Genomic DNA, 72,089 nt, shown 5'->3' with positions numbered 1-72,089 from the left:
CAGTATACATATGCATGTACATGTACATGTACATTGTAAATAGGGTAACCTTGAAATCAAAGTCTAGTGATTTTTTCCTCTTTGTAAATTTATTAAACATAAAAATAAAAACAGTTCAGAGATAAATCTGCCCTTCTTCCAGTTTCTTTATAATGAAAGTAATTATGTTTGATTATGAAAAGAAAGCTAGTTATCACCCTTTTTCATTTTGATGATTTTCTCATCTGAAGTCGAGGGGATTTATATATGATTCATTAAATTGGACTGGCATTTTATGAGCATGATGAGTTCAATGTTCATTTTAACATGGACACTTTTTTTTTTTAATTATGTATTTACACCATGCATATAGTACATTATGTATGTCATGTCTTAAAAGTTTTCAAGGCAGTTATATTTTCTTGAAGATAAAAATATTGAAATACATTTTAATACTCATAACTAGCAGAACATCTGCACTATATGAAACTGGGAGCTGTGATTTAAAACAAAAGAATCAACATGTGTTTGAAAAGAGGATTGTGGCTTTTGGTTATTAATTAAATAAATATAATAATTCGTTTATCATTTATTTGTTTGTAGATTGTAACATATCCAGGGTCCAACATTCCAAGGTGTAGTTGTTACTGATATTTGTATAAGGATGCACAACCTACTGATAGTGACATATTAATACACATGTAGTATTGGATTTACAGTAATACATTTTGTACTTGTGAGTAATTTTTAAACTTTTTTTTATTTTAAAATGTTGTTTTCTTTTTAAATGTTTATAAAAATATCTTCCTCTAAAACCATATTGGACCAATTACTACCAAACTTGCCAGGGATGGTCATTAAGGTATCTTACATATGGACCATAATTTGGTATTCGGCCTTTGGTTTCTTTTGGTATCCTTTTTTATAAGTTCTAAAACTTTAACTTTTATTCTGTGGGTTGTGTTGGTGTTAGAATAGTATTAATGGAACAATTGAGTTTTTCAAGAAAAAAATAATACATTTTGATTCACCGTGACAAGAAACCAATCTTTATTTTCTTTATTTTGCACAATATATTTCAAAAACATGAATGAACACCATTACTAGTGTTACTTTCTTCATGTCAATATTTAAAATCTATTTTCAATGTTAAATTAAATTTTTTTTTAAACGCAACAGGAAACCATAAGAAACCGAAAGCATTTTTTAAGTTTTATTTTATTGCAAAATCTGCTTAAAATAATCTGAACAGTATACTTATCTTAAAATCCATCTTTAATGTAACAGTATTGTAAAACTCCTAAATATGTGCTTGTTTTGAAAACAATTAGTACAATTTATTCAGAAATTTCCATTTTTCTTCATTGATACAGGATACCATAATTGTTGTATCTTGATGTTTAAGCCAAAAAATGTTTTTATAATTGGTTTTGAAATTCCAGTAATATACAATTTATTCCAAATCATTGGCAATGTAAAATTCTTTAAATCCAGTAAAGAAAAAAACTTTTAACTTGGAAATAAAATCTTTAAAATAGGCACCATGTGATATTTGTGACCTGTACACCATCTACATGGTTTCCACATTTTAACCTACTTTAGTGGGCTAAAATCAATTAAGTACTTCCTTTCAAGTCATGCATGGTAAAAGTTTACTTCTCCTTTGACAAGTTTATTGCGTTTCTGATAAGTGTTTGCAGAACATGAATAAAAAAAATAAAATAAAAATTGTGACAAGATACCAACTTTGTACATTCCAAGTGTAACGGTATATTAACATGTATTTTTTATTAAATTATATTTATTCACCTAAAATATCCAGTAATATTTACTGCTGAAGTAAAACCAATCCAACGAGCATTGGTACAATGATAAGAGACGTAATTTCGATTGAATTTTCCAAAGACTCTTTACATCGTTATTGGGAAACAAAGTGTGTTCTAACGTCTGTCAAATCTGAAATCGATTTTGTCAAGTCATTGGGCATTTATTTTCACACAGGATCGTATGTAACATTATGCACATAGGAAAAATAATAGAGCCCTGGTGCAATCTCTTTGAAAATTGTATTTTCCTCTTTTAAACAAGACGAAACAAGTCTACAGATTATGTTTGCTAACATCCTATTGGAAACAAAAACAATGTTTAAACCTAGTATTTCGTAAATCCGTCCGTAATGGCGTGATCACATGTTAGTCATATGTTTCACGTATGACCAGAAATGAATAGACAAACAATTTTAATAAAAAAAAAGGAAATAACTGGACTTCTGTTTTGTGTGAAATGCAACGCATAACGATAACCTCATTTTCTAACTTAATTATTACGAAGAACAGAACTAGAATGTAAATCCTCTCTGATTTACCTGTTTGTACATCTCGCGAGAGTTCATATTTGCATATTGTTTTAAAGAACTCTATTACAACAAAGCAGATTACATCATCTAAAATTTGCGTTACGAAATCGGACTCAAAAGTAACGCCACTGTTCTTACATCTGCTACAGAAATACGTATAATTCTCGGCATTTTCTTCTGACTATTCTTATTGGACGGTGTTCTTTATTATTTGAAAGCAAAAGTTACGAATTTGCCGGTGACAATTATCTATAAATCAGTCAGCGTTATGCACTTCGGAAGCGAAAAGTAACGCGAGAAACGACACAAAAATACGGTCGTATAATCTTTGAAATTTGTTAATTTCATTTTTTTTTCTAGGGAAGAGTAGCATACACTTATATGTTGATAAATATAAAGGCTTCTTTAGATGTAGTTACGACTTTTCTAACAGTAATACACATTTTTATTACTTTTCGATAGTTATAGGATACGAGCCCAATAGCAAATTCTGGTCCATATACATTAAGGGAGCTACCATTTGATTTTTATGGGGTATTACAGACTAGGGGAATAGCTCTGGTAGCATGGATGGAGGCGATTATATACATGTACGGACACATAAAAACACATCAGCTTCCATTTCTAAATTTTAATCAGACAAAAAATGACGTCACACACATAAATACATGATACAGGCAAAAGGGGAACAACTCTCTCTTACACACAGAAACATACTCCGACGATACATACTAATATATAACAACCCGCCCACAAAACAAAAATTTACTAAATTTTTACAATCGTCAATATGTTTATGTGTTATAAATAAAATACAATATATAATAATTTCCAAAATTGAAAGTTTACATGAATAAAGTTAATCTCTCGACACTCTAGTAACCATTTTAAAACAAACATATCAACGCTGCAAAACCGAAGGTCTGGCATCTCGGACTCCTTCCTTGGATGACCTTATGCAGGCATTACTTCCACACAACAATTACAGTGATACACACATATTAATGGCATTTCCTACTAGACAAACATATATCATTATAAATAGCTGAAAATACACATTTGATAATATCATCAGAGACCTTAAACTCTTAAATTTAATAAGGTTTTATTTATGATAAATATCACACCGCTAAATGATAAACACATTCACATTAGCTTAAAATCGAAGTAAACAAATAACGTAGATCAAAATTAACATGAAAAGTATCTGGATTCATAAAATCAACATAGTTTAAAATAAAATGTTCTCGTACAGAATACATTCATCATTTGTTTGTTCATCAGGGTTTCTTTAAAATAGGTCTTCTTGAAACCATGGCAATACAGTTATCACCAAAATACTGTAAATATAACAGTTAATATAGGTTATGGCAGAATGAAACACAACAGCAATACAGTCAACATTACGCAATACACATCACACGTGTAGTTCAACGGGTTAATCTGGGTCAACATCAATAAACAGTAAAAATGGCTCTTCTGTTGAAATCGGAACTTTAGAATGCATGGCGATAAACACTTATCACCGATACAAATTAATTATTAAATGTCAAATGAAAATATCATATATATATAATCAGGATCCAAATGTTACGGATATTAAATAAAGTATGATGCAATGAGATAAATCTCACGTGCTTTCTGGTTGAAAACGGAATACATGTAGACATTCATAAATAATTCACAAAGACAGTACGTACACGAGACGAGACATGGTCTGTTTTTCTTTCCAAAAAATCAATTTAAATGTTGGTCTTATAATAAAAGTTCAGGTATAAATTTTTTCAAAACAATGAAAAGTGTTCAGCATCATGGCGGCATGGCAGATCCATCAGGAACAGTCGTTCAACTTCACAAATGAAAATATCCAAAATCCATTGAAAAACAAAATCCAAAATATGTATAAATCAATATTTACGACCGTTTAGGGTCCCCACCATATTACAGACAACTGGAATAACTCTGGTAGCATGGATGGAGGGGATTATATATGGACACATAAAAACACATCAGCTTTCATTTCTAAATTTTAATCAGACAAAAAATGACGTCACACACAAAACTTGATGCAGGCAAAAGGGGAACAACTCTCTCTTACACACAGAAACATACTCCGACCATACATACTGATATATAACAGGGGGGCTAGGATGAAATTTGAAAAAAATAGGCAGGACAGGAGTTTTGAGTAAAAAAAAGAAGGCAGGATGACAATTAATGTAAAAAAAGAAAAGCAGGACCGGATAGAGTGAAAAATAAAAAGGCAGGAGAGAGATAACAACTAAAAAAAAAATGCAGGACAAAATTTTTCATCCTAGCCCTTCAAATACTATTAATACATGCAATGTATTAGCTTGAAATGGTATAGGTATCTTTAAAGTCATTTTTTTGTAGAAAATTGTCAACTTTTTTAACTCAATAATTTTAGGATTTCACATGTGCATGGTGCTATATCCTTCAGCCATAAAATTTTTGGTTAAATAGTAAAAAGTTTGGTATACAAAGAATATTTCACGTGCGAAATCATGAATTATAAAAATTGCTAAAATGATATTTGAGCCTGTGTGAAGGTAAATTTAGCATACCTGCCAACTTTTGAAAATGCCAATGGGGGATTTACGTGCAAGATGGTTTTTACAATTTTACAAAACCTTCAAGGGGGCCTTCAAATATATATTAATGTTGTTTTCTGGCTCTTTGTGCTTTAACAAGCTCATAGTCATTGTAATATTAAAGATTTTCTTTAAAATTGTGGACAAAACTGCTCTTACAAAATTTCCATATGAGAGCCTCCATGGGGGAAACCCCAGCAAATAGTGACAGTTGGCAGGTATGGGTAAGAATAGATACATGTAAAAAGAATATTTTAATTGTTATAAACAGACTGCTACAATACATGTACTTTGTTTATATTGACATATTCACCATTTTCTTTCTCGATTTTACTTTATGTATCTAGTATTAACACATGTCCATATGTAATAACACTTCCATGGTAGTTACATATACATGTGGTTTCTAGACAGTTTACTAATAAGATTAAGCTCTGTTAATGTTAATTATATATAATATTAGTGTTTGCAATACAGATTAATGTGTAATTAGTGCATGTATATCTGATGATATTATTCCTGTTTCAGGAACATGTATGGTAGATATTGTATGTAGCTATATACAGCTTAAAACTTCCTTTAAGAAATAGGTGAGTGATAAGAACTAACATTGAGTAAAAGGATTTATACATGGACATTCATTAACTTAGTCTGCCTCAACCAAATATCAAACTTATACATAATGCTTATTACCATAAAACACAGACCAAGTTTTATTTGGGTGGTGTCCATTTCACCTTTCTAGAGTTACATGTAACGGTATGATCTTTACAAATGGAAAAATTGATGAATTTTTCATTTCAGTTCTCTAACTTTAATTTGCCTCAACCAAATGTTAAAAATCTCATACACAACTGTCATTACCAGAAAGCACGGATCTGGTTTGAATATTAATTGGAGCAGTAACTTTTATTATTCTTGATATATGACCCTTTATAAAAAGAGGGGCTATCATCTGTCCATGGGACATATAATTTTGGTTTAACATGGTGTTTGTTTTATAGATTGCCCTATATCTTGTCTAATTGTTAATGGATAAATTTGTGAAATTTTTGCATTTGCTTGTCCTTATATATATTTGTTTTTCATGCATGATATTCAGATAAAGAAAAATCATCTTCAGACAAAAAAGGGGACAACATTGAAGTGGTATTATATATATGTGTGATTTTATAGACACTTTGTTATCAATGGTTATGTTCCTCTTCAAGTTTATGTCTATCATAATTATACTGTAAATAGACTAACTGTTTTTTGCAGTGTTATTAATTTATGATAATCAAACATGCACCCTATAGAATTCTACTGACATTAGTGTATGGTTAAGAGTGCTTGGAACAAGGACAAATATTATTTTATACATGTATATTACCAATTAATGATTTATTTCATTATTGTTTCTTCTCCCTGGGAACATTATATATATACACTTGTAAGATGTTGAAACTTACAAACCATAACTGTGAGAACTTTTTAAAGGGGTAAATTCAGTAAAAAATCTCCAATTGGCTTTAATGCTAATCTATGTATGGAATTAAATTTATACCTGATTTACCTTTTGAAATTGGAAACTCATGAAAGTACAAATATAGCCCTATCTTTTGCAACAATAAAAAAATATGGTCATGCTGCATTTGTGGGCATTCACATGGCCTTGTTTACAAACAATGTAGATTCACACTGAATTCCTATACTGACCCCCATTGCTTTTTAACCCTATAGTAAAAAAATTTAGTACATTCAGCATTTATTTTTTATTTTTCAACTCTAGTTTTGATCCATCTGTCAAAAAATATTTATTACAAACATTATCTACCAATCAGAAGAGCATATATATGACTTCAATGTTATACAGAAAGCTGTAAGTACTATTTACCAGGGTTCTCTTCCTATAAGAATTTAAGTTCATAATATTGCAGCCCATTGATAAGATTGATCTTTGACAATTAGAAAAAGTTGAGTAGTTTTCCATTGTAAGACCTATTGAAAGGCAGACAACATTAAACTGATTTTAAAAGTATAAAAATGTAGTTCATTTACTACTTATTTGCTCTTAATAAATTTTATAATTTTGCACCACAAAAGTCATCAGGTAAAAGGCACATATAAGATAGGTAGTTTATATATTTATTCATAAGAGTTTATCAACTAAAAGATAACACTGTAATGTGATTTGTTTGATCTGCATATAAATAGAATGATGTCTGTCTGAGTATATGCAGATATTTAACACTTATAACCAATGTTGAATGTACATATAAGGAATGTCTTAGTACATGCAGATTTACTCCTATAAAGTTTTGATTTTATAGACACAGTTGACCATGGAAAGGAGGAGTAAACTATCTTTTAGTTCTGATGTGGAACAGAAGCAGGCTCTCAAAAGTGATGCTGAGAATGGTCTGACGAGGACAGTCAGTAAGGAGTTCACTCCCCCTGATGGTGGATGGGGATGGGTGGTGTGTTTTACATCCATGTTGTGTAACGGAACAGTGTTTAGTATTATGAATACGTTTGGTATATTGTATACTTTCCTCCTGGATGAGTATGCTGCTGGAGATTCAGAGATATCATTAAAAGCTTGTAAGTAGGAACAAAAAGGAAAACTTGTAACTGTGTCATATAAAAAAGAAGATGTGGTATGATTGCCAATGAGACAACTATCCACAAAGACCAAAATGACACAGACATTAACAACTATAGGTCACTGTACCACCTTCAACAATGAGCAAAGCCCATACCGTATAGTCAGCTATGAAAGGCCCTAATAAGACGATGTAAAACATTTCAAATGAGAAAACAAATGGCCTTATTTATGTAAAAAAATTAACGAAAAACAAAAATGTAACACATAAACAAACGACAACCACTGGCTCCTGACTTGGGACAGTTTGCTTAAATAATTGGAACAAATTTATTGCTGAGTCAACTGTGCAAGTGCTGTATATCCAGTCAAGGTCAATAAAACCTTCATTGTTCTAAATTTATGTCTGATGTATGTTGTGGTCTGATGCTGAAGAATACTATTATCTTGAATCATATTGGTCAAATTAGTGTAGCTATCAGGAATTAAGTATTGATTTCAGTTATCGTGTTTTATATGTTCATTTTTGCAATGTTTAAAGTTCTGTATGTCAGTCTGCACTGTTAACCATGCATTAGTCCAATGCCCTAGACAAATAAATAGATCGCTAAATAAAAAGTTTTTGCAAAACCCTGTTTTGGACAAATATAAGAAAAATGTAGGAATATTTGTCTTTGGACTAGTAGAAATTATAAAAGATTTTGGTTCAGACTGGTATGGAGACACATAGTTGAGACCATTTCTCATTTACAGTGAAAAAGTCATTTAAAAGTATAATTGATATTTAAAGTGAAGTGAGGTCACCAAAAATTTCCACTTAACACATATCCATAAAGATATGACCATATAAGGTTAAATTTTACCAACCAGTATTATCTGATAGTGTATAATCATTTGTCCATCTGTTAAGTCATTTAATGTCATATGTATTTACATATATAAATAAACCTGAAGAAGCTATATAATCTATATACATAGTGTCAAAATTAGATTTCAATTTTGATAGTAAACATATTTAACTATCATATGTTTATTTAAATGATTAGATATCTGGTCATTTGAAATAGATACTGGTATTTGGATTTGTAGGTTACTATAATATTCAACAAGTGTGATTGGTCAATTAGCTCACTTGAATTATACTATTTGGGTATAACTATTCTCTCACATGGACATAGGCCATTTGTGCTGATGCAGCATTAAATCAATATGAATGAATTATTATCATTTAATCATGTATTATTGAGGTTGAAACATAGAAGTGAATACTACTTTACATATTATTTATATACATGATTGTTTTCCTGAAAGAAAAAAAGAAAAGAAAAGCAAATGAATGAAAATAATATATAAAACAATAAAATACAAAAAATTAACGAATTAAAAAGTAGTTTACTCATGACAGTGTTTTCACCAGATATTTGAAACAACATTGACTTGTACAAATATTCTTTGATAATTATTAGCATATTATGTAAATGAAATTGTTAGTTAAAATTTAAAAAACCCAGATACAAGTAAGAACTAGTAGCATATTCGTTGCTTCTTCATACAAATCGTAAGACTTTTAAGTTGAGAGAGAAAACCAATTAGGATGTCCAGGAAATTTTACTAAGAAAAGCCATATATAATAGAATCATAAAAAACTGCATACATAGTAAATTTTCCTGTATACATGTTCATATTGTGAACATGCTGCATTAGTACCAGTATTATTTGCATTTTAAATATGTAACTCATGTGAGTCATGAAGATGTTTATAAATTGTAAAGAATGAGATATTAATGTAATTTGCTAATTGTTGTTCCTTTTGTTTGCAGCATTTGTTGGTTCTGTATCGACTGGTCTCACCTTCCTTATGAGTATTGTATCCAGTATTCTCAGTGACCGAGTCGGAATCAGGCCAACTGCATTTGTGGGAACTTTATTTGGCCTTGTTGGATTGATATCAAGTGCGTTTGTTACAGAATTAGAATTACTTTATTTAACATTTGGTGTATTCCTAGGGATAGGAGCAGGACTAATTTATTCACCATCACTAACAATCCTTGGTCATTATTTTGACAAGCACATGGGACTCGTTAATGGGATTGTAGCGTTTGGAAGCTCATTGTTCTCCATTATTTTATCAATTGCGCTGCCATATTTACTAAAAGGCATACAAGTAAAATATACCTTCATTGTGTTAGCTGGTATGTATTTGATTCTGGTATTCTGTACATTGACGTGGAAGCCATTGATACCAAAACAGTCTAACCTGGCTGCTCTGACACTTTCTAAAGAGAGTGTAGTTGAACATGTCAATGATTGTTGTGCCTTTGCGAAAACATTTCTGAACACAAAGATATTTAAGAACAAGGCTTATGTGATTTGGGCAGTATCGCTAGGATTATCTCTGTTTGGTTACTTTGTCCCATTCGTTCACTTGGTAAGTATAATGTAAATATAAAAAAGAAGATGTGGTAAAATTGCCAATGAAAGAACTCTCCACAATAGACCAAAATGACACAGAAATTAACAACTAGAGTTCATGGTATGGCCTTCAACAATGAGCAAAGCCCATACCACTATTCAGCTTTAAAAGGCCAAGATGACAATGTAAAACAATTCAAACGAGAAAACTACTCCCCTAATTTATGCACAAAATATGAAGAAAAAAAATATGTAACACATCAACAAACAACAACCCCTGAATGCCATCTCCTGACTTGGAACAGACACATACATACAGAATGTGGCAGATTATAAAATTGAGAATGGAAATGGGGAATGTGTCAAAGAGACAACAACCCAACCAAATAAAAAAACAACAGCAGAAGGTCACCAACAGGTCTTCAATGTAGCGAGAAATTCCCGCACCCGGAGGCGTCCTTCAGCTGGCCCCTAAACAAATATAAAGCTTATGAAAATAATGGTATTAATTATTTTTGGAGTGTTAAAAATTCTTTAGAGGTTTTAGATAAAATACATGCTTTCAATGGTCCTTACAATTCTGTTGACAGTTATGATTTTTCTACTCTGTACACTACACTTCCACACAATTTTATAAAGAAAAAGTTTTTGTATTTGATAAAATGGTCTTTCGAAAAATCTCATTGTAATTTTATTTGCTGTAACTCGTTTAAGTCCTTTTACTGTAACGAAAAAGGAAAGTATGCTAGATACACTTACTGGAAATGTGAGGATATGATTGAAGCTTTAAACTTTCTGCTTGATAACATTTATGTACGTTTCGGCGATAAAGTGTATCGTCAGGTAGTAGGTATTCCTATGGGCACCAACTGTGCCCCTTTAATAGCAGATTTATTTCTATATTGCTATGAATCTCAGTTTATGACTAAACTCAGTAAAGACCCATCATTGTTACATAAACAGCAGCAGTTGTCCTTTTCTAGATTTAGACATTTCAATTTCAAACGGGAAACTTCACACTAAAATTTACGACAAAAGAGACGATTTTTCATTTCCTATTGTTAACTTTCCTTTTTTAGACGGCGATGTGCCTTTGGCTCCATCATACAGTGTTTATATATCGCAACTCGTTCGGTTTGCCCGTGTTTGTTCTGATGTCATAGATTTTAACAAACGTAATCAATGCATCACTGGTAAATTGTTGTGTCAGGGATTTCGATACCATAAATTACTTAAAACTTTTACTAAATTCTTTCATAGATACAAAGATTTGATTAGTAAATTTGGCTATACCTGTAGAAAGCTTATTAAAAATGATATTTCACATCCTAAATTTTTTGGTAATATATTGTACTTAAAGCGAGGAAATCACTATGTGATCCTTGTAAACTTATCGAACCTTTAAACAAACTTATAAGTAAGGGTTATCGTACCAATATTGTAATTAGATCTCTGAACATCGTTCACATTGGCACTAATATTGATTTTGTCATTAGCAAATTAAAACATAACTAAATTTCATTATCTTTTGAGGCGAGATGTATAGAGACACAGACACGTTTACTATTATTTCTATAGAAGTCGCTCTTCACTATACTACTACCTGTCGATACATTTATTTTTGGCATTGCATTAGTCATGTCTTCTTTGACTATTAATGACGTTAAAATACTTAATCCCTGTGATGTGTTTTAGTTGATTTTAGTCTCTGATGCATGATTTTTTACTATTAATTGGTTTTGGCTTTTAACTAGCTGTCAGTAACTGCGAGTACTCTCAAATCGTATTTTCTTGTTAATTCGACCTGTTGATACTGTTTATAATGCTTTTTTGTTATTTTTTATTTTTATGGATCTTGTCTATACACCAGCTTTGATTAATTGTAATATCTTCAATTTTTCACTTATTCTTACAACATTTGTATAAACTTCAAGATTATAAAAAAACATTTTTTTTCTAAAGTGAACATTGATTGGTTAAATATTTCTCAGTGTGTTTGAATTTGTTTGTTAGCTTTTTGGTCATGAATGTTTGTCTCTAATATTTAATTAACTGTGCATTTGTATTCAGATATCGCAGATCAAATTTATTCGTTCATTGTGTAATCATACGTTTTTTGATTGAGTTAAGTCTGCCAATTGATATTTTATCGTATGTTTTTCTATGTTGTGATGTTATGCTATTGTTTCAGAAAAAGGGAGAAGGTTTGGATCCATTAAAACGTTTAATCCCGCTGCAAATGTTTGCACCTGTCCTAAGTCAGGAATCTGATGTACAGTAGTTGTCGTTTGTTTATGTAATATATACATGTTTCTCGTTTCTCGTTTTGTTTATATAGATTAGACCGTTGGTTTTCCCGTTTGAATGGTTTTACACTAGTAATTTTGGGGCTACTTTATAGCTTGTTGTTCGGTGTGAGCCAAAGCTCCGTGTTGAAGGCCGTACTTTAACCTATAATGGTTTGATTTTTAAATTGTTATTTGGATGGAGAGTTGTCTCATTGGCACTCACACCACATCTTCCTATATCTATATACTAGTTCAGTGATAATGAACGCCATACTAATATCCAAATTGTACACAAGAAACTAAAATTTAAATAATACAAGACTAACAAAGACCAGAGGCTCCTGACTTGGGACAGGCGCAAAAATGCGGCGGGGTTAAACATCTCACAAACATGTTTAACCCTGCCGCATTTTTGCGCCTGTCCCAAGTCAGGAGCCTCTGGCTTTTGTTAGTCTTGTATTATTTAAATTTTAGTTTCTTGTGTATATATACATGTTAGCGGGATCCCAACCCTCCCCCGAACCTGGGACAGTGGTGAAACATAACAACATCAGAACAAACTATAAAAATCATTTGTACCAGTATCATGACTATTATAATCAATTGTTTAATAGATAGATCTATTTACATGATTTAAGAAAATACGGTATGAGTGCCAACGAGACAACTCTCCATTCTATCACAATTTGTTAAAGTAAACCATTATAGGTCCAAGTAAGGCCTTCAGCATGGTGCTGTGGCTCACACTGAACAACAAGCTGTAAAGGACCCCAAAAATGACTACCGGTAGTGTAAAACTTTTCCAAACAAGAAAACCAACAGTCAAATCTATATATAAACCTAGATATGAGAAAAAACTTATACATAAACATTTATTTAAAATCTGAAATCATGCATTTTTTTTTGTTATACACTTAAAGAATGATAAACTCTTACATTTTGTCTTAAGAGCAGAAAGAAATTTCAAGGAGATGAATTTTATTTTAAAAGTAACACTAAAGGATTTTGAAGTACAGACCCAAGATGTACATGATGTACATGCACTTAGTTATGACATGTGCCATATATATTTCACAAGAAGGATTTAATATATTTTGGTAACACTGACATACATGTATTTATCATATTTTAAAGACCATACTGAATCATCATGTTGTACATGTGGACCACTTATCGTACATGACATTATTGCACTACCTGGCGTACCTTCCACACTAGTAACCTACATTTAGATGTTAATATTAGCTGTTTAACAAATGTATTACTCTCTTAAAAGTTCACTGACCATTATAATGAATAGAGACTTTAAATTTCCAGATTAGATAAAAAATATTCTACCTTTGTCTATATTGATGACCCAAAATTTTATCATGTTTATAAGAGATATATTATCTGGTGTAAATTGTAAATGGCTTACTTTTGAACCATTTTTAGAAAAGTTCAAATGTAAATAATAAAGAAAGACCTGTTATAGTAGGATTTCAGCACTATAAGCATTGTGAAATAATCACTTTTATGAGAAAGATGATTTAGAATTAAAAATTAATTACTGAAATTCTATCTAACCATAATACATACATGTACGTTTATGTATGCCAATGGCCTTGAACGATCACATAATCATGTAATGCCAGACGGTTACTTTTTATCTAAGTAATACCATCATACATTAACATATCAAGTTCTAAAATGGCATTCACTATCCAACATATTTTGATAATGAAATTTGAGAAGCTAATCAATTGGGTAAAAATGCTTTTTTCTTTTGTAATAGAAAAAAAATGATATCCTTGTCAAGTGAAAATCTGTCTAAACCAAAACCATGAAAAAAATACCTAACACTATAGGGAGATAACTCTGTAAAGTCAGCTAAATGTTTTAATTACATTGTGTTTTAAAAGGAATATTAAGCTTCTCAATAATCAAAATTGGTGTTTGTCAAATTGCTATATAACAAGTGTAATTTTTCTTACAAAACGGTTGGTTCAAAATTTTTAAACTTTTATTTTTTTGTTAAAGTATCAAAGTAAATACTTTGATAAAACTTTATGAAAATTAAACAAGCCAAATTGATTTTAGTGAAAGTGTTGGGTACCACCTTAACAACAAATTAAATCGAGCTTTTTTGTGAGCATGCTATATTGTATGATAGGTTTTCATATCCATTGCTCATCAACTATTTATATGCAAAATACTATCATCTTCTTTGCCATATATATTGTATCAAGCTGCATGTCAGGATTCTAAACCATGCCTACATCCAACACTTAATGTGTATAGGGGTGGTATTATCATTAGTGAACATTAACTCACAGTACATCTTGACATTGAGAACATGGAGAATGGATATGGGAATGCATGTGTTAAAGAGACAATAACCCAACCGAAGGGCAGAAAACAGCTCAAGACCACCAATGTCCTTCAACACAAGCAGGCAGGCCTAGCCTTCAGGTTGTTTATTTTTAGAAATATGGGCTTAACATAACAATGTGTTATTTTCATTGCAGGTTAAACATACCAAAGATGTATTTCCAGGTGAAAATGGAGCCTTCTTGATCACATGTACTCAGATAACATCAGCCATTGGTCGCCTTGTATTTGGCAAGGTAGCAGACTTGAAGTTTGTAAATCGTGTTACAATGCAGCAGGTAGCGTTCTTGGTGATGGGTGTGACTACAGCATGTATCCCTTTCTCCTCCAGCTTTGGTGGTCTAATAGCTATCAGTCTGGTCCTAGGCTTGAGTGATGGAGTATTTGTATGTTTGATTGGTCCGATAGCCTTTGATATTGTTGGACAGTATCAAGCATCACAAGCTATAGGATTTCTGCTGGGAATATTTGCTATACCTTTTACGATTGGACCTCCAGTAGCAGGTAATTAAGAGTAGAGTTTATGGTGTTAGACCAAAACAAGTTATATAAAATTAAGAATGGATTAATGGGGAATATATTCAAAGAGACAACAACCCAACTATAAAAGAGCAGACATCAATTGGTTTAATGTCGGTAAGTTCATGATTTCCTTTTTCAGGACCTCAATGTAAAATTTACATCAACCAACAGACCAATAATGATATTAGCTAATGACTATTAGGAAATGGAAAGCTTTTCCCAAAATAGTTTATTTAAATTCTATAACCAGATAACAATTAAAAATCTTACAGAAAGTCTAATAATCAGCTCTATTTGGCAAATTTTGTTATAATATTTGATATCAATGTTTGGCCTGTACATACTACCTAATGAAAATTTCTGGATCAGCACTCACTATAAGGTATATAAAATTATTTAAGACTTACATGTCTGTATGACAGAGTTCATTTTCATGGTTTGTTGGTCAAAATAGTTTCAGAATTTAATGTAAAATTGAGAATGGTAATTGGGAATGTGTCAAAGAGACTACAACCTAACCTAAGAGCAGGAAACCACGGAAGGCCACCAATGGGTCTTCAACACACTGAAGTAAATTCACGCACCTAGAGGCAAGCTTCAGCTGGCCTGTAAACAAACATCTAAACTAGTTCAGGGAAAACTCTGAAACATATAAAGAACTAAAATTACTAAACATACAAGACTAAATAAGGCCAGAGGCTCCTTACTTGGGACAGGGGATAAAATGCAGTGGGTAAACAAGTTTTGTGAAATCTCAATCTTCCCCTATACTTCTAGTAAATTTAGAATAAACAAGCACACAGGTTTCAAGGTCTGTTTCTTAGATACTTTAGATAAAAGGTCAACTATATTAAGGAGATACTATAATTATAAGTTGAAAATGTCTGCCTAAAATCACCTCCAATACCCGGTGCAATATCAACTTTACATTACAATATTTGGCAGGTGCTCTATATGACAGTATGGGTAGTTATAAAGTTGCGTTCCATGCAGCAGGTGCCCCTCCTATACTTGGTGCTATATTGATGTTCCTTATTCCTAAGGTCAAGCAGGTAAGTCAATTTACCTTTAATTATATATTTATATATTTGTGCTAACTATTGTACATTCAAAGCAGGGTTTTCATATGGCCAATTAAGAAGGATAAAAGAAAAAATTAAACAAGATTTTTGGAAAAATTTCCCAATTAGAGTTATGAAGTACTTTTAAACTGTAATCAATGCATCATGAATTATTTATACATATTTGTTAATGTTGATGGGTTAATGGCTGAATTCTGCACATAACTTCATGTTTGCAGAAAGTTTACTTGTGATTGTACATGTACAGCTGCACAAACTTCCAAACTTATTTTCAAAAATAACTAAAACTATATTTAAAGAAATACTTTTGAATAATTTTATGGCCAGTGACATTTGTTTGATTTAATATATATTAATAAGATAAGATTTTGTGTGAAGAAAATATAATTCAGAACAATAACCTTTTTTATCTACATTGAAATGAATAACTTTTATTGATGAAAGACATATTCAATGAAGACTTGATAAGATGAAAGTACATGATGTCAGAGAAAATGGAAAGGATATTGTAAAATGCTTCAGTCTACCTTACCCCTTTTGGAATCCAGATTTTGAAACAAGATTTTGAATTGGTCGGCCAAAGAATTACCTATCAAGCCCTATTAATCTATTATGGAAAATTTTCCCTATCAACCTTGACAGTTGCTTCTTAATAACATTTAGTCACAACATTTTCCTTAAATAACCTTGATATAAGAAATTGACTAAATTCCTGAAAACAAACATTAAATATATAGCTATTTTCCAGGTTGACGATTCGGTAGGTAAACATAACATCCAAGAGAATTATTTTGTGTATTTTCCTCATCACAATTGTAAACAGCTTGATTATCACACATAAATTGAATCCGATTTATTCTGTGTTTTCTTTCTATCTCAATCTTTCCTCCATTAAAAACAATTTCTGAAACTTGATGATGATACTAGAAGCTTGTAGGTGTGACAAGTCCGGTTTAGGTAAACTGCAGGGATAAAAATAGTTTTTTTGGGCTTATATATACATTGTAGTTATAGGTTGATTATCATTTGCAAAGTAACCATAACTGAAATTAAGCTCTATAAAGGTTTGAACCCTGAAATTAAGAAACAAAAAGTTTGAATATTAAGAAACATTGGTGTACTTTTTTGAAATTTAGGTTATACTGATCAATGGAGGAGAAGGATACAGTTCCTGTCAGAATACATTTAATTCATACTACATGTATTACAGTGTATTCTTGGACACTTCATTCACTATGTGAACTATAGGAAAAATTCTTCAAAAGTTTACATTTACAATTCTGGTCTTTATAAGTACATGCATACGAAAAATGCTAGCTTATGTACATGTCAAAAGATGGAATTGATTCAATTAATCCTGAGAATCTATTTGTTTCTCTACATTTTGTCATCCATACTTCTGCATACTCTCTTACAACACAGAACTAGTAAATGCTTTAAAAAAAAGATTGGTACATTAAGCTAGAACAAGTTACATGTATGCTGCAAGATATTTTATATCTCCATCACCCTAAATTTTGCTATAATCTGCTTACAACAGCTGCTGCAAAAATCATTGTTTTATAGGAGAAATTATGCATTTATTCCTAGTATAATAAGTTACAGTTTATAATGCTATCCAATTATAACAATTATAACACTTATTTTTATATTGCACAAGGTCGTGTTTTTCAGACTACTTCATGGTTAATTCATATGTTTAAATTGGGCTTTCATATATAAAACAGAAGATGTGGTATGATTGCCAATGAGACAACTCCCCACAACAGACCAAAAGATACAAATTAACAACTATAGATCACTTTACGGCCTTCATCATTGAGCAAAGCCCATACCACATAGTCAGCTATAAAAGGCCCCAAAATGACTTTTAAATATAAAAAAGAAGATGTGGTATGATTGCCAATGAGACAACTCTCCACAAGAGAGGAAATGACACAGAAATTAACAGAAATTAACAACTATAGGTCATCATTCTGTGAGCCAGCTTTCTGTGATTGTGTGTTTGTGCAAATCTGATGAGTCAATCATTTTCACACTGATTCTAGCAGCTTGTCATAAAGCTGTGCTGCTACAGAACAAAATGCAGAATGCTAAAGGGGGAGCCAAATTAGCTGTAAATTGAATCTGTATTCCAATGAAGCAATAGAAGATAAAAAGTTTTAAAAGATTCAATTTACAGAGGTTTTATTTTCCATTCCTTTATCAGTAATCTTGCATGAATTTGATTTTATCTCCTCTATTGAAATCCAAAGATGTGTTTACCTTAATATGACAAAAAATCTCTCTAAGAGTCCACATTGTAAAATAAAATGTGATAAAAATTCTGGAATGTTTTTTTGAAATGGAGTGTTTACAGAATGCATGCAGTGAGTGGTGATTTTGCCATGTGATTATGGACTTTCCGAATTGATTTTCCTCTATGTTCAGTATTTTTGTGATTTTACTTTTTCCTGTATCTTTGTCTCTCATCTACTTTATTTAATTTTGGAAGATAAAAAAATTATGAACAAACAAACCACACAGTTAAGAGCATACGATACAGTTACAGGGGTGGTAATGACGTTGCTAACGTAAAATGTTATTTTCGCGACGTCAAACTGTGACATATCGGGAAAAGATGCATTTTTCGACTGATTTTTATCATTCAAACTGATTTAATTTGAAAACGAGTTCATGGACCCCTATTTTTCAAAACAGCAATCTGTTTCATTTTGCAGGGAGATTATGTGAACCAAATTTTATAAAACTGTAAATAGAGATTTTTTTTTAAATTTGATAAACATGCAGCAAAAAATTACGTATTTTCCTCAATTCATGAACATTTGATAAATATGAGTTATTTCTGATTTTAAAAATGCATAATATTTTATGATACTTATAAAATACAGAAATTACCAATTATTTAACAAAAAAATTTGTGTTTATCTTTTATAACAAATAAGTTATGTCTTTCTTTCGAAAAAGAAATTACGGCCACAAATCTGAATTTTGAACAAATATACAAAATTTCGACCTCATTTTACTCAAAAAGTAGCACATGAAGGTATATTTTTTATTACATATTTGATTTAATCAGGTAAAAAATAGTCTATATGCCAATTTTCACGAACTTGTTAATACAGGATCAAAACTGTATCGTATGCCCTTAAGTGCAAAAATTTCTTATCTTGAAAGAAATACTGTAAATTCAGAAATTATTGCATGCATTTATTATTACGATTTTGTCATTTTAGACCAAAATGTGATTTAAATTTTGCGAAATTCAGAAAAATAAAATTGAGAATGGAAATGGGGAATGTATCAAAGAGACAACAACCCGACCATAGAAAAAACAAAAGGGGAAGGTCACAAACAGGTCTTCAATGTAACGAGAAATTCCCGCACCTGGAGGTGTCCTTCAGCTGGTCCCTAAACAAATATATACTAGTTCAGTGATAATGAACGCCATACTAATTTCCAAATTGTACACAAGAAACTAAAATTCAAATAATACAAGACTAACAAAGGCTAGAGGCTCCTGGGACAGGCGCAAAAATGTGGCGGGGTTAAACATATTTATGAGATCTCAACCCCCCCTATACCTCTAACCAATGTAGAAAAGTAAACGCATAACAATACGTACATTTAAAATTCAATTCAAGAGAAGTCCGAGTCTGATGTCAGAAGATAAAGTCTGTTTGATTCATTTAAAAAATTTCAAAATGCAAGTTTTAATTTATTCAATTATAACCTTGTTGCATTTTTCGCAATAATGAATATGCTGTAATAATTTCTGAATCGACAGTACTTGATAGATAGAAAGATACAAAAAAAATATTATTTATAAACTTCATGCTGTTGGTATTCTAATGGCAAAATGTACCCCATGAATTCAGAAAAGATTAAGTTAAAACATTTATATGAAAACAACTTATTGTATAGTTATGTAGGTATTATTTAAATGATCATTTGGCTGCTTTGATATGAACCATGTAAGATAGTTATAATTATTTTAATTTTCTAACAGATTGTAATATGCAGAGTACATATATTCACTGAAATGCTGTAAAAACTATGTTTTCTTATACTTAAATGAATATAGGATATATACACCAATGAGATGGCAACCACAAAAATGAAAAAAAAACACCATAAAATAAGTTTATTGATTAATCAGTGAAAATGGTTTTATATATTTTTCTCTGTTGAATAATGTTATTTGATTTCAATTGTTTTCAGCACTACCCAGCAGCTACAGAGGCAGAGACTTTTGCATCCATCTCTCTGTTAGATATTAACCATGTCAGTAGTCAACACTTCAGAGGTATAATAGATTAATTAGTAATAAATCTTGAAGAAATTAAAATGACACAGCAATATTAATTAACATGTTTCCAATATATAAACATCTAGAGGTTTCTAAAGTCTTCAGCAATGGACAGTGCTTAAACCATTCTGTTAGCTAAGAAGAAACAGAAATTAATTCAATAGGGAGAGTGCTGTTATTACAACAAATTTTGAATATGCAAATCTAAGAAGGAAAAATATTCTACAGACCAGTCAAAAAAAATAATGTATTCAAAAGCTGGTAAGTGGTATAAACAGATGCAAACAAATCATAATATATATATGCAATGGTCAAATGGTTAAAAATAAAATGTTAGTAGATAGACTCATCATAGATATCAGGATTATAATAGAAAAAAATTACATGAATAGATAGATGTGTGTTTCATCTACAAAAGACTCATCTGTGATGTTTGAAGTAAAAGAGTTGAAAAGACAAAAAAAAGTATGAATTAGAAAGCACTGAGAACCCAATATTTCTAAAGGTTTTGCAGCTTTGGTTATCTATCATTGAAGTAGAAATCCTTAGTTTTTGAGAAATTCAAAGTTTTGTAGAAAGCAAATGTGTTACCGGTATAATTATGATTTTCTTGAGTCATTATTCATTATTTGTTGCCATAAGTTATTTTCATTCATTTAAATGCTAAGAAACCAGTTCCTACGATTTGTAAATACAAAAATTGGTTCTTAAAATAGGGCTTATTCTGGTTCAGTTCATGTCTATTTGTAATAAACATGCAAAGATGATGTTTTGTTCAAAATGCCATCCTGTGTATGTGTTAAAAAATGGTTATATGTAATACACTAGAAATGTTTGTTATTCAGATCAGATAGATAAATATAAAAAGACCTCTGGTGGTGGACCTGCAGAAACTGAACTGGAGCTGGTACATGCCAGTCAGTTATGGGGTGATGAGAAATCTATAGGACAATCAGGAAACATTGATAGGTCTCTGTCAATAGATAACAACGAAAATCAAAACGCAGAGGAAGAAAGTTACACACTAGAAAATCAAGAAAAAACAGAAGACATTGAGCAGCTCTTAGAAAAAGACACAAAAGTTGTGGAGGAGTGCTCTGAAAGTAACATTGAAGCAGAAATAAAGAACAGAAATGAAAACACTGACGAATCTGAAGAAAAACAAAAATTATTATCAAACGTTTCTCAAACAGAAGGTGAAACAACAGATGACAATTTATCTAAGGATATCTTAAAAAGTGTAGGAATTTCAGAAGCATAGAAAAATATTGATTCATCATTTTTGTCACTGCCTATATGTTTTTGTTGTTGGACATTCTTTTGTCCAAATATATGTTTTTGTCATTACAATCATATTGTGCAATATTTGAGTATTTTGATCACATATTGATGTAAATCAGACCATTTATCTGACAATTTTTACATTACGACAATATTTGAAATGAATTTTCTGTCTCTGATCTCTGCTATTGTTACTTAATATTGTATTTGAATCATGCTTTGGCTAAAAACTATAAAAAAATATGTGTGTTTACTGTCGCCAGTGGGGTAGCCAGGGTTGAAATGATGTGGATGCCTTTGCCGAGCAGAGCGAGCCCATTTTTTTTTAAGACTATTTTATGCAGAATATTTTTTTTCAGACATTGTTCCTGTAAGCACATTTACTCCCCTAGAATCTGACACTGATTAGATTTTTGTTTAATTTTAAAATACCGGCCAATTTATATAACTATATTTCAAACAAAATTTCAATGTTTTCTCATAATTCTCGAAATTAAATGTAAATCATTATTTATTTATTTGATGTAAAAGTTTCCCACCAATCTTATATTTGACATCTCAAAAAAGGCCCCATCACAGCAGCACTTCTATGTAAATGAACTGAAGTGATCCCCTTTCCTAGCATTTCTCAAAAAGGGCCCCATCACAGCGGCACTTCGGAATACAGGAACTGACGTGATTCTATTAACGAGTCGCAGGGGACCTCATCGAAATTCCTGGTGTCCGTCAATCTAGTCTTGTTTGCACTCTCATGTGTACAATTCTTGCTAGATTTTTATATCATCAGCATTGACAATTTCGAAAATAAGTCATAAGCTTTGACCTTTTGAAATATAAATTATAACGGAAATTCCATTGCATTTTCTCTGAAGCTTTTATTTCTCAATTAAAGATAAAAGGAAGAGGAAAAACATTATTTTTTATAAGTTATTGCCCTTGTTTTTTGGTTACATAAAATATGTGCAATACAGTGTACCTAGGAACTTTGTTCTCTTATTGAAAATAAAATTAATATGTGGACCTAGATAGAAACTGGAATTTACTGATAAGCCTGGGAATGATCACACTCTATTATAGATTGGTTTTTTTCACATAGTCTTTCATGTCACAGGAAACGATATCAGGATATGGTGATTTAGTTGTCAGTTATGTTGCTAGTCAGTTGTAGAAGCCATCGCTTGGCTAGTCTCAATTTCAGATGAAAAATGTCCGAGGATCTGTGCATCGTCCTCTGCACTTGCCGTAGCCGATGACGTAATTTTTTTACGAAAAAAAATTGAGAACACTTTTCTGAGATTTATCCATCTTGTTTTATTACATGGACTAAATTATCCTTTAAAAATACCAAGCATACTTCATCAGAAATAATTGGATGTTATCCTCATATCCTAACCCTTGTATCATACGGATACCTCCGAGTTTAACTGCTTCGAAAATATCTTTATTTATAATCATTTTTCCAGTCAAAATGATGTGGATGCTTGAGCATCTGAGCATAGATGCAAGCTACACCACTGGTCGCCTGCTTAATAAAAATAGGTTCTGTAAGTCTGCAAAAAGATATAAAAAAAAGACCTACATTGATGGACAAACCCCAAAATAAGCTCAGCTCGGTACACATTGTATTGCATTTACCTATATTTCCTGTTATTGATAATTTTTCAAAGTTGTTTTGTCAGTCAGATAATTTTTTCTTAGTTTTCACAATATTTGTTGATGTTTTTCTGCATTTATTTAGTATTTAAACAAAAAGAACTTTGCAACAAAGTACAATACCAGTTAAACATTATTTTTCAAATTTTTAGTGAAAAAAAAATGCCAAAGTCAGCTTAAATGTTTTAGTTTTTACGGCCTTTCCATTTGGAACTTGATTTTTGAGGAAATTTTTCATTGAAGAAGAACAGGAAATTAAATGGAAGAGTTATTATAACATCGCAGAATATTTATGAGTGCTAGATATTATAATTCCTAGGTCTTAGTAATTGCAAATTTATTGTTTTAAAATGTTTTGATAAATATAACATATGTACAAACTAATAAACTTACAAAAGGAGAGCATAAACTTATAACTTAAAGATATATATATAACACTAAAATTTTTTTATACTAGCTACAACCATTCAAACATCCCTTATTTTATTCTATTTATACATGAACATTGAATGTTGCCCAGGTTATTCAAGGATACCGGTATTTTTTCACTTTTGCAGCAACTATTTTTAGAATCATTCCATATTTATTTGAATCTTTTTGTGTCTCTAGTTTTATTTTATTCCTTGTTTATGGCTTATTTTGTTTTTGTATGTTTTAGCTGTTATGTGTAAAGGATCATTATAAAAAAATATGTTTATAATATGATTGAAGAAAAATATATAGATATCAAACTTCAAATGTTGAAGTTTATAAGATATAGACAGCTAGATATTGGTTAATAAGTATCTTCCTACTCCAAGGGAATGGGATTTGCTGTTTTACCTCTGTTTTCTATTCTTTTTGAACAACAGACCATACAGAATTTAAGTATACTGTGGATTCATTATAATTCGTTGGATACCATTTTTCATGGATTTCATGGGTAGAGGGAAACCACAAATTAAAATGTTTAACAAATTGAGAATTTTCTGCATGAAAACAACAAAATCAAACATCCATGAAAATTGGTACCTACTAAAATTAATGAATCCACAGTATCTGAAATTGCAGAAACCAATACCTCATACCTGTCAACCTGTGACGATGAAAATGCAGGTCATGACCTGCATTGAAGAATCAAATCTCAGGTCATAACGCGTACGAACTTTTTCGAGCTGAATTATAGTATTTATGGTACATTTTCTTATAATTTATATCAAAGATACCAAAACATCAAATGCATGTTCACTTGGTTTAAGTCATTTTAAATCTTATTAATTATTATTTCATTGCACTTTTGAAGATTTTTTTTATTAGTGTAACACAGTATTATGTTTTATACTTTTTGTTTTCATCACATGTTTCAATTTATTTTTGATAAGTAATTTTAAGATGTTTGAAACTACCATGTAAAAATTGGTGGAAATTAGAATCTGATACAATATAGTAATATAGTTAAAGGAGGTATAAATGTAAAAAATAATTTTCAACTTTAAAAAAAAAATTGTATGAAAGGTATAAAAATAATGCAAAGTTATTTTTTAATATGTATTTGAATTTAATATTCTAATGCAACAACGTTTGTAACGTTCATTTTGATTGGATAACGTCACTTTCTTACATGGCATCAATTGACAATTGATGTTATGGGACGTACGCGCAAGCGCAGACGGCATTTGACAGATTTCAAATACATGTTTTAACGTTGTTTTCTGTAAGTTTCATTAGAATGGAGATAACAATATTGTTTTTTAAGCTCCGACGGCATCAATTTGGGATTTGATGGTCGCAAATACCCGTTTACTGTCTCCGCTAACGCGTGGCCAGTAAACTTAATTTGCGACCATCAAATCCCCAATTGATGCCGTCGGAGCTTAAAATACAATACAGTTATCTCCTAATTCTTATGATTTTATCTTTTTTATACTCATAAAACGTAAATATAAGGAATAATTTTGAATGGTGACAAATAAGGGGAAGTAACTCTACTAAGTTGAAATATGTTTGTAAATCTAGTGCAATTTATTTACGACCTAAAGCTAAGGTAATTGGTGTTAATTAACAGTGTGTTTGACACCAAAGCTGTCAAGTGAAGCCATGCACTTAATGGGTCACTTTATTTGACAGCTTACATAGCTAGATGAACTTCCTGTTCATGGAAGAATTTACGAATTTGCCGGTAATTCAAAGGAATATTACTTATGAAATCACAAGGCTAAGAAATACAGGTGAAATCGCGTCATTTTCGGAATTCCCGGGTTATTTCAATGACCCGGCGGGTGACCCGGGTGATCCCTCAGAATTGTGAAAATCTCGGGTCACACCCGCAGAATACGGGTCAGTTGACAGGTATGATACCTGTCTCCTCTCAAATCTACCAGTCTCATATATTCTTGTTTTTCTAAAATATATTTTTGGAAAATGAACCATGTCCTTGTAGGACAATTTAGACATATTTTTGTTTGTATTCAAACAGGATAATGTCCACTGCTATCAGTGATTAGCCTGTATTCATTAAAAAGGAGATAAATCCCTATTTTCAAATTCAGAGATTTAAAGATACATGCATATGTAAACGTGTATTTATCTGTAGAATGCAAGAATGACTACACACATTTAACTTCAAGACAAAATATGTGCCAAAAGCGTTTTCATGAAATGATTGAAAAGAACTCAATCCTCCAAAGTGACAATGATTTTTCGTCAATTGGGTGTAAGTGACATTTGTTTGGTCTCACCTTCCTACAAAGATTTTTAAAGTACCTCAGATAGTTATGTCTAATTCACATAACAATGGTTTTATACCACCTTTCTTGATGTAACAGTAGCAAGATAACCTTTAAGATTTCAGAAAAACAAGAACAATTGCATATTTGTGTTTAAATTACATGAAGTCCCTTTCAGCTCATTTATTACTAACTGTTTTAGAGTTTTAAGAAATGTTAAGCTCAGTAGACCTCTATGGGCATTTAATGTTGTTCATTCTATATAAGGAAGATACCTCGTCTCAAAATACTCAGTTTTTATTCAATGCATCCATTGGTGCTTGTTCATTGTGTAAATCAATTTTCATTAAACGAGAAAAAAAGAGGCATTTTTGAAATGTTTTAAGATATGCATACTTTATTTTACATTTCCCTGATTTGATAATTTGTACATGTTTACCTAGTCTTTTGATTTAAACTTTCCTTACAGAAATGAAATAAGAACGAGAAGACTGTTTATATATTGCCATATTTGTGTTCTTCACATGGAAACATCAATAAGATTTTGTTTGGCTGAGAGTTGAAAGATTAAATGTTAATTATATTGTTTTATGGGCTCTAATAGAATTCTAATAGAATTAGACATTCATATATTGTTGAAGATTTTTTTTCTTTAGTTTCACTAGAGATAATTAATTTTATGAAAAATGATTCCTGAAATATGCAGTGATTCTGTCTAATCTTTCCTAATACTGTAACCTCTGTTGATTTTAAGCTTGTTTGTGTATTAAAACTACCTTGTCTTTACATAATTTTGCTTCACAGAGCTATGCTGTACACAACTTCTGGACCATATAATGATGTTAGAATTGACGAACGTCTGATGTATGGTATTATGTTGATGATTATTTAAATTTAAAGAATCAATGATTTCTTAATTTATCATATGAAAGAAATTTTTAAAATGGAAACTTATGTGATAAATCTTTATTTGTTTTCTTTTTAATTATTTTGATTAAATAGTTTTACTATTTAATTGTGTTATATGTTGATTTGATTTTGTTATTGTTTGATTTTGTTTGGTTTTAATATTGTGCTATATCTTTATATAATTGTTAAGTTGAAATTTTATTTGTTTGCTGTTTTATAGTTTTGATAAGATTATGTTGACGCACTTTTCCAAAAACAGGAATGTATCATATGTATTTCTTCAAATATGAAAAGCAATTAATCTTTGTCTGACAATAGAAAACAATGGGATTGTTGATTGAAAGACAAAATAGTTTTCATTTTTGCAGCAACATTTTTGGTAGATTTGAAATTTTGATGGGGGCAACAATGAATTTAAAGTAAGCTAATATTGAAATGTGAAAGAATAAGAAAAACATCAAATGCGATTCTTTTCCCGTATGTAAACAAACAAATCTGCAGCTGAGTAATTCAAATTAGCTTTTTCTTTTTAATCATATTAACACAAGCATTATTAATTGTAGGAAAATTTGCTATAAGTTTCAATCAAATTGTAAAGAAAACCCCAGCAGATGACAAAATTACGTTTAAATAATCAAATATATATATCAGATAATTCTGGGTCTATAAATAACACATGGTTTGTTAAATTCCAACCATAATTTAAAAATTGGATACTTATGGCCATGCAACTGTATAGCAATTAAATTGATGTAGTAGCAGAATAATCCTCAAGTGTTTTAAAAACATATTGTAAGGCATAATACATGTTCTTATTGTAGTGGATGAAAATGTTATTTGGTCCTGGTGTGGTGTGTAGAGCAATTCCCATTAACTCGGAAATAAGAGGCATTTCTTTTTAATTTTCAATTATTTTTTTAAAGTTTTGTATACCTTGATTTACATTTCCAGTTTAAATACGGCAAGCTTTAATTTGACAGTATGAAACGGCAATATTTGATTTGACAGTATAAATTGGGCAAGCTTTAATTTGATAGTATAAATTGGGCAAGCTTTGATTTGATATTATGAAATGGACAAGCTTTAATTTGACAGTATGAAATTGACAAGCTTTAATTTGACCGTATGAAATCAACAAGCTTTAATTTGACAGTATAAATATGACAAGCTTTAATTCGATAGTATGAAATCGACAAGCTTTAATTTGACAGTATGAAATCGACAAGCTTTAATTTGACAGTATGAAATCGACAAGCTTTAATTTGACAGTACAATGTAATTGTCTACTTCCAAGAAAATGCTTTAACAGACATATATATTTAGTTTGTGCCAATAAAATCTGTCTCGAAATCTTAATAGAGAAATTTTCAAGCATAGAGATCATTCATCATCCGATTCCTTATTCTTTTATTTCCAAATTTTGGAAGGCTCACATTTAAGTTGTGTCAATCAATCAAGAATGTTTTACCCTCTTTAGTGCTGTAATTTTTTTCCCGTATTTTTTTAGTATAATTGAATGCAATGTTGAATGGTAGTTGGCAAGCATTTTGGAAAAACTTAAAAGTAGTTATATAAAATTTCAATTATTTGGTGTGCAGTGTTAGTGTGATGTTAAAGTTTGACAATCGTCATATCTGACCTACAGATTTCAGTGATATTTTTTCTATCATTGTTTGAAAGGACTTATAGTTATTTGTATACCCAAGAAATCCTCTATTTTAGAGAACAATTTGTTCATTATAGATTCTGAATATTAAATGCAGTTAATGTTGTAGAAGAAATCCTCTAATTTTGCTTTAAGGTCTTACACATTTTGTTTCTATTAGTGTGTTCTTTTATTATTTTTTTGATAGGGAATTTTTGTCAATAAATGTAACTCCAAACTTCATAATTATTGATGTCATATATTTTTGACATTTATTGCATTTTGTAAATGAAGACAGTCCTATTTTTAATTTAAATCTTCAATTTTAACAGTAACATGGATGTGTTGATAGTTGTTTATAATTATGTGTACATAGCTAGGTATCTCACACTTCTTAGTTCTTTAAATATCAAAAGATAGAAAAACTGACGGAAACTTTTACTGAAATAATACGCAGTTTGTTTATTGACCAACAAAGTTGTATCTTGTATTAGGATATTATACTATTGTGTTATAACTTTATCGAATAATTGTTATATCTTTCAAATTTTGTTTCAACATTCCTAAGTACAATGTGAGGAATTGTAGTTAAATATATTGTCAACACTATTTTTAAATGGCTTAACACATATTTGCATGTAAATACTTCGCTTAGCTTTTTTCTAGTTTTTTTTATACAAATTTTAAAAAACTGCACTACTCTGAATTCTTCAAATTTACAATTCCAAATACTTTTAGCTTATACAAGTTGCATCAAATATTTAAAAAATTAATCTGCATTACAAAAAAAGTAGTTTTCTATTCTGTAATTTTTGGCAGATGATATTGTTTTTGTCAATTTAAAATTTGTATAAAGGAGAAAAAATATAACACCTTTCAGTTTTCTTCTTCTTATGAGGTACATGTATAAAAATACAAAAGGATGAGGATTCTATGAAAGTTTGTTTTTTTCATCTTTAGTTTTATAGATTTTAAGATAGTAAAAGAAATCCATATTTAACATGTTAGAAAATTGTTTTGTTTGATCTTAAGTTTTATAAATGTTAAAGATAATGTTATATTTTAAAATCAGATTTACGCTTTTGCTGGTGTCTAAGTTAACAGACATTAAATATATAAATGATGGTTTTGTTTTTTTACGCCTGATTATTACACATCCATTTATGGTGACGTTTATACCAGAAACACATGTTATACACACCGAAGTCATGACTAAGATTTTATAACATTACTGCAACCATATATGAACAACAAAAATTGAAATAACATAGACTTAAGTAAGGCATATTTCATGTTTGAAATTGAAATCAGTAAATTCCAGTTATAACACAGTATTGGAGTTGTCTGAAGATGAAAAATGCAAAGACAGGGAAGATTTTGTGATTTTTTCCCAATTATCTCCCTTGTCACAATTATACAATAATAAAATTGAGAAAGGAAATGGTGAATGTGTCAAAGCGACAACAACCCAACCATAGAGCAGATAACAGCCAAAGGCCACCCATGATCTTCAACTTAGTGAGAATTCCCTCACCCGTAGGTATCCTTCAGCTGGCCCCTAAAAATATGTATACTAGTACAGTGATAATGGACGTCATACTAAACTCCAAATTATACACAAAAAGGTCTTGTGGTATCTTTATTTGTATCCTCCTTGTCACAACATAACAAGGATTTATTTAATACTTTTATTGTTGATATATGTCTCATGGCATTAAAGGAGCCTTTGTGATTACTATATTGAAATCACCTTATCCCTTCGTCCCTCCTTCCATTCATCCAACACCTGTATTTATTAGAATTATTTCTAGTTTGGTGAACATTTGTTTGGGTTACATATTTCCTCAATATTTCAAACAGAATGACTGTATTTGGTCAGCAGTCCTAAGGTGATGAAATATATGAACAGTTTTCAAGTAATTGCACAGAAACAACATTTAATTTTGTCAAGGACCATAACTCCTCAACGGTATACAGGAATTGTCAATACTGAACTTGACATGCATTTAGTTATCAGTAACACCACATTATAATATGAAAACCATAGGTAGAAGGGTTCATAAGTTATTGAAAAGAAATGATAAAGTGCCATTTTCCAATACTGTAGATTAAGGACTATAACTGAGGGGTAAAAGTTTAAATTTGTTTGATCTCCATTTTGTTGTCATTTCAAAAAATTAAATTTTGAAAGTTGAATACCAGTAATTCATAAGTAATTGCACAGAAAATGTTGGAGTTTGTGATTATCTCCCTTGTCATTAATTATAATTGATTATCTCCTTTATCAAAGCATTTTGTGTAGCTTTAATAACCTAATTTATAGTAATTTCTATGTTTATAAAATAGATAAAGTATGTTGCTCAAGCCTTAACTGATCCAGAAGAATCAGAATTAAAGCTTTGTCATTTCTGGGCCTTTTATAACATACTATGTGGTTAGGGTTAACTCATTGATTGAGGCTGTACAGTAACTTATAACAGAGAGGACGATGAACTTAATGTTTGTCTAACCTATCAACAGTTGTTGATTCAGCATTGAGCAACATGGTATGACCAATAAGTTTGAAGAAGACAAGACAGCTAGCTGCATGAATGCACACATTAAATAAATCCATGATAACAGTTATAAATTGTTTCCATTATGGACCATAGCAAGAGGGTGGAACAATATCCACTCCTATGAACTTGTATAAATATTGATAGAGGACCGATGAAAAGAAAAATAATGAAGATCAAGCTTGAATATTATGTCCATTTTTGCCCTAACTTTCAGGGTTGGACCTGTGTGGTCATATCCAGTTGTGCTTGACAAAACATGTTATTGTTATATACAAAGAATATTAAATCATTCAAATAGGAGAGTGCCTGAGAATAGTGGTGTAGACCAAAATGATTAGCATAAGTACAGTAAAGTTGCTACCTCCCTTTACCACAAATATAAAATAAGGAGATATGGCATGAATGCCAGTGAGACAACTAAGTTGTCACCAGAGACTAAATGACATAGATATTAGTAACATTACTAAAGATGTCTGTTTAGCAAAACCAATACAGAATAGATTGATTGATTGTTGGTTGCTTAACGTCCAGTGGCATATACAGAATAGAAAGGGATGAAAAGTGCTGAAAAACAAATTCAAACAAATTCAAATGAAAATACAATAAACCTGATGTATGCACATATCAACATACCAAACAGCCTGATGTCTCTGAGGGACATGATCACCATGTTATCATAAAAGCAAAAATATTAGTATCCCTCCTTAAAAATAATTCAACTACACACCTTTTCCCTAATTCATCCAATCTGAATATATTTTTTTAATTTTAAATAATTGCTGATCTCTGGTCCAAGAGTACTTTTTTTTACGTTTGCCTCATTATTGAAAATTCAAACACACTCATTTAAAAAATATTCCTTTTGAATTCAAAATAAGATGATATATAATTGCCAATAAGACAACTCTCTATTAGAGAGAAACATAGAAGTTTTAAAACAAGTATAAGTCACCTCTGAATGCATAAAAAAGTCATTATGTCCATCCTTTGGATTTAGGGTTCACATGAAGCTTCAGAAATTTAATTAAAATAGAGTTAGTGTCTCTTTGTATGCCATCACAAATAAATTGATAACTTTATATGAGACTTTAATCAAATGTCAATGAAAATATTTTTTACTTCAAATTAGTAGTTGTCAGTATAACAGTACTTTGATTTTTTTATAATCAGGGGAGTGAACTCCGAATCCCGCCATATTTTTGTACCTCTCTAATGTTTACCATCTCAATAGGTCATAAGACCGGAATGGATGTTGTTTACATTTTGCTTGGATTTCATATGTTTAATAGCATTATAGCTGATTATCCATTTAGAAATACATCGCTATCATGGAAGGAAAGAGTAGACGACTTGGTAAGTAGACTGACAATGGAAGAAATCATGTATCAGATGGCTAGAGGAGGAGCAGGGATACATGGGGGTCCAGCCCCTGCAGTTACTAGACTGGGCATAGGACCTTACCAGTGGAATACAGAATGTCTAAGGGGAGATGTAATGGCAGGAAATGCTACAGCTTTTCCTGAAGCTATTGGTTTAGCTGCTACTTTTAGGTACTGATCAGATTTATTTTTCTTTTGACATGTTTGAACAGCTGTTGAATGGTATGAGTATGACTTATCTAGTCCAAATAATTATGACGTCTTGGTAGGCTATTACATGTATAAGTTATATGATTCGCTACTGACCCCCTACACATCCATAGAGGGTAAGTACAATTCAGAGAGGTTAAGGCCAGAGGCCGAATTCCCTATGGAGCTTTGACTCTGGAGGCTCACAAATCAAATATAAGTTTGCTTTCATTATATTGCATGTTTTATTTGGTAGTATTTGCATGATGCTGCATGATTTTTTTATGTGATAGTCGGTTAAAGAGCTCACCAGAGCTCATGTTTTTCTCTTTTATAATGTATATATATGCCGACTCTAAATAAAATTTACTTACTTACTTACTTACTATGGATTTTATTCACCCTCTATGGATCCGTAGGGGTCAGTAGTTAACCGTATAATGAATTTATCGCAAGCTAGACTTTTTCTGTTGCGTTTTTTTTTAAATAAACAAAGCAACACAACAACATTAATAGATGACATCATCATTAACGTGTCATGAACCCCTACGGTCTCATAGGGGGAACCCCCTACGGTCTCATAGGGGGTCACCACGTGTCAGCTTTAAACCAATCACAGAGTGATATTTTACCAGCGGTGTGATAATTTAAATTTTTGCTGATGCCTTCCTACAATGTCATTGTCAAATGACATCGATCTAAGGCGTCAAAGAAAAAAATATAATAGCCTTTCAAGAAGTCATAATAGACCACTTTCGAGTTCATCCGTCACCAGCAAAAACTCGTCAATTATGCACGCCTTTATTACGTCATTTACCAGATAGAGGGGGTCGCCTGTATCCCTGCACTATTTACGTTCATCAAGCGTCTTAGTGATCGTCTTTGTGCTGGATAAACTAGAAATAATGGTTGCTCTGTAGGTACTTAGTGACAATTCCCTAATGACAGCAGTGTTGATTGTCAATTTTGAGAATTCAATTTGCCGAATAATTCATACAATATAGAATTATAGTTTTCCCAACCACTCGCTCAACATTGGAAGGGAAGTGACGATGCCCCTAAACGCACAAATGACGGTGATAAAGGCGCGTATAATTGACGAGTTTTTTCCAGTGACGGATGAACTCTAAAGTGGTCTATTCTGTGTTTATTTGGACTATGACTTATCATGCTTAAGTTTATATACATGTATATTGATCATTTAATTTGACTGTTTGAAGGAGACTTTAAAAAAAAAGATAATATTGTCAAATAGTTGAGATATTGCACCTGATAACATAAGGACCACCTGAGCTTTGATTCCACAGCTAATTGTTGATCATTGTTGATGCAGACAATGGCAGTTTTATTTGAATTAGGAATTTGTCATGTTTTCTTTTTGTCAATTTGCCCACGTTTTATATGGGAAATATTCTTATTTTTGAAATTACAATATCTGATCTAAAATAATTAACATATGTAATGGAAATTAGAAAAAAATGTAAACCCGTATGCATTTATATATGTCATTTCATTTTAAGTTCAGATTTAATTTTCCGTGTGGCAGAAGCTACAGCCAAGGAAGTAAGAGCAAAACACAATAATGATGTACGCCATGGTTATTACTACGATCATACTGGACTCAGCTGCTTCAGCCCTGTTATAAACATCATGAGAAATCCACTGTGGGGAAGAAACCAGGTAATCAAACAAAAATAATGATGTTTTTAACTTTACTGCTTAGTAACTTCATCATGTTCATGTACATTATCAAGGATGAAAATAAGTGGCAAATCCAGAATTTTTCATAAGGGGGACCCTCTGACTGGCTTAAAAGGGGGGGACTCAAGTCATGCTTCAGCTATTTTCTGTATAATCAATCAAATATTTCCCAAGAAAGGGGGAGCTCGGGCCCCCCATTAAGGCCCTCCTGGATCTGCCTATTAAAATACAAAATTAGAGGTATATAAATATCTAAAAGACATAACAAAGGGAGAAGACAAAGAAAACAGACAATAAGACATTGTTAAAAGTATTCTGCATATTTAATAGATCACAGTGTTGTTAAACATATGTCTCACTCTGTGAATAATTTAATTTATAGATTTTTTTCATTATTGATTGAAGATTGTGTTTTCATTTTTTAGATGAATTGATATTTACTTGTAGAATGTACAATGTATTTACCTTTTAACTGTTTGAATCTCATTAGATAATTGATATATGCTTAAATCATATACAGAAGAACATTTGCTAAAATTGTTTAAATGAATAGGAGAATGTGGTATGAGTGCCAATGAGACAACTATCCATCAAAGTCACAATGTATAAAAAGTAAACAATTATTGGTCAAAGTATAGAGCCTTGACTCACAACAAAAAGTAACCTACATGTTTATAGGATGTCTGTAAAACAATTCGAACAGGAAAACTAATGTTCTAAACTATATAAATGACAACAACTGAACAACAGGCACCTGACATATGACAGGTGTATAACAGTATAGTGAGTTTAAACATTTTAACAGGCATCAGCCTTCACTCTAACCTGAGACATTTACTGTAACATTGCATAAAACAGCATAAAAGACTTGCTATGCAATATCAATTGGAATGGCTTAACTCAATCAAAAAGACATTTAAACAAAAGCAAGTAAAAATACACTGAAAGAATAAGTTTGACCTATGACACAATATAAATACAATGTTAAAACTTAGGTCCTTATACATTTATAAGATAGACTTTACAGGTAGTAAAAAAAAAGTAGCATGAGTCTGACATGAGCTATTTATTAATGCTTAAACTATCCATATTTGATGTCTAAAAAAAAGCACTACAAAATAACTGTGTTCTCAGGCCATATACATATGTAGTTGTCAGATACTTCAGATTTCAAACAGCTGTCCACTTACATTAATGTCGGAAATTTAGAACTAAACAACAGAAAAATCTACAAACAAAGTTTGCTCTTGTAATGTATTAACCCATGCTACTTGATTAATATATTTTACCTCAAGAAGAAGTCATGGTTAAGTAACATAAACATATTTGAAAGCATGAGCAGAGTGCACCTAACAAATGTTAACATTATTAGACTGAATCACATGGACTAAATCATTCATTAAGAATCCTATGATGTTTTGTCTTGTACATTAGGAAACGTATGGAGAGGATCCCCACTTGAGTGGACTGTATGCCACCAGCTTTGTGAAGGGTCTACAGGGAGATCATCCAAAGTATATCAGAGCTAATGCTGGGTGTAAACACTTTGATGTCCATGGGGGACCAGAAGATATTCCATCCTCTAGATTTGGTTTTAATGCTGTGGTAAGTTTTAATAATTAGGTACTGTGGCTAAGAAACAGAATTTTTATTAAAAATTATATATACTCACGATATTGTAGTTACGTAGTTACATTTAAATATGGAAGTTATGTGCAGTTTTCAAATGTTCACAAATGTTCAAAATATTTAAACATCATTTGCAACTGTGTGTTCACATCACTAATATTTGTGCTCAACTTGACAAAAAATTCATAGCTAAATTCTGTTTAACATGTTTAACTAAATTCTTTTTTGTTTGTTTTAAAAACAAACTTAGAAATATTTTAGAATACTTCAATTGTACAGTTATTTTTCCAGAAATCTTCAAACTTAGTAGATGCAGGATGCTTTATCACCTAAAATAAAGTAATGCAGTTATTTGTCCTTTATATACCTATCTGTAACAGTATTTCAGCACTTGCGTTGTTTAGAGTTGAAGTCTTTCATCCAATCTTATTCCAACATAGTTTTAATGATGGCCACCCTTTAGAGCTTAATCCAATGTCAAGGTTCTACATTTCCGGCAAAATTAAGGTTGATAGATGCTGCAGAGTTCTATTTTTAATCAACTGCATAATACTTTAAAAAATGACAAAATACATCCCAATTCTAACATAGAGAGATATGTGTGAATTAAATAAGGTTTTATATCTTTCTGATTTGTACTTATGTTTTATGTAGTAGTATTCATTACAGTCTATACAAATCCTTGGTCTAATAAAGACAAGCAGATATATTCGGTATTACTTTTAGGTATCAGAAAGAGACTGGAGACTAACATTTCTACCTGCATTCAAGAAGTGTGTCGATGCTGGATCCTACAGCCTTATGTGTAGTTATAATAGGTAGTTCTCTATAACTTAATGAATTTTTCTTCAACTTAAAAAACTATTAAAAAAGGAGATGTGTTGTGATTGCCAATGGAACAACATACGTATAATACACCAAAGTTCAAATGAAATGGAAGTAAGCAATTACAATAATGTATAAGCAATTATACAGCCTTCATGTTTGTTTCTTTCACTTTTCCCACATTTTCTACAGAAAGTTTAGCAGTGACTTTTTTGAAAAGACAACAACTGTATTTATGTCACAATTCATCAATAAAATCTGAAAAAAGCTTTTTTGGAGGTTTTCTTTAATGTGTAATATTGATCTCATTCAAACTTGATAACCCATTGTATATCGTCTTTTAGAAATAAAAGATGTCTTTATATTTTGCAGTATAAATGGGGTGCCAGCATGTGCAAACAGTAAACTACTAACAAGTATTTTACGTGATGAATGGAATTTTACTGGATATGTCGTGAGTGATGAGGTAGCCATAGAAAACATAATGTTTTGGCACCAGTATTATCTGGACCCTATTGATACAGTGGCAGGATGTGTTAATGCTGGGTGTAACTTAGAATTGTCTGGGAACTCATATAAACCTGTGTATCTATATATGTGTAAGTTAGATGTATAATTGTCATGAAACTTTTATAAACCTGAGTATTTATACATGTGTAAGTTACATAAAATTGAGATATGAAATTGGGAATGTGTCAAAGAAACAACAACCCGAAGGTGATATGTATAATTTGATAACATTTATGCAATGAATAAGGGTAACACAAATATTGTATGTCTATAGCAGAAATGCAAAAGATGCTTATTTTGATAATACTTATCCTGATATTTCTATATTGTTTTTTGAGCTTAAATATTTTCAAGTCTCAAAATACATGTCATTTTCAATCTCTTAATAATAAAAACACCAAAATATCCGTATCATGTGTATGGCAAAAATAAACTTAAAAATGCATAGAAAATGTGTTTAGTTCAAACAACTTTTATATCTTGGAAGTAAAAGTAAAAAACCGTTATCTTCTAATTTTACTTTCAGTGGATGCTATTAAACAGAAAAAATTAACAGAAGATACTGTGAGAGAAAAAGTGAAGCCATTATTTAATACCAGAATGAGGCTAGGAGAATTTGATCCGCCATCAACAAACCCTTACATGCAGTTAAACCTGTCTGTTATACAGAGTAAAGATCACAGAGATTTAGCTCTAGAGGCTGCATATAAATCTATTGTCATGTTAAAGGGAGGACAGACTGTGCTGCCAATATTTAAACAAATACCAAAAATTGCAGTAAGTTTCTTTTTATTTTTGCAGTAAACCATAAGATGATATGTTGGAAGGCTATACCTTTTCTTTACTTTAAAAGAGTAAAATATTTCTTTGTTCTGTAATTAGGATGTATATAGGGCCCTTAAGGTCAGCACATTTTTCAGTGGCGGATCCAGAACTTGTTGCCAAACTACTGTCATTCCTATGTGATTCCCTATATAATCAACCCAATTTTTTCCACAAAAAGGGGGGCAGGGCACATTGGATTTGCCTATTTTTTGTATGATGCCCAAATATAGATACACACATAGTCATTCCTTTTACAATTCTGTGTGATTACAAGAAAAGAAGCATTCAAGTTTGTAAAAGTACATTTTATTGCTGAAACATTGAAACAAGAAATAACATTGTAGAAATTTATCATGTGCATAAATGGCTGTTGTACTTTATTTTGGTTACAAACATTTGTTTAAAGCATAATGGTTGTCTACCAGTTAAAATGAGGAAATGTTCAGAGGCGGATTTAGGGGGACCCATGAGGCCCGGGCCCCCCTTATAGAGGAAAAATTTGTTTGCTTATATAGGGAATCAGTGAAGCATGACTCAAGCAGGCCCCCTCTTAGGCAGTCAGTGGGCCCCCACTTATGAAAATTTCTGGATCCGCCACTGATGTTGTTCATTGTAATGTTTTAACACAGTGATAAAATAATGTAATCTTTATAATATAAAATAATTGTTTACAGACCTCAATACACAAGTTAAGAAAATAATAATGTGAACTTTTCAGGTTGTAGGACCTATGGCTAACAACACAGGACAGTTGTTTGGAGATTACTCCCCAGATGCTGATCCACGTTTTGTCTCCACCCCCTGGGAGAGCCTCCGTAAAGTGGCAGTAGATGCCTCCTATGCTGCAGGCTGTCAGGACGGTAACAAATGTACCAAGTATTCATCATCAGACATACAATATGCTGTTAAAGATTCATATATTGTATTTGTATGTCTTGGCACAGGTAAAAATATATTTTAATGCTTTTTGATAGATTATTAAAGCAAATGGTTGGTTTAGAAATTATTTTATCATTTTTACTGCACTCTCTGTTAAAGAAACTTAATACACACTTTAATAATGAGCTGTTAATTTACAATTTATAAACAAAAAAGTAAACACATATAAAATTATAATACATAATAAACTTTCCAGTTTGTCATTCACTTCTTTACAAATTATAGCATAGAGAAAGTCCAAAGACAATAGCAGGGTATGTCTAACACAAAAACAGCATTTAGTATAAACTTGCACTGACTTATCATACACTTGTCTTTTGTAGAAGATTTTATGATGAGCTTGAGATGTCTTTTGGTTATTATATACTGTATTGTTAGCTTGCTGTCTTATTGTTTCTTTTATTCATACAACAGGTACAGAAATAGAATCGGAAGGAAAAGATAGAAGAGATATGGAGTTACCAGGGAAACAGCTTCAATTGTTACAGGATGCTGTTAAGTATGGTCAGTTGTGGTGGATTTATAAAGAGAAACACATTCCATGAGTAGTACTTATGTTTTGACATAGACTGATCTCAAAATTGTTATTAGAAAAATGCTCCTGTCTCTGGATAAACTAGTAGCAACATATTATATTTACATCTATTAACAGTAAACATAGAGAAAATATTCTTTACTTTAGAGAGAAACATATTCATATTATTTAGATTGATGTCTCATCTCATTTTTTTCCTTTTGTCTTTTATATGTGATGCTTAATCAAATACTACATATAGGACTGTATCCATATGGATATGTGCTCACATATATTGAGAGAAAATCCTTAGAGCTTTTGGAGTTACTTGGTCAATGTCAAAAATTCAAAAACATATTGTACAAGACAACATCACTGTGTATAATCATATTCTAATGCAACAACGTTTGTAATGTTCATTTTGATTGGATAAGGTCACTTTCTTACATGGCATCAATTGACAATTGATGTTATGGGAGCTACACACAAGCGTAGACAGCATATGATAGATTTTAAATACATGTTTTAACTGTGTAAAATCATAATAAAAATTATCAGAATCAGGAAACAGAAAAAAATTGTGCCATCAGGTCACTATAAGATTTTCCTTTTGTCATGGAAAATAAGGGGGAGGGGATTGTGTAGATGAGCTTGGTCACTAAAGTTCATATATACTTTATTCCAGGTGGTGATGTATCTGTGGTGTTACTGTTATTTACTGCTGGACCAGTCAATATTACATGGGCAGAGGAAAACAAAAATGTTGTCAATATATTCCAGTGTTTCTACCCAGCTCAAGCCACAGGAGAAGCTCTGCTTACTTTGTTTACAACAGTCAATAACCGTGTCAATCCAAGTGGGCGTCTACCATACACATGGTACAAGTATGCTGATCAGGTGAGATTATAATTTAGTTATAAATTAATGAAATGCAGACTTATACCCCTCTAAAGGGTTAAAGGCATATAAACAATACATGTACAAATTTATAAACTGCCCAAAATATAACATATTAAACATCATATATAAGACAAACCTGTCGCATTTCTACTTCTACCCTATAAATCATAAAAATTTTCGACCAAAAATTGCTTCTTTATTATTGAATATAGCAATATTTTGCCGTTAACAATAAGTAAAGTCCATGTCAATTTCTGTCTGTTACAGATACCCTCAATGATTGATTACAGTATGAAGGAGAAGACTTACAGATATTTCAGTGGAGAACCTCTCTATCCTTTCGGTTTTGGATTAACCTATACTACATACAACTATTCAAATCTAGTGGTACCAGCTACAGTTAAAGTTGGGGAACCAGTTCTTTTACAAGTGACTGTTACCAATACTGGTTTATTTGATGGAGATGAGGTAAAGATCAAGAAATTTTAGAATTAGTCTTGTATGTTTTTTAATTTTAGTTTTTATTTATTTATTTTTTAAGTTTAGTGTGACTTCCATTTTCACTGAACTAGTGCCCATTTGTGATTAAGGACCAGCTGAAGCCTGCCTGTGTTTTCTTTTTATAACTGTTAAAGACTTTTTGGTCAGGTAACTCAGGTTGTCTCTTTGACATTTTCCCCACTTCCTTTCTCAATTTTATTAAAGGTATGTTTAGTTTAAACATATTTCATTTGCTTAAATATGCAACAGGGATGAGACACAAGTTAATCAAACTTATGTAGTCTTCTCACATGAAGGTATGTTCTCTTGCCAATGCATTAAAAGAAAAGATTTAATATTCCCCACCTAAGATCCTAAGTGAGTGGATAGAGGTTTCTGGGCTGTCAGTCAGTTAGTCATTCAAGTATCATGTACACAATTTGAGTGACATTTAAGTAACTTAAGGGTTTTAGACCTTGTGGTAGTGCAAGCAGTTCAAACTTATTCTCAAAAAAATAGTTTACAGTTTTCCTCCCAAAAAAATAGGTTTCAATTTTATTCAGATTTTTTCAAGTTCAAGACTTTGATTACATTTACCATTTTGTAATAAAATATTTCCACACATCCACATTTTCAGGTAGTACAAGTATATATACATTGGTTGACAACAAAGGAACCAATGCCTAATTTACAGTTGGTAGCAGTAGATAGAGTGTTTATACAACGACATACCAATGTCACAGTCAAACTCACAATAGATGCTCAAAGTATGGCTGTGTGGACCGATAAAGGATTTGTTATAGAGCCAGGTAATACTGCAATGGATACTTTAATTCAAAGTTATATTTCCAAACTATAACAAGTACTAATGTACAATTCAAAATAAAAAGTAAAATCGCAAAAAAAGCTTACTTTGAGGAATATTCAAAACTGAAAGTTCCTAATCAAATGGCAAAATCAAAAGCTCAAACACATCAAACCCGACTAGGTACAGGCATTTTGTTATGTAGAAAATGTTTGATTAAACCTGGTTTTATAGCTAGCTAAACCTCTCACTTATATGACAGTCGCATCAACATATAAACTCATTTCAGATTCAAAGATTGAAATAAGCTACATTTTATAAGATGTTTGATTATATCCTTCTGCTTGACTTTATTCTAAGGCAAATAATAACTGAAACAGAAATTAGTTTTATCAAATATATCTAAGATAATCAAATCGCCACAAAAGACAACAACACTCAAATGTTTTACATCATTCAATAGTTTTATTAGTTCACAAGTTTTGCCAGCAAGTGTGGTGTCTTCAGGACAGGTATATACATGTTATAAAAAAATGAAGTACACATTTTGCAGTCATTGTGGTTGATCATGCCAGAAGTAATGTTACACTTATATTTGTTATGAGGATGCTGTTTTGTATGGTGACTTATTCCTATTCATATTAAGACAACTGTGCATATTAAGCGTAATCCACTTGTTTTAACCCTCCTGCACAATCACTACTTCAGATGTTGATTCACTTAAAGAATTTCATATTAGAACAAAGTTAAAGTTGCATACATTAATGACTGTATACACATTGTTTTGTAATTTCTAAAAATAGTTTTTTTTTTATATTTACAGGCTCCATACAAGTATATGTTGGTGGACAGCTACCCAACCAGAAGAAGACAGTGCCTTCAAATGTTCTCAGTGCTACATTTAAAATTGTCGAAACAAAACTCTAAAAATGGTGGATTTCATATAGAGGGGATTTTTATTACATTTTTAAAAAAATATTATGTTGTCTTGCCTGCTATAAAGTTGTGGACCACAAGATATAGGGATGCACATTTCTTGGTATAAGCTTTATATTTTGAAGTTGAAAGAACTGCATAATTTGTATCTTGTATACAGATGATATCTGGTCGACATTGATTTATTTTATTGACATTTTGTAAGCCTTGAAACTCATCTTTAGGGTTTGGTGACTACATATAAATATACAGTATTGAATGATTTGACTCATGTTCCTGTTAGTTATAATGAATGATAGACAGTCTATATTTAATATATAAACATTTCAAACTATATACATGTCTGCCAAGCAGTGTTCACCTGACATATTTACCTCATATCATGGAGTTTTTGTGTAGTGCATGTTAGTGAGATGAATAAGTTTTATTGGATACCACTCTTCATTTTACCTTGACTTTATTTGCTTCATTCATTGGTTAATGTTGAACATATATGATACCTGAAATACAATCTTGATTTAGAAGATTATTACATAATATTCAGTCATAATTAGTTACAGATGCTCTCATTTCCACCTGATCCAGTCTTGTATAGCTTTCGAAGTAAAAAGGGGTTATAAAATTTTTGAACTTTCTGACAATTGGTTAGTCTTTTTCATTTCATGATGTTAACTCAAATTATTTATATCAGATTGGAATAGAATAATCAAATATGTATTTGCTGTCATATATTTTCACTTCTTTGCAAGAATCCCTATCATGCATATTTTTGTCTCAACTATGTCACAGAGATCAAAACATAGGAAGGTTACTCAAGCTGCAAAAATATGACAAAAAGTGGTAAAGGATCTACTAATATAACTTTGAATATGCTGTCACATATAAATAAAATCTTGAACCATAATTTGAATGAGGGTAAAAATGTTATTTATTTATTCTTTTGTTTGATTTGTAATGATATGTGTTTATTATGTGATATTCATTGGATAACATCACTTATTTACATGGCATCAATTGACAATTAATTATATGGGACGTACGCGCAAGCGCAGATGGCATAGGACAAACTTTAAATACATGTCACACCACATTATCCTATATCTATTTAACTTTGTTTTCTGTCAGTTTCATTAGAATGGAGATAACAATAACACACAAAGATTAATATCTTCCAAAATGTTAGTTATCCTCAATCCACAAAAAATTGGTATCCCTGGCCAAAACAAAAATGAATCCATAGTACTTATCGAATGGTTATATCTTGTTCTCATTGTGTTATTCAAACAACATTGTAAACAGTATCTTGTTAATAATGATATATCTTATTTTTTGTTATGAATTATTAAATGAATGTGGTAGAGCTATATTTTTATGTTTTATGTTAATTAAGTTTTATGTTATTAGAATATATACTGGATATATTCTTTTTACATTTATTGTAATTTGTAGTCTGCTAGTTTATTCAGGTAGAACATTTCCTATTGTTTATATCTTTTCTATTGGTCACTATGATTTAGGCGGGAATCTTTTGTTTAACTATTCTTTGTTCTGGTCACTTGGCTAAAATATTTATATGAAGTGGTAGCCATTTTCTTCAGCTCTATTGGAAGTTGTTATATCTTTAATTTGGTTCTTGAAATAGTCTAGGACTTTCATATTCTTTTATAAGGTCAGTTTATTACTAATATATTCATTACAATAACATTCCAGTTTTAATGTCCAAGAGTGAGTGATATTTAAGTGTATAATTGAATGAATAGGTGACCGTATTATGAAAGGTGTGTGCGATTGATTAAATAGTAAAGTTATGTGTAATCTATTCATAACTCATAAAGTAATAAAGATAAACTTGATAATATAGTTTTATTTGTAAGATTTAATAAACTATATAAAATCTACATAAAACTGGTAAAAGTATTATTTATACTTTAATTTCTAGTAACATTAATATATAATCTATTTTAACAGTTTGTATGAGTGAGCGTTAAATGATTTTATACTTCTTTAAAGTTAATACAAGTAAATATTTGATTCACCAGATTTAAGGATAGATAACTCTGATTATTCTAATCTAGCAGTATAAATAAGGTTTCTATGATTTTAATATTTTGTCTTCAGGTTATACTATTGAAACAGAATGTAAACTGATTCAAATCAATCAGTTGGTGAAAAGACCTTTGCACTACATGTGAGGTATGTTTATATGTATAAAGTTTGTATTGTTCATGTTACTTTTATGTTGCTTTGCTTAAATGTATTGTCTGCTTTGTGTAACTGTTGCAAAACGGAATGTCTTGTTTGCACTTACAATTGCGTGTTATTATTATGTTAAACTAACTATTTTCGGTATGATACTACAAGCGTAGCTATGTATTAGCTGTGAACTTAGTCTGTCGTTGCATATTTCACAATGCACTAAATACAGAGAAATATAGAATGTACTTATTTAATACAGAATTCGGAATGGTGTAATATCGTTTTGTGTAGCTTGTAATAATATTATTTTAAAGAGCAAAGGAAATCTACAGTTTTCTTCTATGCATATAGATATATTGATTTTATAGTAATTGATAATTACTACTTATTGAATTGTATAAGAAATATATTGTTATTATTTCAGGGTCATTTTTGTTAGAATATTACCATCAATTCTGATGAAATAAAGAACCTAAACCTATCAACGTGTTTGTGTTATTTAAATACATGGGAAGCACGACTACATTTTGGCGCCCAACGTAGATTTCATCAGTGTTATTAAAGATCAACGATTTCCATTACCTGTGGAGGGAACTCCGTTATTACATAATAGACATTAGTGTATCGATACGTCACAAGAAGTGGTACGTCACTGGTCGACATACGTATATTGAACTTTGTGTTTACTTCCGGAAGTCAGTCAAGAAATAGGACGTCAACAACACGGATTTTCAGTGAAAATATATTGCAGTTTTATGGTAACTATAATCAATGTCATTGTTCACTGTTGTGTTTGTTTGATGTTTTGTCTATACATGTGTGTTCATATAATATATGTCATATAGATTTGAACTTTGAATTTTTTTAAAAGCGAACTTTAAAAAAAAACAAAAAAAAAAAAAACTTTGATTTTTTTTTCATTTGTAAACTTAGAAACATTTAGATACTTAGCATCAGAAAACAAATTTGAAATTTTACGATTTGGTTTAACTGATTTAGTTATTACATACAGTGATTGTACAGTAGTTGTAATAGTATATATAGACATTTATATATGATGTGTTTGTACATGTTGTAATTGTACTTTGATTTTTTTTAATTTTTTTTTGTAATTGAGACTTGACACCCCTACATTTATTTTCCCAACCCCCCAGGGTGAGGTCAAGGTCAACCGGAACCGGAAGTTGTATACACAAAGCTTGTTTACATTAGCAACCACTTATTACACTAAGCTATACTGATTTAGATAGACTTTTGCACAGCTGAAACTTACTTTGTACATACACACATACACTTAGGGTGTACATTTAAAATATTTTAAAATATTTTTACACACTTTACATATCAAGTTGGACTTAGACTTGATATAGTCATACATCAATACACACATGATTGATTGATTGTAGCTATTACAGTTACTTGTTTACTTGTGCAAATTTACTTACATACACATACACATAGCATTCCTAGTACCCCATAGTTGATACTTGTACTTTATTTGTGTTATATGTGATATAGTGTATTACTATATTTGTATTATCATTGTGTATTGATAGATTGTGTTTGTATTTGTGTGTTGTCACTGTGCATTTATATTGACTTCTGTGTTTTGATACTTAGTGTACATTGTGTTTATGTTGAATATTTGTATGATGATTTATTGTTGTGTGTCATATTGATATAATTCAAATTTTGAATTTACATATAAATAGGACATAAATTAGTTAAATCTTAAACTTTAATATATACATATTAAAAGTTTAGATAGAGCAGTAGTGAGACTGAATACCTTGTAACACTTTGTCACTTTAACATTATTAACTATCCTTATCCCTCAAGCATGACACTATTACCCACATTAGCACTTATCTGTTAGTTAATTCTTTCAGGACTTAGTGAGTTATTTTTTTTTCCAGAGTTTGGGTAGATTACTAGTGTGTTTAGTTGAGTTTAGTCTTGATTGGTTTTTGAGGTGATTTATATTGGATTTGTCTATTGCCATACTCTAGTCTTATATTTGTATACTGACTTTATTATACTTATAGATAGTTGATATTTGTATATATAAGTACTTTCTTATGAGTTGAGTGTAAACGTAGAAGCTTTACAACTCAAATCCAAGTTTAGATATTGTATTTTGATTACTTATTGTGTATATATTACCTTATTTGTTCATATTGACTAAATTGCATTCATTAATCTTGATTCATTTTCAGTTGCATTGATTTATATTTATATATACATATTCATAATACTAATTACTTTAGTTTGAATTTCAGATAGTAGACATACATCATACTTATTGTACTTAGTACATATTTCTTTACATAAATTTATTAATAAAATTTATTTTTACAGGACATATTTCATATGTAGTTATTTGATTGATTTTTTTTTCTTTCTTCTTCATTTAGTTTATTATAGTTAATAACCTATCTTACTTTTCAGATTATTTACAAACAATTGTTTGTCATCTATTTACTATTTTTCATTGGCTATAGTTAGATAGTCTTTAAGTACTTGACATTTTTGTCATATAGTTATAACTTTATTTCACACTATTACTAGTTATACTTGGATTTATACTACACAATCATGTCGAAAGAAAAAACAATATCGGAAGAGGATTTTGCACTCTTGCAATTACTCAAGAAGGAAGTAAAAGAGAAACCAAAAGGAGATGATGTTCAAGGATTGAAAGAGTGGATGAAAGAATACTTAGCCACTAGTGGAGAAATAGTTACACCGAAAGAGGAATCACAAGATAAGGACACATCTAAAACCAAGACAACTGTCACATATACTAAGATGAGAGATCCACCCAAAGTAACAAATTTTTCAGGATCCAACAGCAAGGGTGAAGCCACTTATGCCTTTTGGAGATATGAAGTTTGTGGACTCATGGAAGATAAAGTACACGACTCGGATAACATCAGCTATGCTGTACGCAAGTCACTCAAAGGAGAAGCAGGAACTATTGTTATGCACCTTGGTCCTAAAGCTAGTCTACCAGAAATCATACACAAGTTGGACAGCATTTATGGAGATGTAGAAAAGAAAGAAGACCTTCTTGCTCAATTTTACAGAGCCAGACAGGGTGATGATGAATGTGTAACTAAATGGAGTTGCAGATTAGAGGACATTATTGGGAAAGCAATTGAGAAAGGAATGGTACAACACAAGGATGCCAACACTATGCTACATTCCATGCTATGGTCAGGACTTAAAACAGAACTTAAAGATATATCTGGACATAAGTACGATACGATCAAAGACTTTGATGAACTTAGAATAGCACTGAGACATATTGAGAGAGATCATGAGGAAAGGAAAACATCAAAGAAACCACAAACAGCCAAAGCTGCAGCAATATCAGAACCTATCAACAATACATCTGAGTTTGAAGAAGTTAAAGGACTTATTCAACAACTCACCACAAGGTTTGATAGAATGGAGACCGATTATAGAGGACGAGGCAGAGGCTATATTAACTACAGAGGTCAGAATAACAACAGATATACCGATACCAGACAACGAAGTTGGCAAGACCGATCTAAACCACAAGCTTCATCAGCCAACCAGGATGAACGAAGATGTTTTAGATGTGGAAAACCAGGTCACTTGAAGTTAGGATGTATTGAGAAACTGGATAAAGATGGTAAGCCTTTAAACTTCAAGAAGTCTATGGAGCAGGACCATCGATAGACTTATGTACATCAGGAACAGCATCAGGTCCTTATAGTTTACCACCAGGATTGTATGGAAAGCCAACAGAAACTGAAGTTGTACTTTATGGAAAAACAGTGAAGACTTTACTTGATACAGGATCAACAGTATCTACTATCAGTCATACATATTACCACAGCAACCTAACAGATATACCTTTACTACACATGAACGAGCTACTTGATATTGAATGTGCTGATGGAAAACAACTACCATATGAAGGGTATCTGGAAACTGAAATTATTCTCCCACATCAGACCAACACTTATCCATGCTTGCTGTTAGTGATACCGGATAGCAACTATAACACTCAGATACCATTGCTTCTTGGAACTAACACTCTTCAACCAGTCATGGAGTCATTGAAAGATCAACATGGGACAAGATTTCTACAGTCATGCAACTTAACAACACCATGGTACTTGACTTTTAGATCCATCACACTTAGAGAAAAGGAACTTAGCCGCAATGACAACGCATTAGCTATAGTCAGAAATGCTGTGAACAAACCTGTTACCATCAAACCAAATTCAACCATAAAGATAGAAGGATACACTGATAAAGAGATACCATACAGTACAACTGCAGCAATGTTACATTCATCTGAACTTCAACCGAATTGGAAAGATTTAGATATAGAACCTATACTTTTGGATTATAGATACAGGAACAACGGAAAGATATACGTTCAGATTGCAAATGTTACCACAAGGACTATTACCATCCAACCAAAAGCTGTCTTATGTGCAATACAACCAGTCAACATTGAACAACAACCATCAAATACTTCATCAACGTCATCAATACTTGAACAAGTGGAAATTACAGAAAGTGATTTAACCGAAGATCAACTAGAAAGAGGGATAGAATTCATCAAATCATTTGAAGATATATTTGCCAAGAATGATGAAGATATTGGAAATACAGAAGTGAAACACCATATCGATTTGATTGATACTAGACCATTCAAACAACGATATAGAAGAACACCACCAGCTATGTACGATGAAGTTAAGTCGCATCTTCGACAATTATTGTCAAATGGTACCATCAGACCATCACACAGTCCATATGCATCTAACGTGGTACTAGTACGTAAGAAGAATGGGAAACTGAGACTGTGTGTTGATTACCGTCAATTAAACAACCTGACAATAAAGGACAGCTACGCCTTACCAAGAATAGAAGATCTGCTCGATTCGCTAGCTGGAAGTACGTTTTTTTACCTGCGTAGATATGAAAAGTGGATACCATCAGGTAGAGATCCTTGAAGAGCACAAAGAAAGGACTGCATTTACGGTAGGTCCACTAGGATTTTTCGAATACAACCGGATGCCATTTGGATTGACCAATTCACCTGCCACGTATCAGAGGATGATGGAAGAATGCTTATCTGACTTACATCTCAAGATCTGCTGTATCTTCATCGATGATGTCATCATCTTTGGTAAGACCTTCGAAGAACAACTGGAAAATCTTCGCCTTGTTTTCGACAGGATACGCCAACACCACATGAAGTTAGCACCAGATAAATGTTCCTTCTTCAAGAGGAAAGTCAAATATGTCGGTCATGTTGTCTCAGCAGATGGTGTTGAGATCGATCCAGCAAAGACAGAGAAGGTAGTGAGTTGGCCTAAACCTACTAACCCGGAAGATGTCAGGAGATTTCTTGGATTTGTTGGCTATTACCGACGATTCATCAAACAGTTTAGCCAAATCAGCAAACCACTTACCGATTTGATGCCAAATCCAACTGTAAAGAAATCATCAAAGAAACACCAACAGAAACCATGGCAATGGGGAGAAGAACAGGAGTCGGCATTCAAGAGGTTAAAGGAGTTGCTTATATCAGCACCTATACTAGGATACGCCAACAGTGAATTACCCTATGAACTTCACACAGACGCCTCCGGTACAGCACTAGGAGCAGTTTTATACCAGGAACAACAGGGAATTAAGAGGGTAATCAGCTATGCCAGTAGAGGTCTTACAAAGTCGGAAAAGAGATACCCACCGCATAAACTGGAGTTTCTAGCACTGAAGTGGGCAGTTAGCGACAAGTTCAAAGATTATCTCTATGGAAGCAACTTCACAGTACTTACAGATAACAACCCCATGACCTATGTGCTTACAACAGCAAAGCTTGATGCCACTGGACACAGATGGTTGGCTGCTTTAGCCGCATTCAACTTCAACATCGTTTACCGTCCAGGAAAGAAGAATGGCGATGCAGATGGACTTAGTCGTCTACCACAACCAACTGACAAGGATTCCACCAACAGAGAGACTATCTCCATAGAATCTGTAAAGACCATCTGTAATTCTATTCTTCCAGGAGCATACATTGACAGTCTTGCTGTTAACCCAGCTGTAATACCATCACAGGAAGAAGATATACCAGATACTGAGACAGTTGATTGGGCAGCTGCACAAGCCATGGATCCTACCATCAAGTCTCTTGTGAAGTACGTCATCGAAGGAAAGAAACCGACAACTGCAGATATTGGACCAACACCACTACTGCGACAGTTCCAATACCTCAAGATGAAAGATGGTGTACTTTACAGAGAAGTTACTATTGGAGAAGACAGGAAGTCACAGTTAGTTCTGCCATCAGCAAACATCAGCGTTGTATTAGAGGCACTTCACAACGACATGGGACATCCCGGAAAGGATAGGACTCTATCACTGATTCGTGACAGATTTTACTGGCCTGGGATGGACAAAGATGTGGAGGATTGGATACAACAATGTGGTAGATGCATAAAGAGAAAAACACCAGCCCGTCAGAGAGCACCTTTGGTCAGCATTGAAACTCAGTTTCCACTTCAACTTGTCTGTTTGGATTTTCTCACACTGGAGCAGTCAAAAGGAGGTCACCAGAACATACTGGTTATTACCGACCATTTCACCAGATATGCTCAAGCAATAACAACCAGAAATCAAACAGCAAAGACCACAGCACAGGCACTCTTTGATAACTTTATTCTACATTACGGAATACCACAGAGGATCCATTCTGATCAGGGAGCTAATTTCGGAAGTAAAGTTATCAAGGAGCTATGCAATCTGACTGGAATGAAGAAGTCAAGGACTACACCCTATCATCCCATGGGGAACGGGATGTGCGAGAGATTTAACCGTACTCTTCTTGGTATGCTTGGAACCTTGGAATCTCATCAGAAAGCCAACTGGAAGCTCTACGTTTCACCCATGGTACATGCGTACAACTGTACCCGTCATGAGTCCACTGGAGTAGCACCCTACTTTCTAATGTTTGGAAGAAACCCAAGACTACCCATCGACTTAGCGTTTGGCCTACATAAAGATACCAAGTTACCAACAACTCAGTATGTAAAGGATCTACGAGACAGATTATCACATGCATACCAACTTGCAGCTGAAGCATCAAAAATTGCACAAGCCAATCAGAAGGAGGGTTACGATCTACGTGTAAGAGGAGCAGCAGTACAGAAGGGAGATCGTGTACTTGTAAAGATTGTGGCTTTTGACGGCAAGCACAAACTTGCGGATACATGGGAAGATACTCCATATGTAGTCACTGACCAGCCGAATTTAGATATTCCTGTTTTCACAGTTGTCAAAGAGAACGGAGAAGGACGATCAAGGAATCTCCACAGGAATTTATTGCTACCTGTAGGGTATATCAGAGAAGAAGCAACAACTATTATACCACAACCAGTTCCAAGACCTAGGACAAGATTACAGAGGACAATAGCTGAACACCGGACTACTTCAAGTGAATCCAGTGATGAGTCATCTGATGAATCAGTGGATGATTTTGATGTAGACTATGTGCTGGAGAGGACAGTTGACAGTGAACCTACATCCACTGATGAACCAGCTGTAGATGTAACAGAACCAGCACATGATGCCTTCATTCCATTAGGGGACGCCCAGCCTGAGGGGAACCAAGGGCCAGAAATGGAGACAGATTCAGGAAGCGCTTCAGATATTGTTGAGGATGTTATTCAACAGGAGGACACACCTGTAGAACAGGAAGAGCAACCTCAGGAACAGGAAATGTCACCGGTACCTGTCAGACGATCAGGGAGAGAACGTAAACCACCAGCATGGATTTCTTCTGGTCTGTACGACATTCAAGCTATTGGGACTACCTCTGTTGGTCATACTAGCACCATGGAATATTCGAAGCCAACAGCTGAGTGGCAAGAGAAGGCTGAATATATAACATCTTTAGCTAGAACACCATTATTCTCAGGATTACAGCGAGAAGCAGCCTTAGCCATTCTAGATATAGTGAACCACCATTAGTTTGAGGAATGACGGGACGTCATTTTATAGCTGGGGGGAATGTGTGGTAGAGCTATATTTTTATGTTTTATGTTAATTAAGTTTTATGTTATTAGAATATATACTGGATATATTCTTTTTACATTTATTGTAATTTGTAGTCTGCTAGTTTATTCAGGTAGAACATTTCCTATTGTTTATATCTTTTCTATTGGTCACTATGATTTAGGCGGGAATCTTTTGTTTAACTATTCTTTGTTCTGGTCACTTGGCTAAAATATTTATATGAAGTGGTAGCCATTTTCTTCAGCTCTATTGGAAGTTGTTATATCTTTAATTTGGTTCTTGAAATAGTCTAGGACTTTCATATTCTTTTATAAGGTCAGTTTATTACTAATATATTCATTACAATAACATTCCAGTTTTAATGTCCAAGAGTGAGTGATATTTAAGTGTATAATTGAATGAATAGGTGACCGTATTATGAAAGGTGTGTGCGATTGATTAAATAGTAAAGTTATGTGTAATCTATTCATAACTCATAAAGTAATAAAGATAAACTTGATAATATAGTTTTATTTGTAAGATTTAATAAACTATATAAAATCTACATAAAACTGGTAAAAGTATTATTTATACTTTAATTTCTAGTAACATTAATATATAATCTATTTTAACAGTTTGTATGAGTGAGCGTTAAATGATTTTATACTTCTTTAAAGTTAATACAAGTAAATATTTGATTCACCAGATTTAAGGATAGATAACTCTGATTATTCTAATCTAGCAGTATAAATAAGGTTTCTATGATTTTAATATTTTGTCTTCAGGTTATACTATTGAAACAGAATGTAAACTGATTCAAATCAATCAGTTGGTGAAAAGACCTTTGCACTACATGTGAGGTATGTTTATATGTATAAAGTTTGTATTGTTCATGTTACTTTTATGTTGCTTTGCTTAAATGTATTGTCTGCTTTGTGTAACTGTTGCAAAACGGAATGTCTTGTTTGCACTTACAATTGCGTGTTATTATTATGTTAAACTAACTATTTTCGGTATGATACTACAAGCGTAGCTATGTATTAGCTGTGAACTTAGTCTGTCGTTGCATATTTCACAATGCACTAAATACAGAGAAATATAGAATGTACTTATTTAATACAGAATTCGGAATGGTGTAATATCGTTTTGTGTAGCTTGTAATAATATTATTTTAAAGAGCAAAGGAAATCTACAGTTTTCTTCTATGCATATAGATATATTGATTTTATAGTAATTGATAATTACTACTTATTGAATTGTATAAGAAATATATTGTTATTATTTCAGGGTCATTTTTGTTAGAATATTACCATCAATTCTGATGAAATAAAGAACCTAAACCTATCAACGTGTTTGTGTTATTTAAATACATGGGAAGCACGACTACATGAATATTTTTTTTAACAAATAAATTGATGAAGATTAAATTATTTACTTGTTTATTCATATGTATTAAGATTAATAAAACATCTGTTTTTGTCCCTCTCTGCCTTGACAGAGTAACAAAACAAGACTATGGTATGCTGTTTGTAATGATGTCATCCATAACTACAATTTGTTCATATTTGTGATTAGGTCATTTTAAGGGGAATTACATCTGATATATATGCAGTTCAATAAGCATTGTCACATCTCATTTCCATTAAAAAGTAAAATCACAAAAATACTAAATTCAGAGGAAAATCAATACGGAAAGTCCATAATCACATGGCAAAATCAAATAACAAAACGCATCAAAACGAATAGACAAGAACTGTCATATTCCTGACTTGGTACAGGCATTTATTTTTGATTTAAGATTGAATGGCCTAAGTCATGGTCTATTGGATTTAAAACTTAAGCATTTAATTTACATCCTTAATATGTTAAAGTTTATGATTTTAAGGGAACCAGTTGTAAGACGAGGAAATGTGATACACATTTAATGATCATTTTCACATCTCATTTCCCGTTAGATATTTTTACATCATCCCCCAAGTCAAGGTCTTAAGACTTTCAAACCATTGCCTGTGAAAGAAAAACCACTTATGATGAGTCGATGATATTTGATATACAGTTGAATAAGCATTAGCACATCTTATTTTCATTTGATTAGGGACTTTCCGTTTTGAATTTTACTCGCGGTTCAGTATTTTTTTTAATTTTCTTTTTTTATTGAGATTATTGGCTTCAGTCATGGTATATTCGATTTGAAACTTTAGCATATAGTTTACATGTTGAAGTGTATGGATTGGTCAGTTTAAGGGAACCACTTAAGATCAGCCAAGGATATTTGGTATGCATTTGATTAAGTATTTTCACATCTCAAAACTCATGAAATAAATTGACATCAACCCTCAATCCTTGTCTTCAGACTTTCAAACCATTGCCAGTTAAAGGGGAATCGCGTATGAAGTCAATGCTATTTGATAAACAGGTGGATAATTTTTGTCACATCTCATTTCCATGGAGATTATTTGGCCTCTGTCATAGTCTATTGGCATTTGAAACTTCAGCATATAGTTTACATGTTTAAGTTTATGATTAGGTCAGTTTAAGGGAACCACTTATGAAAAGAGAAAGATGTACAAGTATGTTATGCAGTTGAATAAGCATTGTCACATCTCATTTCCCTTAAAATGTTTTGACATCATCCCCCTTATCATGGTGTTCAGACTTTCAAACTATTGCCAGTTAAAGGGGAATCGCTTATGATAAGTCTACGATATTTGATATACAGTTGAATAAGCATTTGCACATCTCATTTCCATTGAGATTATTTGGCCTTTGAAACTTTAGCATATAGTTAACATGTTAAAGTTGATGATTGTGTCAGTTTAAGGCTACCACTTATGATAAGGGAAAATATATATGTTACGCAGTTGAAAAGGCATTGTCCCATCTCATTTCCCTTGAAATGTTTTGACATCATCCCCCTAATTATTGTCTAAAGACTTTGAAATATTGCTAGTTAAAAGGTAACCACTTATGATAAGTCAATGATATTTGATATGCAGTTGAATAAGCATTGGAACATCTCATTTCCATATATTATTTGGCCTCTGTCATGGTCTATTGACCTTTGAAACTTTAGAATATAGTTTAAAGGTTAAAGTTTATGATTAGTTTAGATTAAGGGAACCACTTTTGAGAAGTCAATGATGCTTGGTGTGCAGTTGAATAAGCGTTGTCACATCTTAATTATGTCTTTTTGTTTCGCCCACACATGGTTGTCAATATTATGGATTTACATGCAATCGGTTAAGCTACTTTAAATAAATCATGGTTTAATCTCCCTTTTTCTACATACGCATACGAAAATATCTTTACCAATGCAGTATTATGTCAGTTTTCTATGCGTTTGTGTGCTTGTGCTATTAATATTTCCAATTGATAAGGGACTTTCTTATTAGATTGTTACATGGAGTTGGGTAATTTTGTTATTTAATTTTGCATTTGAGATCATGAAGACTGAATAAAAAAATAACATGTAATATTAATGTTAACTTCGTATAAACACCTGACCCTCTACAAGCGCCTCGGTCCATTTAGACCATAATGTTTTAAATTTTGACCTTCAGCTTGTTGAGTGAATATCATCTAGGATGGAAAAAATTTATAAAGCGGAATTTTTATTCTTTAAATCAAATAAATAGAATTAAAATAAATCATACAATACCATTGACATGTAATTAGAGTATGAATGCGGAAGTTTGAAATCAAAAAGACCTGTTTAAAAGTAAATCAAAACAAGGTATTCATAATATACACCAGGAAGAACACTATTATCTTAGAGTCCCAAAAAATAACAAATAGATAATAGGTTTTTCGATTGATATGTTAAAGTTTTTCTTACAATGTTACACTCTTGTTTCAGGTAAGGGTTAGCGCTTATTAAAACGTTTAAATCCGCTGTATTTGTTTGCACCTGTCCAAAGTCCGGAACCTGATGTACAGTGGTTGTCGTTTGTTGATGTGGTTCATAAGTGTTACTCGTTTCTCTGTTTTTATATAGACTAGACCGTTGGTTTTTCTGTTTGAATGTTTTAACGTTTGTAATTTTTGGTGACCTTTATGGCTTGCTGTTCGATGTGAGTCAAGGCTTTGTACGTGTTGACTGCGTTACTTTAACCTTAACTGATTAACTTTTACACATTGTGACCTGAGTGACAATGTCTTATTGATACTCATACCACATATTTCTATATGTATATGTATTTAGTATTACGCTCATACGTTATTCCAAGTTTTAAAGGAATCATCACAGTTTTGTGTTTGTTCATCTTTGCTATCGATTTTTGTCTATATCTTAAAATAGCTTAAAAATACCGATGCTCTGTATTTTATAAATATTCTCTGAAACCGATATTATCAAGATGCTTGATTTCTTGATTGACAACATATTTGTTACGTTCAGAGGACGTGTTTTTCAACAAACTGTCGGCATCCCAATGGGAACAAACTGTGCCGCTCTACTTGCTGACTTGTTTCTTTATTATTATGAGGCTGACTTCATGCAGGAACTTCTTAGGAAGAAAGATAAGAGGTTAGCAATATCCTTTAACTCTACTTTCCGCTATATAGATGATGTTCTTTCACTAAACAATTCAAAATTCGGTGACTATGTGGATCGAATCTATCCCATCGAATTGGAGATAAAGGATACTACAGATACAGTTAAGTCGGCTTCATATCTTGACTTACATCTAGAAATTGACAATGAGGGTCGGTTGAAGACAAAACTTTACGACAAAAGAGATGATTTCAGCTTTCCAATTGTGAACTTTCCATTTTTAAGTAGCAACATACCAGCAGCACCTGCATACGGGGTATATATCTCTCAATTGATACGATATTCCCGTGCTTGCATTTCCTATCATGATTTTCTTGATAGAGGGTTACTGCTCACAAGGAAGCTAATAAACCAAGAGTTCCAAATGGTGAAGTTGAAATCAATCCTTCGTAAATTTTACGGACGCCATCACGAGTTGGTTGACTGTTATGGGATAACCGTTTCACAAATGATATCGGATATGTTCCTTACGTCGTAACTACAATCCCCTTCCCTTTCATGAATTTGACCTACCGAATTAGACTCTTTACCGGATTTGTAATCACATAAGCAACACGACGGGTGGAGCAGGATCTGCTTACCCTTCCGGAGCACCTGAGATCACCCCTAGTTTTTGGTGGGGTTCGTGTTGTTTATTCTTTAGTGTTTCTATGTTGTGTCATGTGTAATATTGTTTTTCTGTTTGTCTTTTTCATTTTTAGCCATGGCGTTGTCAGTTTTTTTTAGATTTACGAGTTTGACTGTCCCTTTGATATCTTTGGTCCCTCTTTTATACACACGATAATGTATATTAAATTTATCTTCCTTCTAACAGCCTATAGAATTATGGGGATATGATTGGTTAACAGACTACACATAGTGACTATATGTATTTGGTTTTTGGTATAGGATGCCCTAAAATATACATGGTTAGTTGCCATAAAGGGTAAGCAACCATATTGGGTAAGTAAGGAGTTACTATCCTTTCAAAACAAAAATGAAATCTGAAAGGATAATTTCAACAGACAATGAAAGATTGATTGAAATACATTAATAAAACAAATTTAAAGCTAGGTTAAGTTGTTATTGTTGGCATTTGTTTTTTGTATAAGATAGAAGTAGATTCTTAAACATTTTAAAACTAAGTACTGAATCACTTCATAAGGCTAATAGTCTAAATACCACATGTGAAGACAGTCGGTAAGATAAATTCGTTACACGGTGTGTTCGTGACCTAACCCATAAGGAACTTACGGACCCCTTATATATCGTATTAGGTCACGAATACACCATGTAATTAATAATAAATCTAACATAACCCCTAGTTTTTGGTTGGGTTTGTGTTATTTATTCTTTTGTTTTCTATGTTGTGTCATGTGTACTATTGTTTTTCTGTTTGTCTTTTTCATTTTTGGCCATGGCGTTGTCAGTTTGTTTTAGATTTATGAGTCTGACTGTCCCTTTAGTGTCTTTCGTCCCTCTTTTACTATTAACACTCATATTATGCACATCCTAAGTTTAGATTTTTTTTAAATCGTAACCTTCCTACTGGATGATCAAAGTTTTAAAAGCCTGTGTATGACTTAAGAAAAATATATGGGTACCAATGTTTGAAATCGACCGCTATCTTGCTAATCACGTGTTTATATCCGTCTTTTCTGTATTTTTCTGTATATAAATCAATACCAGTGTCTTTTCATAAACGATTTCGATATTTATATAATAATTGTTGTTCTGGTTAGTTCCAAAGTTATGTACTTCACATTATGTTTTATTCACACTACACATCATATTGTTGTTAGTGTTTTAACAGGTCTTCAGGTTTTCTATCCATCACAATCATATGCCATTGTATAGGTATCGTTTAACTCGATTGTAATCGGAGCTTGAAAGAGCAACACGACCAATCTTTGTGATTTAACTTTTTTTTCTAAATTTCAACTGTATATCTTCCTGCATAAGGAAAGCAAACGGTTTCATGTAACTAAATTATCTTTTGATACACGATACACGCAACGTAATTAGATTTGAAAAAATATAAGTGTAAGTATGTTTACGCCTTCCGAATACAATCCAAACTGTTTTACAAACATATATATACTATATGTGATGCTCCGAGTTTTTTTGCTCACTTACTAGCACAGATATATTTAAATGACGAATGTGATGCAATATTGCTTACAGGGGATTTTAATTCGAGAATTGGATCATTACCAGATTCACTGAACGATATAGACTGTGTTCCAATGAGAAATACAATCGATAAAAGCATTAATCAGCACGGTCACGAATTTATAGACTTCCTCAATGAATCGAAATTTTGTGTATTAAATGGAAGATTTCAGGGTTGTGATAATTTCACTTCTATTTCAACGAGAGGCAAATCCGTGGTTGACTATATTTGTGTTCCTCATGACGTGTTTGATAAATGTAAAAAGTTTGAAGTGCTTACGGCGGAATCTATCGTTAATAACAATTCTTTGTTTGGATTATTAGGTGGGAAATCAAGACTACCCGACCATTCATTATTAATTACAGAGTTTACGGTCACGCATTTTGAACAGGCGGTTTCGACAGATAATGAGATGAAAAGAGCACGATTTAAAATTAACCAAATACCGTTAGACTTTATGAGTAGTGAGATACGGAGAAATGCCTTGATGAATATTATCACTGACATCGAACACTCGCGAGAAACTCAGGAAAACATTGACGTGATTTATGAAAATTTATGCACCGAGATAATCGCAGAAATGACCGATAAAATCCCACAATATTGTAACTATAACTCTAAGAAGCGTTTTCGAACAAAAAAGCCGTACTGGAACGAAACTCTGACTGAACTTTGGAATAAGATGCGTACATGTGAAAAAGATTTCGTCAAGTATTCTGGGAGGAGAAATATTAAAACAACTTTGCGCAATAACTACATGCAAGCTAGAAAATGTTTCGACAAAAATCTAAGACGGGCAGAACGTACCTATAGAAGAACAGTAGCGGTAGAAATAGAGACAATGACGAGCAAAAATCCAACTGACTTTTGGGAAAAAATACGTAAATTAGGACCTAGAAGTAACAAATGTATACCACAGGAAGTCGTTGATGATGATGGTACTATAACTAGATCTGAACAAAAAGTTTTGGAAAGATGGCGTTGTGATTTTGAAAATTTATACAATGGTTTGTCGAGTGATGAATTTGATTCAGAACACTATACTCAAGCTAAAGTACACAAAAACCTATTAGAGGAAAATATGGAGGACCCTTTGTATATGCCGAATAATCTTTTAAATGAGAACATATCAAGAAATGAAATAAATTCTATAGTAATGCAAGCGAAACTACGATCTGCAAGTGGATATGACGAAATACCATACGATGTTTTAAAATTTCCTGTAGTTATTGAAATAATACACAATCTTTTTCAACTGATTTTTGACTCGAGTTTAATTCCGTCCGCCTGGAGAAAATCCATAATTTGTCCTATATTAAAGGATCCGTCGTCAGATGCACGTATTCCGATGAATTACAGAGGAGTCAGTCTATTATCATGTGTAAGCAAACTCTATAGCGCATTTGTTAACAAGAGATTATCAAGTTTTCTAGAGACTGAAAATATTCTTGCAGATGAACAGAATGGGTTGAGGAAAAATAGGTCTTGTGAAGATCATATTTTTACCTTAAACAGTATTGTGAGAAACAATCACAACGTCTTTGCGGCATTCATTGACTTAAAAAAGTGCTTTGATTTCGTTGATAGAGACATGATGTTGTATAAGTTGCGCTTAAATAATATAGACGGCAAAATTTACAATTCAATTAAAAGCATTTATCAGCATACAAGCTCCTGTGTGCGTATCAACAATAAGCTGACGAATTGGTTTGACTGTAAATCCGGCGTAAAACAAGGGGATAACGTTTCTCCGACACTTTTCTCTATCTTCATCAACGATTTGGTTAAAGAAGTAAATGATTTGAATTTAGGATTTGATATTAATGGAAGACAAATTTCACTTCTACTTTACGCTGATGATATTGTTATGCTCGCAAAAAGTGAGGATGAACTTCAACAAATGTTAAATGTGATTCATAGCTGGTGTAAACGTTGGAGGGTTCTGATCAACACGGACAAATCTAAGTGCGTGCACTTTCGTAAAGGACGTAAAAAGCAGAGTGAATTTAACTTTTCAATCGGCAATAATGCGTTAAAAACAGTGGACGATTATAAATACTTAGGTGTAACTTTTAACTGTAAAGGTAACTTTAATTTACATGCAGAGACTTTGGCTAAAGGTGCAGGAAGAGCCTTAGGTAAAATTATCTCGAAAATCCATAGTTTAAAGGATTTTGGTTTTCAGTCTTATGAAAAACTTTTTAATTCGTGTGTTACTCCAATCCTCGACTACGCATCTGGAATATGAGGAAATAGGAAGTTCCAATCAATAGACAACGTACAGAACAGAGCAATTCGATATTACTTAGGCGTTCACAGATTTGCACCAATTCTAGCACTGTACGGGGATACTGGATGGATACCAAGTCAGTTTCGGCATTGGGTAAACATTATTCGCTACTGGAATAGGCTATTATCGTTTGAAGACGACCGATTAACGAAAGTGGTGTTCAATATGGATTATGATCGTTGCACAAACAATTGGTGTAGTGACACTAAAGATATTTTCACGGAACTTAATATGTTACATTATTATGAAAGTAGAACAATGGTGGATTTAAAATCTTTTGAACAAATTGTACGAACTCATTACAGTGATATATGGAGAGAGTCCCTGATAAATAAGCCAAAGCTACGATCTTACTTAAACTTTAAAACAAACTTCGAACTAGAGCACTATGTAAAACTAAATCTTACGAAACACGAGCGATCTGTGCTAGCCCAGTTTAGATGCGGGATATTACCGATCAGAATTGAGACTGGTAGATATATTGGGGAACCAGTAGAAAACAGACTATGTCGTTTTTGTAACTCTCAAAATGTTGAAAGTGAGCTACATTTTCTTATAAACTGCACATTTTATAATGATATCAGACAAACTGTTTTTAGCGAGATATTAATGGTGCCTGACTATACGCAACTAGATGACCAGGGAAAATTAACATTTCTAATGGTGAACCATCCAAGGAAAATAGCTAAATACTTAGCAGCGTCACTTTTCCGCAGAAAACAAACAGTTTACTCTAGTTAACATTCTTAAACTTTTTTACAAACTTTAGATGAATTTATCATTATATGAACTTTTACAATCGTTAATTCTTAATCTATAATTATCTGTATTTAAATTTAAATTGGCAATTGACACGTGATATTAGAACATTTATCATTGAACTAAAAGTAAAAGGTGACTTATTGGTCCATTGGGCCGGGTGTATTATATATGTAACTATATTTTGTACAAATTTATATATTTATGCTGACTTACACATGTCACTATAATAAACAATTTACTTACTTACTTTACTTACTTATACCTTTGAAGTAACATAATCAATTATAGATAATGATAACGATATTTCCACCCATTATTATGTCTTTATTATCAAATTGTTAACATTGTCGTGGATTTCGTGGTGTAGGTAAACTATTTCTGCACTATATTATGCAGTCTTGGCAAAAAAGATCTGTACACAAACAAATATTTTTTCCACGAAAATAAATTATTCCACAATATATTATTAAGAAAAAAAGATACCACTAATATGAACAGTTCAAACAACGAAGATGTATGCAACTATAAATCTCAGCCTGTTCGTAAACATCATCAAGAATGTGAAAACCCAATCAGTATAGTCAGATATAAATAGCCCCGAGTTATTGTTTGTTTTCTGTTGCACTTGCACTTCAGTGGTTCTGTTGTTTTGACATCTTATAGTTGATTTGTTGATAGGGCAATGAGATTAGCAAAAAGTGTACGCTTTAGATCACGATTACCAAAGGGCATAACAGAAAAGCTAACTTGGTTAAATGAGCAAAGCAATCAAATTGCCTCAATAGACAAAACAAATTATAACTCGTTAATCGCTGATAGCAAAAACAAAAATGATTAAATAAATAAATTGAACAGTTAGTACGGGACGCCGAATTGGACTCTTGTGGTTTTGTACAAAAGTTAATTATGTCATAACAAAATCATTTTTGTCTTACAAAACTCTGTGATACAGACTTGTTTTATGAGAACTTCAATTTTATGATGACAAAATTCATTTTTGTCAAAACAAAATTCCTTTTTGTAGACACAATTCCTTTTTGTCAAAACAAAATTCCTTTTTGAAGACACAATTCATTTTTGTAGACACAATTCATTTTTGTAGACATAATTAATTTTTGTAGAAAAAAATCATTTTTTGTAGAAAAAAATCATTTTTTGTAGAAAAAAATCATTTTTTGCAGAAAAAAATCATTTTTTGTCGAGCCTGCAACTTTTGTTGCAGAAAGCTCGACATAGGGATAGTGATCCGGCTACGGCGGCGGCGGTGTCAGCTCACTTCTTAAAAGCTTTATATTTTAGAAGGTAGAAGACCTGGATGCTTCATACTTTGTATATAGATGCCTCATGTTACAAACTTTCCGTCAGTCACATGTCCAATGTCCTTGACCTCATTTTCATGGTTCAGTGACTACTTGAAAAACAAATTAAGATCTTTTGTAATGTTAAATTCTCTCTTATTATAAGTAATTGGATAACTATATTTGGTATGTGCGTACCTTGCAAGGTCCTCATTGCTGTCAGACAGTTTTCACTTGACCTCGACCTCATTTCATGGATCAGTGAACAAGGTTAAGTTTTCGTGGTCAAGACCATATCTGCGATACTATAAGCAATAGGTCTAGTATATTCGGTGTATGGAACGACTGTAATAAAATCAACGGTACCAATTTTGTTGCACCAGATGCGCATTTCAACAAAACATGTCTCTACAGTGATGCTCGTGGCCAAAATATTTGAAGTCCAAAGCTTATATAAAAGATGAAGAGCTATAATCCAAAAGGTCCAAAAAGAATAGCCAAATTCGTGAAAAGAATCAGAGCTTTGCATGAGGGAGATACATTCCTTAATTTATAATAATTTTTAATATTTTGTAACAGCAAATTTTAATAACACAAAAAAATCCGTGTAAGGTGTACATGTCCAACTGGCAGGTGTCATCTGACCTTGACCTAATTTTCATGGTTCAGTGTTTATAGTTAAGTTTTTATGTTTTGGTCTGGGTTTTTTTATGCTATATGCAATAGGTCTACTATAATTGGTGTATAGAATGATTGTAAGGTGTACATGTCTAGCTGACAGGTGTCATCGAACCTTGACCTCATTTTCATGGTTCAGTGGTCAAAGTTAAGTTTTTTAGTTTTGTTCTATTTTTCTAAATGAATTTTGTCTACAAAAAAGAATTTTGTCATTACAGTAACATAACATCAACACAGAATGACATAGGTAGAACAATCCAATGACATAGGTAGAATACTCCAATGACATAGGTAGAACACTCCAATGATATAGGTAGAACACTCCAATGACATAGGTAGAACACTCCAATGACATAGGTAGAACACTCCAATGACATAGGTAGCACACTCCAATGACATAGGTAGAACACTCCAATGACATAGGTAGAACACTCCAATGACATAGGTAGAACATTCTAATGACATACCGTATAGCGGGTTATTTTCGCGGGGTGTAAATTTTCGCTTATTTTCGCGGAGAGAACAAAATCGTCAAAATAAATTCCGCCAATTTAAAAGTGTACATGCAAATATATTGAAAACAGTTTCGAAACCGCCAAAATAACAACCGCAAAAATATTTCGTATACCTTATTCAATGAAAATCGCGAAATTTTACACCCGCGAAAATAACCCGCTATACGGTAGGTAGAACACCCCAATGACAAAGTTAGAAAAACTCCAAGGACATATGTAGAACATTCCAATGACATAGATAAAACACTCCAATGACATAGGTAGAAACACTCCAATGAAATAGGTAGAACTCTCCAATGATATAGGTAGAACACTTCAATGACATAGGTAGAAACACTCCAATGACATAGGTAGAAACACTCCAATGATATAGGTAGAACACTTCAATGACATAGGTAGAAACACTCCAATGACATAGGTAGAAACACTCCAATGATATAGGTAGAACACTTCAATGACATAGGTAGAAACACTCCAATGACATAGGTAGAACACTTCAATGATAAAGGTAGAAACACTCCAATGACATAGGTAGAACACTTCAATGACATAGGTAGAAACACTCCAATGACATAGGTAGAAACACTCCAATGACATAGATAGAACACTTCAATGACATAGGTAGAAACACTCCGATGACAATGAGGTAGAACACTACAGTACAAATGTCCACAACAGCTTAATTATGAAAACAAAGTGTTTCAAAGCTGAAAATGCTATAGTCGTTAAGAGTTGTTAAAATAATTTATTCGAACTATGTAATTATAGTCATATGAAACCTCAAATTAAAAAAAAAGATATGTATATGTTTTTTTTTATAACTAAATGGATAGTTTTCATTATATCATTATACAACTTATGTACATATACTTTTTCTGAGGAAAATTCTTTAATTTGTCCACATTTTGAAGAAGTTAACTTATTTCCAATTGTTTGCTTCCAGAAGCAATTCGCCGACATATTTTCAATGTTTTCAATTGTTAATTGTTTACTATAAGGTGACAATCGGTAAACTTCAAAACACAACATTTAATGAGCACCCATATTTGTTAAATTATAACAGACAAAAAAATGACGATTTTACGATATATTCGCGAAAAAATGATAAAATCGTGCACAGAGGACTAATTTTATGATGTTTACACGCATTGGTTCAAGAATTGGATAAACATCATTTTTCAACAGTCACTCGTTTCATATGACTTTAAGTAATGCAGCAATATTATCAAAACATAACTTGAAAATGTAATCAAACTTTTTTTGATTGACACGAAAACAACAGTTCTATATAACTAAATTCCCTGTAGATTCTTCGTTCTGTTGGAGAGAAATCTTCAGCTTTTCATAAAAATGTTCTTCTGTATTGTATGGCAGATTGTCATCATTTGGCCATTGGATACAAATAATTTTAAACCAAATACTTTTTAGTATTTTAGGCATATCGCTAACTTTAATCTTATCCTTCACCACGATGATAACCATATCTTCTCTTCCTTTCTGAAATGCATGCATACGGGTCAACTCCATCTCATATGACCCCCAGGTGCTCTTTAGGAAATCGTGAGTTATAATAAATATAACCTTTCTGCTGGAATCGATTGCATTTATTACATTTACTGCTATACTTTCACCAGCAATAAAATCCTTGGCGTCCAGGCATAGTTCGAAGCCCATACTATTCACCTTGTCATGGAACTGTTTTACCCAAACCGAATCTGTGTGACTATATGATATAAAAGCATCATTAATATATTCTTGTTGCAATTCATTGTAATTTTTCATTTTCATTTTGAATCTCAGTAAAAAATACTCAATAGCATATTTATATCGAAAGAATACGACGGTTAATATTATGGCAAGTACGACAATGGAGGTTATTGACACGGCAAACGGCAACCAAAACTTCGTTTTGCAGGAAATCTCAAATGTATTTAGATCTGAAATAACTTCAGACATAAACGTACGAGATGCCGTATCCGTAACACATGTCACATCTAAAATATCGCGTACTCGTTTTGACTCACCCAACCACTTCAAAAACTGAAGCGTTTTACAAGTACATTGGAAGGGGTTCCCTTTCAAGTGTAATTCAACTTCTCCAAGCTTTTCAATTTGATCTATGTCATCTTCTACGAGATGTGTTATAGAATTGAAAGTAAAATCGATGAGTTTTAATTGTTTAATTCGTGAATGGAATGGCGGAAATACTGTTAAATTGTTATGGGACATGTTGACCGACGATAACTGCTCAAACGGACGCATAAATAATCCTTTTGGTATAGTAGTTATCTTATTAGATGACAGATTTATATCTCGAATTTTCAGTGATTTGCTTAAAAAAGACCCAGCATTAGCAGTGTTTTTAAATCCTTTTCCTAGAAGTGATGCCTCTGCTTTAAGTGTCCTCAAATTTGGAAAACCATAGAGCAAATTGACCGATACTTGTGTGCATGTCCATCCAGACATATCAAAATACTCTACATTTAAAGCTCCCTTAAAACTTCCTTTACAAGACTTCATATGATTGTCTTTCAAGCTTAGCACTCGCAAATTTAGGCTGTAGTTAAATATAACATTGAACAAATAATCGTTTATTTCTTTTTCTATGTATAACTCTTCTAGTGTTCTTGGTAAAAAAACATAAAGGTTCTTAGGTTCCGAGCGTGTCAACCTATTGTAACTAGTATTATCTAAAAGTTTCAGCACCTTCAATTTTTTAAAGTTCTGAATATAGACATAGAGAGTGCCTCCTTGGCCAAGAATAATGTTTTTTGAAATTTCTAGGTATTCAAGACATATGCTGGCAACAGAAAATCTTTCAAAAGCATAAAGACCTATAGATGTAATGTATAACTCGTGCAATGTCAGTCGTTTCAAACAAATTGGCCATAAGTACTTCATTTGGTTGAAGTCTAAATTAAACTGATTCTGAAATCTACTATATGCTATTTCAATATTTGTGATATTTTTTCCTTTCAAAACATTAAAAGATCTGAATATTTGATCAATTGGATTTCTAGGCAAATCATCACCTAGCCATACTGTTATTGAATCTAATTTTGGAAAATGTTCAAAAAAATCCTCCGATATATACGGTACCTTATGTAAGTGCAAAAACGTTATTGGCATCACGTTGATTTGAGCGAACATTTTCTTGCTCATTTGAATTTTTTTCGATTTAGTGAAAATCATCAAACGGTTCAACTTACTTAATGTAGACCATTGCCCTGGAAATTGGAAATTTGGATATTGAAAGAGTCTTAAGGGATAAGAGTGTTGATAATTCTTTTATTTGGTCAGCCTGGTAGTCTTTCAGTTTATTGCCATCTATTGAAAGATATTCCAAACTATTCAGGTTGTCAAACACTCCACTAGGTAACATTATCAATGAGTTTACGCCAAGATGTAGTTGTTGTAGACGATGTAATCCACGAAAAGCCATTTTGTCGATTGATTGAATCCGATTAATATCTAAGTGGAGCTCGGTAACATTTTGAAAATCCTGAAAGGTAAAGGCTCTGACTGCTGTTATCTTGTTTCTACTAAAATCCAGACTAGTCGCATGTGTTGGTAATTGTCTCGGTATACTTGTCAAGGCTAAACGACTACAATCAACAATGGTGTTGTGAACGTTGCATTTCCTCTCATTTATATAACCATCAACTACAAGAAGGAGGAAACATTTCAATCATAGGTTCATATGTTTATGAATATTTTAAATGATAGTTCTGCACTTAGTCTCATTTAAATCATAGTTCATGGAAATATTGTAAAAATAAAAAAAGTTAAAAATAAGTGCTAAGGCGTTTAATAAAACAAACTTAAACATACATGTGTCAGTATACACACAGTAATTAGATACATTATTCAAAAATGTTTTTCCTTCATCACAAATAATTTGTTTATTGTTTAGAGGATTTCACAAACACCATTATTCAAATTCATGATTTATAAGATAAGTCACAGAAAATACCAGACTCCGAGGCAATTCAAAATGGAAATAAAGGCAACAGTAGTATACCGCTGTTCAAAACTCATAAATCCATGGACAAAAAACAAAATCGGGTCAACAAACTAAAACAGAAGGAAACGCATTGCATTTAGGAGGAGAATAACGACACAACATTTAAATGTAACACATACAGAAACGGACTAAGCATTAGACAAAATCCTATGAGAATAACAAATATAACATCAAAACCAAATACATGAATTTGGGATAGATAAGTACAGTGACTCGCCTACCAGTAATGTGAATTTACACTCAAAACTAAGAGAAAACAACGGAACCACAACGTTAAAATGTAACAAACACAGAAACGAACTATAATATACCAATGGCCATATTCCTGACTTGGTACAGGACACTTTTAATGGAAAAAAACTGTGGGTTGAACCTGGTTTTGTGGCATGCCAAACCTCCCTCTTTTATGGCCATGTAAAATATAACATTAAAATGACAATACAACATTACAGGACTACAATATAAATAAATTGGAGAACACAATTGACAAAGAAACACACGAATAATAACTAACAAAAGGCAACAAATGTAAAATTTTAATACGCCAGAAGTGCATTTTGTCCCTAATCTAATGGCAAAATCAAAAACTTAAACACATCAAACAGATAGATGACAACTGTCACAATCCTAACTTTGTACAGGCATTTTCTTATAAAGACAATGGTGGATTAAACATGGTTTATAGCTTGCGAAACCTCTCACTTTAATGTTTTCTGGGATAGCCAACAAATGAAAACAACGACAATTTATGACTTACTGATGAACAGTCACAGCTCTTTTCAATGAAGCTTGTCAAGTTCAATACATCAATAGAGATTGGTATGTTTGTGTTGTACAGGATATATTAATAACGTCACAAGAAAACAAGTTATATTGCTAGGTCTGTTAAATAATTCGTGAAACCTCTGTTCTTTTCGGTAGGTTTGCAACATAGTATTTGTTAAACGACCTACTCATGGTACATTGTGAATCGGTGAGGATTTAAACATGTTACAGTAAATACAAACTATGTCATTTCCTACGTGCAATAGTAAAACACACAAACAGTTGTTCCTAACTTGAAACTAAAGACAGAGAGAAGTAAGCTCAACTGCCTTTTAAAAATATGATAAACGATTACTTTTTTTAAGAAAAGAATAAGTAAGTTGCGTACAAATGTACTCTGGTACAAACAAAGAGTTCTCTAAATTTTACATAATGAATAAATGTTGATTGTTCACATTTAAACACACATCGCCTTCTACAGAAATGCACTGTGTTTTCCGTCCGTCCAGTTTGTTTAATTAATAACAAAATGCAGACTTCTTAATGAGCAGCTTATGAGGAAGAACAAGAAAAATAATAGAATTGTCCTCTTATTTCGTGTCCCACTTTACATAATGCTGTCTTTCTCATAGGTAAATCATTTGATTGACTAATTTGATAAAACAAAAAATAATTACAGGTAAATTCTAAAATAACTATTTTTTTAAACCTCAGAATTAAAATCAAACAGATATAGAAAAATCCAGTTGCACGAGGTCCATGTTTATTTTTATGTTTATATCGTGTTATGTTATCGTCGATTGCTTTCGGGGTCATCTCGATTGTTACATTGTAATTGATGGCGTCTAGACTAATGCTTTGTAAATTGTTTATTTTAGTATTTTTATAATTTAGATAAATTGTTTTACATGAATTTGACATCTAGTGTCCTTTTAAGTCGTTACGTCAATGAAATAAGAACATTTCATTTAATTCTAGTTAACAACTTTTGTATAAATAGAGGTAAGACATTATCATCAGATTCAATAAACAACCATGTTCAGTATTTTTATGCAATGTTCTGGCTTTATATGTAGATAAAACTGATAAAAAATTACCTTCTGGTAAGAGTATAAAGATCCAAATATGAATACTTATTATGATCATGATGATGAGGAGGTTTCGGATCTGTCTTTCTTTATGTTCAAGATGATTACAATGAACATATTCTTATTTAAGTGTTTTGTATGATAGATTATGCATGTAATTCAAATATCTACTTCCTGGTGTGTTATTTCTACCCAATGAAAATATGATTCAGAGCTTCACACCCTTAAACATTTAATGTTCATTAGAAAGAAAAGACAAAATGAACTTGATGCTTCTTATACGGAACAAAATCTAAACGCTTTACGACTCGCCGATATTGACAGTGTAGAAAAGCTAATCGTGATATTTCGATCATGTCACTGTCTCTTCTGGAGCATGTTAACATTTTCTGAAGGAAAAGTTTAACAAAAAGTAAGATGTGAAGGAAATGTTAAACAAAAATTAAGACGAGAGTGTACCACAGAATGTTTAAATTAAAATTTACTTCTGTTAAACCTTCATTTTACTGTAACAGTTCATGGAACCATTTTTGATTAAAATTTTCGAAAGTCTAAAGATCCCTCCATTAGAGACCATACTAAAAGTTGATTTAAAAAAAAACTTGATATATACGCTTCCCAATTCGGCCGTTTCCTGTCAAATTCGTCTCGAAAAGAGGGACGAATGATACCAAGGGTACAGTCAAACTCAATTTCCTCAATTGTCACATTATCAATCCTCCAGATTTTGTCAGAGTACTCCAATTCCTGCTCGTTAGACTCCGTTAATGTGGCTTTCACACATTGACGATTATGGTTTTCGTTTGGGATTAGACATCGTCAAGAC

General features: G+C 32.1%; 3 protein-coding genes and 1 long non-coding RNA gene across 4 annotated transcripts; 3 read left to right on the top strand and 1 right to left on the bottom strand.

Annotated features, from left to right (window-relative positions):
* Nucleotides 1-6,617: 6,617 nt before the first annotated feature.
* On the top strand, nt 6,618-22,025 carry LOC134688512 (monocarboxylate transporter 10-like). The gene is made up of 6 exons (XM_063549287.1): nt 6,618-7,530; nt 9,352-9,959; nt 14,739-15,105; nt 16,069-16,175; nt 20,427-20,511; nt 21,360-22,025. The coding sequence occupies exons 1-6, from the start codon at nt 7,272-7,274 to the stop codon at nt 21,773-21,775; spliced, it is 1,842 nt and encodes a 613-aa protein (XP_063405357.1). The 5' UTR covers nt 6,618-7,271; the 3' UTR covers nt 21,776-22,025.
* Nucleotides 22,026-32,493: 10,468 nt separating this feature from the next.
* On the top strand, nt 32,494-44,226 carry LOC134688510 (uncharacterized). Its single transcript, XM_063549286.1, has 12 exons — nt 32,494-32,815; nt 34,354-34,513; nt 35,969-36,139; nt 36,890-36,981; nt 37,361-37,587; nt 38,025-38,275; nt 39,042-39,267; nt 39,677-39,766; nt 40,462-40,673; nt 40,944-41,144; nt 41,794-41,965; nt 42,785-44,226. Exons 1-12 carry the CDS (start codon nt 32,511-32,513, stop codon nt 42,886-42,888), a joined length of 2,211 nt encoding a protein of 736 aa, XP_063405356.1. The 5' UTR covers nt 32,494-32,510; the 3' UTR covers nt 42,889-44,226.
* Nucleotides 44,227-44,325: 99 nt separating this feature from the next.
* Nucleotides 44,326-45,578, top strand: LOC134688511 (uncharacterized). Its single transcript, XR_010101822.1, has 2 exons — nt 44,326-44,566; nt 45,016-45,578. It is a non-coding gene; the product is annotated as an uncharacterized LOC134688511 (long non-coding RNA).
* Nucleotides 45,579-66,458: 20,880 nt separating this feature from the next.
* Nucleotides 66,459-68,630, bottom strand: LOC134688509 (toll-like receptor 2). The gene is made up of 2 exons (XM_063549285.1): nt 68,596-68,630; nt 66,459-67,109 (listed from the first exon to the last, which is right to left on the bottom strand). The coding sequence occupies exons 1-2, from the start codon at nt 68,607-68,609 to the stop codon at nt 66,671-66,673; spliced, it is 453 nt and encodes a 150-aa protein (XP_063405355.1). The 5' UTR covers nt 68,610-68,630; the 3' UTR covers nt 66,459-66,670.
* Between the last annotated feature and the right edge of the window lie 3,459 nt (nt 68,631-72,089).

This window comes from Mytilus trossulus, chromosome 10, assembly GCF_036588685.1.
Source record: "Mytilus trossulus isolate FHL-02 chromosome 10, PNRI_Mtr1.1.1.hap1, whole genome shotgun sequence".
In the NCBI taxonomy this organism is placed as follows: Eukaryota; Metazoa; Mollusca; class Bivalvia; order Mytilida; family Mytilidae; genus Mytilus; species Mytilus trossulus.
This window is presented reverse-complemented; position numbering and strand designations above follow the sequence as displayed.

What these genes read in the sequence shown, in the direction of transcription:
- LOC134688512 (XM_063549287.1), top strand. Translation starts at nt 7,272, where the DNA reads ATGGAAAGGAGGAGTAAACTATCTTTTAGTTCTGATGTGGAACAGAAG. An exon ending in TTGTCCCATTCGTTCACTTG is followed by an intron (nt 9,960 to 14,738) that starts GTAAGTATAATG and finishes TTTTCATTGCAG; the next exon opens with GTTAAACATACCAAAGATGT. An exon ending in TTATTCCTAAGGTCAAGCAG is followed by an intron (nt 16,176 to 20,426) that starts GTAAGTCAATTT and finishes AATTGTTTTCAG; the next exon opens with CACTACCCAGCAGCTACAGA.
- LOC134688510 (XM_063549286.1), top strand. Translation starts at nt 32,511, where the DNA reads ATGGATGTTGTTTACATTTTGCTTGGATTTCATATGTTTAATAGCATT. An exon ending in GGTTTAGCTGCTACTTTTAG is followed by an intron (nt 32,816 to 34,353) that starts GTACTGATCAGA and finishes TTTCATTTTAAG; the next exon opens with TTCAGATTTAATTTTCCGTG. An exon ending in AGGATTTGTTATAGAGCCAG is followed by an intron (nt 41,966 to 42,784) that starts GTAATACTGCAA and finishes TTATATTTACAG; the next exon opens with GCTCCATACAAGTATATGTT.